Source organism: Urocitellus parryii, chromosome 2 (genome assembly GCF_045843805.1).
Source record: "Urocitellus parryii isolate mUroPar1 chromosome 2, mUroPar1.hap1, whole genome shotgun sequence".
Taxonomy (NCBI): domain Eukaryota; kingdom Metazoa; phylum Chordata; class Mammalia; order Rodentia; family Sciuridae; genus Urocitellus; species Urocitellus parryii.
The window spans coordinates 103,222,540-103,294,628 of record NC_135532.1 but is presented as its reverse complement, the minus strand read 5'-3'; the positions used below and the strand labels follow the sequence as shown (position 1 = coordinate 103,294,628).

General features: G+C 45.7%; 1 protein-coding gene across 1 annotated transcript; it reads left to right on the top strand.

The window, feature by feature from the left end:
* Positions 1–22,147: 22,147 nt before the first annotated feature.
* Positions 22,148–45,256, top strand: Rbp1 (retinol binding protein 1). The gene is given in 6 exon segments (XM_026385066.2): positions 22,148–22,287; positions 22,290–22,391; positions 22,394–22,486; positions 22,926–23,104; positions 43,075–43,176; positions 45,052–45,256. Coding segments are annotated over 6 exon segments (591 nt in total). The 5' UTR covers positions 22,148–22,226; the 3' UTR covers positions 45,106–45,256.
* The last annotated feature ends 26,833 nt before the right edge of the window (positions 45,257–72,089 follow it).

The following is a 72,089-nucleotide window of genomic DNA, read 5'->3' as shown; positions in this document are numbered from 1 at the left end:
ATGCAAGAATGCTCAGAGGTGAAATGATCAGATTATGAGAGGTGTGACCTCATCAGTGCCTTTTAATCCACTGATAGGAATTCACTGGGCTCTAGCTGTGATATATAGTTGTGGCTGGAGGAGGTGGACACTGGACCATACCTTGGGGGTTTATATTTTGTCCCTGGAGAGTGGAGTGCCTGCCACAGTCTGGCTGGGCACAATTCAGGAGCCACTTGTCAAAAGAAACTAACTTTATTTTTAGAACTACAAACGCCAAACAAAACAGCTCCTCAGGAAAAAACCCTCAGAGCCCAACTGCCACCAGCCTCTCACCCACACCAGCCTCTCCACCTCCCACAATCCTCCTGCTCTTGAGGCCGATTGGCTGGGTCGTGTGGGCGGAGCCAAAGAAGTCCCCCAATGAGCAGGGAAACAGCCCAATGAACATCACCTCAGAGGAGCCAATCAGCTAGATGTTGCTGGGGCCGCTGTGAGCCAATCATCAGCTGGCAGTCTGAAGGGCGGGGAAACAGCCCAATGAACATCACCGCAGAGGAGCCAATCAGCTAGCAGCTTTGCAGTCTGAAGGGCGGGGAAACAGCCCAATGAACATCACCGCAGAGGAGCCAATCAGCTAGATGTTGCTGGGGCCGCTGTGAGCCAATCATCAGCCGGCAGCTGGAAGTTTGCTGGCAGCTGGAAGTTTGCTGGGGCCCCTTTGGCTGTGGCTCTCAAGAAGCGCCCCTCCCCCACTTCCTGATTGCCATGACCTGCCATGATGTTCTGCCTAACCTCAGGCCCAGAGCAATGGCATCAGCTGACCATGGACTGAAGCCCTGAAAAAAGGGCCCAAAATAAACTTTTCCTCCTCTTTGTTGTTCTTGTCCTGTATTTTGTTCATAGTAATGGAAAAAGCTGACTTTGACCTTTCTTCTCCGCCCCACCTCTCCCCCTCCTCTCTCTCTCCCCTCCCCTCCATGCTGGCCTCTGTGCACCTCCTCCTGCAGCCTCAACACCTGTGCCCGGGTGACCTTCCACCTTCACCCTCTTCTCTGTCACCATTCCAGGTTCCCAAAGACACTTGCTGGCCCTGACACTTGCATGGACTTGTCCACCCTGGTCCATGTGGCATGGCTGGCAGGGCAGGATCACATGTTCCTGTGGCAGTGAAGTTTCTATAAGGAGGAGGGACAGGCAGCCAGGAAGGGAGGGATGGGCACGACCCCCACTGGGTAAGGGCCACAAAACCAAGAGAACTTAGAGGTCTGTGTACGTGCCCTGCTCTCCTGCTGTTAGAGGGGGTGGACTAGGAGGACATGCTGGAGGCCGAGGTGCATTGGAGGAAGAAAGAGAGGCCTTGGGTAAGGGGTCAAGGATGGCACCTGCTGCCACCTCTCCTCTCTACAGCTGCTCCTGGGCCAGACGGGTTGGCAGGTGGCGGACATTGGCTCCACATGTGTTTGAGGGAATGAGGGCTTAGGAGCCTGGCTTCTACAGGGGTGGGCAGAATGAAGGGCCTCAGTTGACCTGTCGGGCATGACCAGCAGCCTGATTCTGCAGGGAAGCCAGGGTCTTCCTCTGTGTGGAATGTAGGACAAGCAGCGTGGAACTGGCCTGGCGTCCCCATCCTCCCAGGCAGCCCCAGGGCTTGTCTTAGCATTCACAAAATCCCTGGGAACACTAATTTGACCAAAACTCAACAGGCTTCTTGGCAGAAGGATGGCAAATTTGTACAAATGGATGCTGGATGTGTGGAGTTCCCTGTCATCTCAAGATGTCACCTTGTCCTGAGACCTGTCTTTCCTAAGGGCTACCCACCTCCCCCTGACCTGAGCTGTAACAGAGCCTCCGTTCACTGCTCCTGCTGCCCATGTGACCCTCCACCACGTCCCATCACCCTGGCTGCCCCACTTCCATGGCTGTGCACCCTCTAAGGGCAGGAGCTTTATCAGAACAGCTCAGTGCTTCACGGGGTCTGGACCAAGCACCCCAGTGGCTGGGCACTGGCTGGCCTGGCTGAGACCCGGCATCCTCTCCCCACTCCTACAGCAGCCTACGCTCTTTTTAGGGACTTCTTCTCCCCTCCAGAGGTCACTCACTCCTAGAATTTAAATGTGGACCAGGACAGACTGAAAATGGGTCGGTCAGTCCTGATAGCCATCACCCAGCCCCCATGCAAAGCCTCACTTGTCTTCCCTATTTTCCTTCCCTTATGTGAGCTCTTGATCATCCTTCCCACAAACTTTCTCATTTCTTAAGTTCTCTATAATCAGTTTCTGTTGCTTGCAACCTAGAAGGAGGTTGAGGCAGGTGGAGAAAGCAGGAAGGTGTGGAGAAGGAGGGGAACCTAAATCACCCCCTGTGAGGGAGTAAAACAGATCCTCCTAGAAAGGCAGACACCAGCCAGACAGTGGGGACAACGGGGACAGTGATCCAGAAGAGAAATACTGTCTTCCTGGAATAGCCAGCCAAGCCCATTCACACCTGTAGTAACCCTGGGCCAGCCGTGGAAATGATCTCAGAAAATCCTCTCAGCTCCCACAAACGTGGTCAGGCTCATGGTGCCCTCTGCCGTGACAGCAATGACTAACAGACATCCACTGGGCCCCTGCTAATAGAGACAGTAAGGCCACCGCCCCAATCCTCAGACTGCTCAAGAGAGAGCCCTGCATCCGGGAGATCAGGAGTGAATTCAACAAAGGTCACCACGTGCTACCCCACATAGCCAGTGAGGCACCCCGACTGTGATCTACACAGCCTCAAGCATTTTTCTACATGGCTTATGGTTCCTAGTTATACCTTGAAGTGAAAAACTCTATCTGAAAATGAAGATGTCTGGATGGTTGGAAGGATGGACAGAAGGACAACTGGGTGGGTGGGAAGTGCTATAGAGAGGAGTGAGTGGGCAGGTGGGTGGTGGGATGAGATCCTTGGATGTGTAGATACAGGAGGTTGGATGGATGGATGGTGGATTGTGGATGGACGGACGGGCAGAGGGTTTGCACATCCTGCTCCCATCCCTGTGGCACAGGAGCATGGGGGCATGGAACAAGACCCTGTGCTGACATTGAACAGTCCTTTCGACATCTGGAAGGCAGAGTGCTGTCTTTCCCACCACCACACCTTCAGTGTGATGCGTCCCCCTGGGCTGAGGAGCTGGCACCAAAGTCCCCACACATCACTTTGCCACCATGACTACATTTCTCTCCTCATTTCCTTCATGGTGACACTCCTGTCCTTAAAACTTTTCAAATTTTAGAATTTTTATTTTTTTTAATGGGCACAAAGAAATTGCACAGATTAATGGTGCACCGTGTGATATTTCGACACACTTATACATCATGCAATGTTTAGTGTTCAAATTGAGGTAAACTTATCTATGTCCACGCATAATTTCTTTATGGGGAAAACACCCAACCTTCTTTTTATCTTTCTGCAAATATCATTAATCTTATGACACAGTACATATTATCATTCTCCATAGTCACCTACTTTGCAGCACTGTGTAGTACTGATTTATCTAACCATAACTTTGTACCCCTCGATTGCCCTTTTCCCATCCATCCCTGCCACCTACTCTCCCAGCCTCCGGTAACCACCACCCTACTCTCAACTTCTGTGACACCGACCACGTTTCTAGATTCCATATGAGTGAGATCATACAGTACTTGTCTTTCTGTGTCTGGCTTATTCCACTTAACATAATGACCTTGGCTTCCATCCACACTGCCACAAATTAGAGGATTTTATCCATATCATGGCTGAATGGTCTTCCATGTTTCTTTACCCATTAATCTGTTGATGGACATTTAGGTCATTCCCATTTCTTGGCTATTGTTATTGTTACTGTCATAAACGTGGGAGTGCAGATGTGTCTTCAACATACTGACTTCATTTCGTGTGTGTTTGTGTGTCCAGGATTGAGACTGCTGGGTCGTATGGTAGTTCTATTTGTAGCTTTGGGAGGAAATTCCACACTATTTTCCTAATGGCTGCCCTGATTTGCATTCCCACTCACGGTGAGTAAGGGCTCTCCTTCTCCACATCCCCTCCACCACTTGTGATCTTCTCTTTTTGATTCATACTAACTGGAGTGAGGTGCTATCCTGCTGAGGTTTTGATTTGTGTTTCCCTGATTTGTGATGTTAAGCATGTTTTCCTTTACATCTTGGCTATTTGTATGTCTTCTTTGGGGAATGTCTGTTTATTTAATGTCTAGTGCTCATTTTTAATTAGATTATTTGTTATTTTGCCTTTGAGTTGTTCAAGTTCCTTACCTATTCTAGATATTAACTCCCAGTCAGTTGTATAGTTTGCAAATATTTTCTTCTGTTCCGTAAGCTGTAGCTTCTTTACTCTGTAGATAGTTTTCTTTGTTGTACAGAAGCTTTGTAGGTTTTTGTTTCCTGGGCTTTGAGGTCTCATCCCAAAAAAGAAAAATTCTTTGTCCATTCCACATCCTAAAGTGTTTCCCCTATGTTTTATTCTAACAGTTTCATAGTTTAAAAATCTTCAATTCATTTAGAGTTTACTTCTGCAAATGGTGAGAGGAGTGGTCTGGTTCCTTCTTCTGTATGTGTATCTCCAACTTTCCCAGCACCATTTTTTGAAGAGGATGTCCTTTTCCCAGTGTGTGTTCTTAGCATCTTTGTTGAAAATCAGTTGGATGTAGGTTCCTGGGTTTACTTCCAGGCTCGCTGTCCTCTTCCACTGCTCTCTGTGTCTATTTTATACCAACACCATGCTGTCTCGATTACCACAGCTTTGCGGGGATTATTGAGGTCGGGTAATGTAATGCCTCCTGCTTTTTCTTCTTGCTGAAGATGCTTGGCTATTCAGAGTTTTGCGGTTCCACACAAACTCGTCTTTTTCTAGTTCTGTGAAGAATGTCACTGGCATTTTGATAAGGACTGCACTAATCTGTACATCCTTTGGGGTGATATGGACACTTTAACAATATTGATTTTTTGATTCACAAACACAGGATGTCTTTCACCTTTTCTGTGGCCTCTTCAATTTCCTTCATGAAAGTTATATAGTTTTCATTGTAGCAATCTTTATCCTCCTTCATTAAATTTATTCCTAGGCATTTTGGGGGGGCTGTTACAAATTGGGTTACTATCTTAATTCTTTTCCATAAAATTAGCTCTTGCCATATAGAATTGCTGCTGATTTTTCTGTATTGATTTTGTATTCTGAAATTTCACTGAATTCATTGTTAGTTCTAATAGTTTTTTCTGTGGAGTCTTTGGGGGTTTTCTATTCATAAGATCATGTTATCTGCAAACAGTGACAATTCCACTTCCTCCTTTCCAATTGGAATGCCCTTCGTTTCCAAATGACTATATTGAGTAAAGGTGTTGAAAGTCATCAGCCTTACCTTGTTCCAGATGTTCCCCCAGTCACTGTGTGGCTAGCTGTGTACCTGTTATGTGGCCTCCGTTGTGTTGAGGGACATCCCTTCCATCCTGGTTTGTTCAAAGTTCCATCATGGGGGAATATTGAATTTTACCAAATTGTCTTATGCATCTATTGAGATGGTCATTCTGGTTTTACCCTTCGTTCTGCTGCCGTGGTGGATCACAGGTATTGATTTCCACATGTTGAACCTTCCTTCATCCCTGGGATGAACCCCACTTGACCATAGTGAATGAGCTGCTTAATGTACCGTTGGATTTGGTTGGTGAGTAGTATGTTGTTCAGGATCTTTTCATCTATCAGGGTTATTGGCTATAGCTTTTCTGCTGTTATTGTACCCTTGTCTACTTTTGGTGTCAGGATAATGGTGGTCTTGTAGAATGAGTTTGGAAGAATTCCCTCCTCTTCAATTATTGGAATAAATAAAGAAGAATGGATATTAGTTCTTCTTTAAGTGTTCAGTAGAATTAATAGAACAAGTTGTTTTAGTCAACTTTTTCACTGATGTGACTAAAAGACCTGACAAGAACAATGTTACAGGAGGAAAAGTTTAGTTGGGGGCTCGCCGTTTCAGAGGTCTCAGTCCATAGACAGCCGGCTCCATTCCTCCCAGCTGGATGTGAGACTGAACATCATGGCGGAAGAGTGTGGTGGAGGGAAGTGGTTCACATGATGATCAGAAGCAGAGAGCGACTCCACTCACCAGATACAAAATATATACCCCAAAGACACGGTCCCAGTGACCCACCTCCTCCAGCCACACCCCACCTGCCTTCAGTCACCATCAGGGGATCAATTCACTGATGGAGTTAAAGCTCTCATAACCCAATCATTTCTCCTCTAACCTTCTCAAGCTTTGGGGGGGGACACCTCACATCCAAACCATTCCATCTGGTGCTGGGCTTTTCTTTGAAGGGTGATATTACTAATTCCATCTCATTACTTATTATTTTGTCTGTTTGGGTTTTACATTTCTTCATGATTCAGTCTTGGCCAGGTGTTCATATCTAGGAATCTGTCCATTTCTTTTAAGTTGTCAAATTTTCTGGCATATGGTTATTTATGAAAATCTCTCATGAGTCTTTGTAGGCCAGTTGTAATTTGCCTTCTTTTTTTGGTCTCTAATTTTATTTACTTGAGCCTTCTCTCTATTTTTCTTAGTCTAGCTAAGTCAATTTTGTTTATCTTTCCAAAAAAATCAGCCCTTGGTTTTGTTGATTTTTTTTGTATGTTTTAGTGTCTATTTAATTTATTTCTGCTCTAATCTTTATGATTTCTTTCCTCCTACTAATTTTGGCTTGATTTGTGATTGTTTCTAGTTCCTTTAGGGGTCACGCACTGTTGCTGTTTTGATGTCTGCCTTCACAGGTACAAACTCCCCTCTCAGTACCGCTTTTGCCGTATCCCACAGGTTTGGGCATCTTGTGCCTCCACCTTCATTTATTCCAAGAAACTTTTAAATTTCCTCCTTGATTTCTTCCTTGTTACATTGGTTGTTCATGAGTAAGTTGTTTTATTTCCAAGTATTTGTATCATTTCCAAAGTTCTTCTTCCTATTGATTTCTAGTTTTATTACATTGTGGTCAGAAAACATGCTCATTATTATTTCAATTTTTTTAAAAAAAAATCTATTAAAACTTGTTTTGAAGCTCCCCATATGATCTCTCCTAGACAATGTTTCATGTGCTTTTGAGAAGTTACATTCCGAAGCTGTTGGATGGAATGTTCTGTGGACATCTATTTGACCTAAGCTATGGTTTATCTCTATTGTTTCTGAGTTAGTTTTCTGTCTGGAAGATCCATTGCTAAAGGTGGGGTATTAAAGCCCCTAATCTCCCTCCCTTTAGGTCTTTTCATATTTGCTTAATATATTTGGGTGCTCCAATATTGGGTGCACAATGTGTACAATTATAATTTCCTCTTGCTGTATTGATCCCTTTATTATTATATAACAACCTTCCTAATCTGTTTTTATTGTTTTTGATTTAAAGCCTATTTCATTTGATGTAGGTATGGCTACTACTGCTTCTTTTGGATTCCATTTGCATGGAATATCTTATTCCTTCCTTCACTTTCAGTCTACATGTGTTGTTAGAGGTGAAGTGAGTTTCTTAGAGGCAGCCCATAGCTGGGTCTTGTTTTTTTATCCATTTGGTCACTCTTGCAACTTTAAATTGGAGAATTTAATCCATTTACATTTAAGGAAATCATTGGTAAGTAAGGTCTTATGCCAGTTTGTTTTTTCTACTTGTATTTACCTTTTTTTATTTCTCCCTGTCTTCCTTGTGCTTATGTGATTTTTCTCTAGTGTCGTGTTTTGATCCCTTGATTATTATTTTTGATATATCTACTAGAGTTTTTTTCTTTATGGTTACCATGAACCTTACAAAAAACTCTTTGATTATAACAAGTGTCGGAGTCTAGCTCCAACAGGGGGTCTCAGGAGACAAACGGATGTTGAGGAGTCAGCGAAAGGGGGGTAGAGAAACAACACAGACACTAAAGTGAAGGTGTTGATCCCCATCTTTACTTGTGAAGTTGATCATATATACTTTTCATTTTGGCAGGCTCACAGTACTTTGTGGTTACAAAACAGGAATCATTATTCAAAGAAACAAAATATTACGTAGCTACAATTAGAATAGAAGAATGTATCTTGGCTTATGCATAAGCAAGCATTTGTACTTTCAGTTCGAATTTTGCTTTGAGCTGTTTCTGCTTAGTTAACTTTTAATAATAGTTAGAAATGTCTCAAACTATTGGCCTATACCTTGACTATTCTTTCTTGACTTACTGAACTGTTGCCATGGTTACAGCAAGTGGTTGACTTGTTATTAATTTTAATCAAACAAGAGTAAGAGCACAAACCATTGTGCACAGGAACAAGAACAAGTTGCCCAGTACCAAGCACTAATCTGTCTTCTTAACATTAATTTTTCTTCTCTAGATTTTAATTTAATTTCTCAAAAACTTCCTTGTCAGGAATACAGGGAGTTTTTCATTAGACATTAACAATTTACACTCCACAGCTGAATCATTGCATTTAGAGCAAGCAGATCTATTCTTTAGAAGTAGTTGCATTAATTGGGAAAGTCATGTTTTTTCCTTCATACTTAATGGTCATATGAGAAGTCGCAACTATACTTATTAAAGGAATACAAAAACAAACCAGTCCATTCCCAGAAACATACTGCGCTCCTCCAGAGGATGGACGCCTTGTGCCATCCACCTCAGTAGGGCCTTGCCATAGCCTGAGTCAGGGGAGGGGCGCAGCAAACAAGCTACATTTAAGTAACAGCAACTTGACACTCTATTGTAAATATAGGAAAAGAAACAAAAACAAAAAGAGAGCAACAAACACTAATGAAAAACTATACTGTGCACTTCATCCTTCCTCACATTTGGAATTTTTTTGTCCCATTTGACGTCTCCCTATATGGCCTGTCTATCTCTTAATATATTCATGTAGTTATTATTTTTAATTATTTTGTATTTTTTAGTCTTTCATACACAGATACTAATGGTTTCCACACCACTTTTGCCATCTGCATAATTACTTTCACCGGTGGATTTTCTACCTTCCAATTTTTTCTTCTTGCTCATTAGCATATCTTTCAGTTTGAAGTACTGCTTTCAGCATTTCTTGGAAGACAGGTCAGCTGGTGATAAATTCTCTCAACTTTTGTCTGGGAATGTCTTGATATCTCCTTTATTTCTAAAGAATAGCATTGCTAGATATAATATTCTTGGTTAGCAGTTTTATTTCTTCGCACTGTGAAAACTTCATCCCACTTCCTCTTGGCCTGTAAGGTTTCTGCTAGGAAGTCTGCTGTCAGGTGAATTAGGACACCCTTTCATGTGTTATTTATTTATTTAGTTAGTTAGTTTCTTGCTGCTTTGAGAAACTTCTTTGCCTTTAACCTTTGAGAGCTCAATTATAATCTTGGGTACATACACTTGGTTGAGTTGAATCTGACTAATGACTTTTGACCTTTCAACACACAGGTATTTATATCTTTCTCTGGGTTTGGGAAGTTTCCTGTTACAACCTCTTAAAATAAACTTTCTACCCCTTTATCATTCTCACGTCCCTCTTAAACCCTATAACCAAAATATGTGCTTTTAATGTTGTCCCAAAATTCCTGTGACCTTTTTTCACTCATCTTCATTCTTTTTTCTTTGTTCTCGTATGTGTATTTTCACGTAAGCCTGGCTTTCTTTTGTTGGATCACTTCTGCTATTAATAAGTGCTATTATGTTTTAAATTTCAATTAGTATGCTTTTCAGCTGGAAAAAAAAAAGTTACTTCAATCTGTTAAGTTTCCTCGATAGACTATTGAATTGTGTTTTCTTGAAGCTCTTTTGAATTTCATTATAATAGACATTTTGAATTATTTGAGTCCATACATATCAGTTGCCATATTGTCAGTTTCTGGTACCTTGTTTTGTTTATCAAGTGAGGTTCTTGTTCCCTGAAAGTTCTTGATATGTATTGGAGTACCAGGTCACCTGTGCATTGAACTAGTTACATATTTCAACTTTCTTGTGCAGAGATTCTAAGCATACTGCTTATTTTCTCTGAGTCTTTGGTCACTTTAGAAATTTTAGCACTAGGTGGAACCCTAAATCCAGGTTTGCCACAAGTCTATGTCTGATGTTTTGTCACTATTTCAGCACTAGAGGGTAACCCAAGCCCAAGTTTGTCCCAAACTGGTATGTTGTTCAGAATGAACTATGGGACTCCCTTAAAAGGGTTATCCAGCCCTGCAAACCTCCACTTGGGGCCAGAATGGGCCCAAATCCCTCATCCATAATCATCAACCTGTGGTCAGGTGCTGTGGAATGTTGTCTGACTTGAGACCTCACTGTGGAGGGCCTACCCCCAGGCTTCTATATAATGACTTAATGCAACCTCTCTCTTCTGCAACATGGAAAATTACTGTCTGTGTCTTGCTACATGGATGTCTGGGGTGATGGCATAAGCAGTCCCATGGCTACCAAGGCCACATTGCTGGATCATGCCCAGAGCCCACAACCTACAAAGGCCAGAACAGCATATGGACAGGACCAAGTCCCATGCTGCTATGGCTTCCTCCTGCTGTGCTATGCATGGGACACATATTGCTGCAGTTAGCCACAGATGATTCTAGCTGGAGTGGAAATCCATCTGAGTGAGGTCACAGGTTGCCTGGAGCCCAAGTGGGTCCAGAGGTCTGTCCATAGCCACTGGCCAGGAGATAGGAGCCCTTGAGATCTGCCAAGTGTTAGGCTTCACCAGCACAGTCCTGAGATCCAAGACAAAGCCCTGTGCTTACTTCTCTGTCCTACCCCCAGAAGATGGAATCTTGTACTATGTTGTGCGGCTGAGGATTGGAGGAGTGGTGGTGCAGAAAACACCTTGGCTACCTGCTAATGCAGGTTCAGAGTTTCAATCAATGTGCATTGGCCTCAGGCCAGGGCTATGGGGTTCTGCCTGGTGCTGAAATTCCAGCCTAAGACCTGGACTCCATTCCCTCTCCTTACCCCCAGTACAAGGTGTCTCTCTCCACACTACCTTGCTTAGGGGTTGAGGAGGGGCGACATTATCAACTCCTTGCTTCTTGCTTACTTCATTGTGTCTTATTACTATGCTGAATAGTATTTTCTAGCTTGGTTTCCTTAGCCCTCATGAAGATGGTTCAGTATGTGGATAACTACCGTTCAAACTGATGTTTCTATGGGAGATGAAGGTTGGAGGGTCCACCATCTTTCTCTGAGAGAAATTTCTGTGCCTGAAGCTTTTTAGTGTCTCTCCTATTTTCTGCAGAGAGAGTCCAAGTAGCTTGTTACCATTTGTAAGGCTCTCCAGGGCCTGTCCACATTTGTCTCCCCAACTCTTCAGCATCCTCTCCCAGGGTGTCAGGACACTCCATCCCTCCTGCCTCCCACTGTCCCTCCGTTGGCCATTCTGAGCCATGTTTGGATATTTCCCAAAGATGTCAGCTTTCCCACACCCTGTGATTTTGCATGAACTCATCTGTCTTAGAACTTACTCCACACTCAGGCAAAGGCCTAATCATTCTTCAATGCTTTGTTCCTGTGCTCAGACACCATCTTGACCTGAAAGCACATGTACAACCTTCTACTTGTCACATTTCTGTCCCCCACTGGACTTCAACTTCCTTAGGATGGTCTCTCACTCACGGCAGTGTCCTCAGCATCTTACCAAGTTCCAGGGACCTGGAAGGTTCTCAGTAAGTATTTACTGAAAGTACCCATACACCTGCAGCTTTGAATCTTCCCCCACTTCCCTCAATGAATATCCATTGAACTCATGTTGCTATGTGTCCAGCTCTTGACCAGGAGGAACAGAGAAGGAATTTAAGAAAGTCACTGCTATTGACAGCCTTATAAGAGGACTGGAGTAAATATGAACATGCACACTCGAGAAAGATGTATGGCCTCCTAAGAATGCAAGTCCCATGATTGTGAAAGCCCAGGGCTGTCAGAATTCAGAGAAAAAAATAGTGGTGAAATTGGAACAGGGGGACCTTGATTGCGGAGGAGAAGGTGGAGAGAGAGAGAGCGTTTGGGCCAGAGGAGCAAAAGGACCATGGTTCAGAAGACAAAGATGGGAAGTTGAGGTAGGTCTGGAAAACATGTTGAGGGATCTGGCTGAGGGCCCCAGTGACAAGGAAGACCAGGAAATGAGTTTTTTGAGGATATGTGTGCCAGGGGCTTCAAAACTGCCCCACCAGGGGGATGGCTCAGAGACATTAAGTGACTTATGCACAATCATAAGTGCCTAGGAACAGTGGGTCTAGGCTTCAAAACCAGTCTAAAACCCAGCTCTGCTCACTGCACTGCAAGGACAGTGGGCATGTAGAGCGGGAAGGAAGGTCACAGGTGACAGGGTCTTATTAAACATAATTGCAATGCAGTTTGAGATGTGTGCTCTGCACTAGAGTCAACGCACTCCTGGCCTGTTTCTTAGCTCTCTGAGCATCCAGATGGTCTCTGTGACCCACCTAAAGGATGTGTTCGCCCTCTGCTGCTTCTATAGAGACAGGTCAGAGACCGAGGCTTGCAGGCTGAGCCCAGACAGGTGACCCTGGTTCGCCACTCCAAGGCCGGGCCCCAGTCACAGGTCAGCATGAGCCCTGATCTGTGTTCCCTCACAGGAAGGCCTCGGAGGACCCCGCCGTGCTCCCTGGAAATCATTGTATGTCTGACCAGCTGTTTCCCTTTCATCTCTTGGTTGTCTAATTCTGCCCCAAGAATGTAAAAACATTGCCCTGGCAGGATTTGTTCTTGTTAAACCTGGCTGGAGCCTTGCTAGGTACATTAATCTTTAACTGTTTATGGATTTCTCTCCTTAGAATATATGCTCTATGCTTTCACGTCCCATGGGGAGTCAAGTTCTTCTTCCATATTGATGACGACTTGGGAGACTTATTTTCTCCCTGGGATTCCCTTCTCCAGGCTTATTTATCAGATCCGCAGGCCAGGATCCCCATGGACCTTTGCCTCATTCCTGAGACAATAGGTGGTTAAGACCTTGGGCTCTGAGATCAGACAGAGCCAGGCGCAGACTCAGTGCCCAGCTCTAATGCTCCACCCAGGTGACATGGAACAAAGTCGTTAAACCTCTCCAAACTTCATTCTCTTCTGCAAACGAAAACACAATAGGGTCTTATCTTAACCAGGTTCTCTAATCAGCCAAAACCCATCCTTGGTCAGAGGAATTACTTTGCAATGTCCTTAACTCTTTCCAAGATAGGTCTTCAGTCCCCTTTCAGCCCTTCCCATTACTCTCCTTCCAAGGAAAGCTGCCTGCTCTTTGGGTGTCCACCACGTCAGCCTTACAGGGTCACCTTGCACCCTTAATCAGATTAATAAGAAGGTGTAGGACAAAAAAAAAATACAAAACGATGATCTTACTTAAAAGGGACGAGGCAGGGAAAGCTATGAATATAGATGATTCATATCTCTTACAAATTTATGACAGGCCAAAAACACATTCTAAGAGCATCATTAAAGTAATATCCCAAAATGTGTAAATATTCTGGTGTTTCAAACCCTCCAAGGTCAAGTACACCAAGTACTTAAGACTGCTTAAAATAAGTAGTCAAAAACCAAAATGCTACTGGTAGCGTGCATTGGTGCACACCTATGATCTCAGTGACTGGGAAGGTTGAGGCAGGAGGATCAAAAGTTCAAAGCCAGCCTCAGCAACGGTGAGGTGCTAAGCAACTCATTGAGACCCTGTCTCTAAATAAAATACAAAATAGGGCTGGGGTTGTGGCTCAGTGGCCAAGTATCCCTGAGTTCAATCCCCAGTACCATCCTCCCAAAATGTTGGAAAACACTGGTCCCTCCACACACAACCTCTGCACAAAACCAGCAGCCATGTGGACCAACAGTCCGCCTATACCTACCTTTTATCTAAAATGAGCTTGGCAATGGCTGCCCCTGGTTGCCCAGCTTCTCAGATTGCCTGCCCCACCTCCCATTTCAGTTCTTTTACCAGCCTGTCTCAAGGGATAGAGGCTGGCTGGCCACCAGAATGCAAATAAATTATATTGACCCTTTTCTCACCTTTCAGTGACTCTAGAATAACCTAATTTTCCTTGACACCACGCTTAAATATTCCTTCAGTAATTGCTTCTGACCAAAAAAACCATTCCCACATCAATGCCATGACACGGTGAGGCTGGGAATCATGACACTCTGCAGTCTTTCATCTACCTTATCTCTCACTGGATGAAATGGCCATTTACAGGCTGAAATAAGACTGAAACTCAGAGGCGGACTGCTCCTGATTTCCTGCCGGCTCTGCTACCGTGTGAGATGCTGTCAGCTTCACCCATGCTCTGGTGACCATCCTGTTAGGTATCCATAACTGTTCAAAATCCTCCTGGTCCCACTGCTCCATGAGATCTTCACCCCAGGGGAGGCCATCAGGACATGAGCCATGACCTGGCACAGGTGGGTGGCTGCCACCAGCAGACGGGTCACCCCCACCCATCGCACCCACCCTCAATCAACACCTGCTCCACAAAAACTGTCAGATTCTACAGTATCCATTCATTCTTCATTCCCTTTAGACATGGTAGATGTTTATGGGGCCACAGGATTGGAAGGTCCGGACTCAGGTATCTCTGCAGAAGGATGTTAGACCGAGGAGGTGGGCTGGGGTAAAGGGGAAGGTCGTCTGTTCTTCACAAAGCTGCTGTGACCATCAGCAGTTGACTCTTCAAGTGACCAGGGTCTGCCCACTGAGCCATGCTGTCCTCGCTGTGGACAGGATCCTGCTGACTCCCACCTGCTCTATCACCCTTTCCACGGTGCCCCAGCCAACCGCGGCAACCCAGGAGAGTCCAGCACACCAGCCTGTGGCTGAGATTGTAGGATGGCCTGGCAAAAATGACCCTCCTCCCCCAAATAGGGTGTGATTCACAGGGAGCCTACCAACATGGTAGATGGATATGGCTGCCCACAGGGCCACCTCCCCACATGCCAGATCCTGGGAGACCTTGGCCTCCTTGGACCCCTGAACCTGCTACATTACTTCTGGTGGCAAGTTACAGTTAGCAGACATTCACATGACACAGCATCCAGGAATAAAGACTGTGGGTGAATTGACTAAACAAGCTCAGAAGTTAGGCTTGCGCTCTGCAGTTCTACCCCATTATGATGGTCATCTACATACACAGAGGGAAGCAGGAAGTGACTCACTGAGAGAGGGACTGCTCATTCTCCACATTACTTACTCATTCTCAACTTACATATTCTCAAATGCAAATGCAAAACACACCGAGATCACCTTTTTCACCTAGCAGAAGTCCAAGAGTTTGAGCACATAATCTGATGGCATGACTGGTAAAAAACACATATTTTCACATGTTGTTGGTTGTCGGTCCATGAAGTGATTAAAATCCTGTGGTGAAAAATGCAGCAAAAAATTATTCAGCCAAAGTGCATCCGTTTTTACACTTTGACACAGAAATCCCACTTCAAGGAATCTATCCCAAAGATACACTAGCAAAAGTATAAAGATTCTCCCTTCCATCCCATCACTCTTTGTTACAACAAGAGACTGGGAGCAACCTGTTCGTCCATCAGTAGGGTGCTGGTTCAATTACCTGTGGCCTGTGCACCCAGGGTGCACCGCAAAGCTCTAAAAGGGAAGGGACAAGCTCCCTGTGTATTGCTGAGGAACATCTCCAGGATGTTTTATTAAATTTATAAAAAGATATGGTATCTTATCATTTATCTAAAAAAGGAGAGGTGTGGGCAGATAATGATAATTACATCTTATAATGGAAAGAAAAACCATAACACAAAAGAGATATGGCAGCCACTAGTGACGTATGAAAGAAACATCACCAGTGTGTTTGAATTCAAATGAGATAATTGAGCCCCTTGCAGATATTTGTTATTAGGGAATTAATAAATGTTTTCCAATAATGATACTGTGGTTATATTTCCAAAAAATGAGTACCTCTCAGAAGCAGTCAGACAAAGAGAATGTATTATCCACCTGCTATTATGCAATTACCTGTTCTCAACAAGGTCATCTCAGAGGCACCCACAAAAGTGCTGCAGAACTACCTTAGAATACCAACCACACCAGACAGCCAGAAGCAGATCACTAAACGGGGTCAAGTGTGAATTCCCAGTGCATATCACCACCCACTCTGTCCATGATGCAGGAGGAATAAGAACCAGAAAATCGAACATAACAAAAGCCCAGTTTTCTGGATAATGCAAGAAGAGTACAACATAGTAAAATGGGTTTCTTTAGTCTTTCAGCCCAAACAGTGGTAAATTTAGGGAGAGAAAATTTGGGGATCACATCAAAGTCTGGCTTATACATTGAGCTACATATGTTTGTTAATGGAAAGAGATTTTTATTGGTTTTGTGTGTGTTTGATTTTTGGTACCAGGAATTGAACCCAAGGGTATTTAACCACTGAGCTATATTCCGAGCCCTTTTTAAATTTTTAATTTCAGACAGGGTCTTGCTAAGTTGCTGAGCACCTCACTAAATTGCTGAGGCTGGCTTTGAACTTTCGATCCTCCTGCCTCGGGCTCGGAGCCTCTGGGATTACAGTCGTGCACCACTGTGCCCAGCTTTGCCTTGTTCTTTGATGTGGTAGGCAAAATAATGGTCCTCCCAAAGATGTTCATGTGCTGTCTGGAGACCTATAAATTTATTACTGCTATGATTTGAATTAGTGTCCCACCAAGGACCATAGGTTAAAAGCTTGGTCCTCAGGGTAGTGGTCAGGGAAGTGGGGAAACCTTTAGGAGATGGGCTATGGGGGGCCCTTAGGTCACAGGGGTGTGCCCTTGAAGGAGAGAGTGAGACCCCCAGACCTTTCCCTGTTCCCTGTGCTGATGCCTGGGAGAGCAGTTGGCTCCACCTTGTGCTCCCTGCCATTCCCATCTGGCACGCCCACCAGAGGTGAGAGCCATGGCTCTGCCTGTTCATCTGCCTTATCTTGGACTGGCACCTCCAACACTATGAGCCAAAATAATCCTTTCCTCTTTATAAGTTAATTATCTGAGGCATTTTCTTATAGTGACAGAAAGCTAACACAGTTACCTTTCATAGCAAAAAGGACTTTGCGGATGTGATTAAATTAGAGATCTGTAGATGGAGGATTATCCTGGATTATCTGTGTGGCACAATGCAATCACACCATGTAATTATAAAACCAACAAGAGAGTCAGGGAAGGAGGTGTGAAGAAGGAAGCAATGGTCAGACTGATGTGGCTGTGAGCCAGGAACTATGAATGACATCCAGAAACAGGAACTGCAAGAGAGGAGCTCTCTCCTAGGGCCTCCAGGGAGAATGCGGTTCTGCCAGCACCTTCATTTTAGTCCATGGGGCCATCTCACTCAGACTTCAAACCTCCAGAACTGTAGGATAATAATTCACCTTTAAAAAAAAAAAAAACTTAAAACACAAGTCCTTATCTTTTAAAAATACGTCTTGCAAAGGCATGGTGTCTGGTATTTGCTCCAAAGTAGTTTTTAAAGATTAGGGTGTGGTGGGTGGGATGTTAGTGAAACTAGGTTGGCCACGGCTGATGGTCGTTGAAGCTGGAAATGGATCTGTGGTGGTTCAATATAGTGTTTTCTTTGCGTTTATATAGGCTTCATTTTTTTCCAAGAAAGATGGAGGGTTTGGGGGAGACGAGGAGGAAGGGAAAGAGGTAAGGAAGAAGAAGAAAAAAGGAAAAAGAGAGGGAAGGGAGAGACAAAGAGGGAGGGGAAGAAGCCCTTCCCTTGCATTGCAGTATGAGTCGTGATCCACAGGAGCCATTGTGTGGTTGGCTGAAGGATCAGATGGAAGACAGCCGTCACCCTGCAGAACCATTTTCCACACAGAAATCAATCCCCAAGCCACCCCCCAGAGCGGGTAAGATTCTGAGACCTGTAGACCTGGTGTGTATTTGCATGTTTGAACATTCATGAACCTGTGACAGAAGAGCCTCCTCAGTGGGCCTCAGTGTCCCTCAGCTCCAGTGGCCTCTTGGCCAGCCCTCTGGCTCCCCAACACAGTGGACACAGGAAAACAGCTCTGTTGGGCCACACACATCTTTTCAGACACTAACCTTACAGGTGGCATGGTGACAGCTGGGACATGGGAGCGGGGTCATTCCCTGGAATGAGATTGCAGAGACGGGTTTGAATACAGGAGGAGATTCCACAAGCCTCTCAAATAAGCTAAGCCATTGAGAAGCGAGGTCGGGATGAGGGGCCAGAGCCAGCACCCGCAAATGAGGACAGCCTTCTTCCTCAGCATGAGGCAGGAGTACCAGGCACCAAGTGAGGGTCCCCGTGTGGGAGGTCTGGTAGAAAGGGTGGGATGCGGCTGGGACCTTTCAAGCCAGCATCCTGAGAGGAGCCTCAGGGCCTGTCCCAAGGATCTCTGCTCCAATCTCATAGCTCTTGGGAAGCCAAGCAGCCTCCCAAACCGGGTACCTTGCAGCCACTACTTGGCCTGTCAACCATATGGGCAGAGGACCAACCTCACAAGGCAAGGAGCAAGCCATCGTTTTGTGAATCTGTCCCCTGTGCTCTGAGGAGTCCTGCAGAGTTGACAGATCAGTAAAGAATGAAAAGGCACATTTCCTCCCTGTCCTCGGAGTGGGGGCCTGGAGCTCCCCGAGCCCTCTCCAGCCAGGAGCCCACCTGGGACCCTTTAGATTTCTCCTCTCCTCCCTTTTCCCTTCTCCCTCCTCACCCCAACCCAGGATTGCCCTGTGCCAGTCTATCCCACTGAACACACAAGGTCACTGGCCTGGCTGTTCTGTGGCCTTGGCAGCTCTGGGGCCTCCAAGAATCGGCCCTGGATCTCCGCCACCCTTCTTTAAGGCTAGTGAATGAAGCAAGCTCACTTAGAGGTGTCCTGGCACGTTTACCTTCCCCTCCAATCATTAACAAGTCTGCCCTCCGTCTTGTCCACCTGTCCCCTCCTTCCCCTGCACTATCTCCTCCACCTTCCCTCTCTGATCCTGGCTACCCTCAATGTCCAGTTAGAGCCTCACAGATTTGAGCCCTCAGATCGCCAGCCCACACAGAGCCCTTGTCTCATTTCTGTCCACTCAGTTACTCTTCTTCTGGTTTACACAACCCACGTGATGTCAGCTCCAGCAGAAAGAAACTCCAAAATATGCCCTGATTCATGAATTAAATTGAGCATGATGGAGTTGGCAGAGAAAAGATGATCATGATCGTACCAGATGCCTCCGCAGAGCACATTCCACTTCAACCCACTGGACTGATCTTAAGGCCCCAGCAGCGGGGCGTGGACCTGCTGCACCCTGGCCTTTCACTTCCAAAGCTCCTCTGGCTCAAGCAGCAGCAGAGCTGAAGCAGCCTCTGGGCCCCACCTCTCCTTTGCAGTTCATCACGCTGAGAGGTGGGTACTCAGTGTGTCCATCTTACAGAGGTGGAGACTGAGGCACAAAGAGGCCACGTCATCTATTCAAGACTGCTCCACAAGACAGTGACATAGGCAAAGTCAAACCAGGCCATCCAGCTCTGAAGCCTACTCATGACACCTTCCCCCTGCTTCGAGAAACTCACAGCCAGCAGGGGCTGTGCCTGGGAGGAGACCCAGAAGAGGACGAGGATACTGACCTTTAGGGGACTAGACAAAGAGACAGGAGGGACCAAGGAAACCAACCACATTAAGTGTTGTGCTGCCCGGCTCAGAAGAGAGAGGTCAGGTGAGCAGATGTCCAAAGTGGTCAGAAGAAGGAGGAATGGCCAGATCTTGGTTCTTTGGGATGGACAAGGAAGGCCTAGGGAGGTGGGAGGAGCAGCAGGCCTCTGCTCAACCAAAAGGGTCCTCTCCAGACATGGCAGAACTGACTCAGACCCTTGTGTACCAGGCACCGTGCTGGGTTTTGGCATAAACCATCTCAGGAGACACAAGACAAAGGGAGAAGGTTGGGGAGGGTGAGGAACTCAGTTGGTTGGGCTGGATGGTGCCAGAGAACAGGGGAGAGGACTTTAGACTAGTTGTAGGTGGCCAAGGAAGGGCTTGTTCACTGTTTAAACCTTTGGCTGATCCTCCATTCCAGTGAGTCACGATGATAAGGAAGCCCAGGGCTGAGGGTGGCCCTGTTTCAATGCCCTAGAGAATTCAGGAGCAGCCCCACCCATTCCCCTGACTGAACCACAGAGGCATCTTCTCACACCTTGAGGTTGGGCAGGGCTGGGACAGATTTCGTCGGCCACCCAGTCAAGATGAGCTCTGGGCTAGCCGGAGAGCCAATGTCTGTGTGAACCTCTGAGAACCCCAAGAGGTGACCTCAAAGGAGAGGAAGGCAACAGGGGCCCAATGCAGGGACAGCCATGCTATTCGGCTAGGGCAATTTTCCTCCCCTACCCCCAAATTTGCAATCTGAAGGCATCTTTGTGGGGTGCCACTGGGATCTTGTGACTAAAGGCCAAGGATGTTGTTAAACATCCCATAAGACATAGTGATAGGGGACAGACAGATGTGAGTGGTGGGGACACAAGCTTAGGGAATAATTCCATAAAATGGGCCCACTGTGCTGACTCTTTTCCAAGAAGCAAATTACCTGCAGCCTTGCCTGACTTAAGTGGACAGGCTCTGTCACATTCCTCAGCACACTACCTGTTATCTGCAGGAGAAGTGCAGGCCCCAAATAATGTCCATAAGAGGAACCCAAGCTTCCCTGAAGGGGGAGACTTTGGTGACTCTGTCTACAGACCAGATCCTGAAACTCCTAGAGATAAGGGTAATTCCTCCTAAACAAAAAAATCTCTAAGAATGTATGGTTAAGAAACCCAATTAGAACCTGTCAGCATGGGTCAAAGTGACTTTGAATTGTCATGGCAGTGGGGACTTAAAAATCTGATGTCATGAGGCTCTCTGCCCTGGATTTGGGCAGGACTCCGGAAACTTCTCTGGGATTCCCAATAAAAGTGGAGCGCAGGAGAGGCACATTGTTCTTCTCCTCTCTGAGTGACAGGACCCACTCTCCCTTGGGAGTGCCCCCTTTCCCTTTTCCTGTCCCTTCAGTAAACTCATGCCTGTTACTTTGAGGCTGAGGGATGTGTCTGAAATCTGACTCTATCACAAGAATTGGGGGTTACGTGTGGGGTTTCTACATGCTGCCTCAGTTTCCCAAAAGGCCCCAGCCCTGTAATATTAGAACCGTTCCCACTACCCAACAAAGAGCTATCTGTCCCAAAAGGTCAATGGTGCTGAGGTTGAGAAACCCTGGTGTAGAGGAAGTGAGGCCTGAGAGACTGAATCCACACCACTCCCCAGGAGGAAGCTGCCTCTACCCTGAGGAAGGGGTGTCTTTTCCTGATTCTGCCTGGAGCAGCCAGACTAACATGAGCTTGGGGGTAGGGAGGAAGGACGTGCTGGTGCTGCTAGAGAGGAAGAGAGTGTACTTGCTGTCACCCAGGCTGTCATTTGTGCTAAAAGCAATTTAAAAGAGATATTCAGTCTTTAATGGAGGGTCAAAAAGTCAACCAATGTGATTATGTCATCTCCTTGGTGGCAGAGAGAGCCCTTTTAAAAGCACTATGACATACCCACACAGGTGGCAAATAAGACGTGATCCAAGATCACCATTGTAACACTGCTTCTAAGAGTGAAGCCACATCAATGCCCGTCAAGAGGGCCAGGCAGCGTAAACAACAGAATACCCTGCACCACCATGGGGATGCTTTATGCACTGCGATGAATAGGAACCCGAATACATTAAGCGAAAAAAAGCAAAGTGCAGAACTCAAGGGAGTACTTGGCAGCTATTAAGTGAAAGAGAGGACAAAATTAACAGTATATTGATAATTGCTTACATTTGCATGAAGTAGTGGGTCTCTAACTTGATTGTGCATCAGAATCAGCCCCAAGGACTTGAAATAATATAAAACTTGATTTTTATTTTTCCGGCAGGATTGGAGAGCGTCCCCCCCTCTTCTCCCCAGAGTTTTACTGCAGGGCCCACTGGGGCGCGGGTTGGGGGTGGGGGGCAGAGCGGAGCCTTAGACAAAGGCCTGTGAAGTGGCCTCTTTCCCTAATCCCTCCAGCAAACCTGAGGAGTCTGATTCCCAGGCCTCAAGTGGCCGCCGAGGGTGACAAGTTCATGGTGTTCAAAGGAATCCCTCAGGAACCGAAAAGTTGGGACCAATAAAGGGACCTCTCAAGTCCCATCACCTCCTCTTCCTTTACAGGGGAAGCGAATGGAAAGTCTGAGACGAAGGTGGCCCGCGGCGAGGGACAAATCTGACCCTCCAACCTGCCCCGCCCCGCCCCCGCCAAGGGGGAGGAGCGACAGCTACAATGGATCCTCCTGCGGGCTTTGTGCGCGCTAGGAATCCAGCTGTCGCCGCCCCGCGGAGACCCTGTCCCCCGAGAGCGCGCATTTCCGGGCCGCCCACCACCCAGATCGCGTCCGCTGCCGCTGCCCCGGCACAGCCCAGAGCCGCTCCCGCCCGCTCCGTGACCGACGCTCCCGCCACTCCCCGAAATGCCAGTCGACTTCAACGGGTACTGGAAGATGCTGGCCAACGAGAATTTCGAGGAGTACCTGCGTGCGCTCGGTAAGCGCTGCCCCCGCGGTCCCCAGGGTCCCGCGAGCCGTCACCCGCCTGCTCCTCCTGGGCAGCCGCCACCCGGTGCACCCCGGCGCCAGGACGGGCGACCGCGACCAGCGCTTGCGAGGGCGGCGGGCGGGATGCGAATCGGAGGCTCCGGGGTTGCAAGGGTTAATTGGTGGCAAGCGTCTGCTTGTTGGCTCTGGACGCGGATAATTTAATTAGTAGAGCTGGCCTTGGTTTGCTCGTTTTTGTTTTTAAAGGTTAGTGTGAGAGCAGAAAACTTTGTTGCCAAGTGGAAAAGAGAAAAGAGCGCAAAGCCAGCGGGGAATCCTAACTGCATTCCTGGAACCGCTCCTGGGTCGCGCGCGTTCCCTCCCCCGGGAAAGGTTCTCTTTCGAGTTTTCCTGCCAACTCCCTTCCCCTGTCTCCGCACCCCTTGCAGATGTCAATGTGGCCTTGCGCAAAATCGCCAACTTGCTGAAGCCAGACAAAGAGATCGTGCAGGAAGGCGACCACATGATCATCCGCACGCTGAGCACTTTTAGGAACTACATCATGGACTTCGAGGTTGGGAAGGAGTTTGAGGAGGACCTGGCGGGCATAGATGACCGCAAGTGCATGGTGAGGATTCGTGAGTCCCGGGTGTCTCCTGCTCAGGAGATCTGACCAAAGGCCCCCGGCTAGTTGATCTTTGAGAGGTGCAAAGGCCCTTGTGCTGTGAAAGACTGCGGATCTTCCCATTCCCAGCCCGCAGGGCAGGCAGCACCCAGTCAGCAAGCACCCCCCCCCCCCCACATCCAAACCTGCTGGTGTAGTTATGCAGGCTTTGGTTGCTGAATTTGCCCTGTCCAGGCGCTTTGCCAGATATGTTAGGCGCATGACTTCACCAAGGCTCCCCACAGCCCTGAGGGCAGCAGGAGTTTCCCCTCTTACAGGTGAAGAACAGTCTCTGAAGAGATGAAGGGTCCAGGAGACCCTGGCTAGGGACCAGCGACCTGGGGTTCCAAGTCCATCCTGTGCCCCCTAGCAGACTAGGGGCTGCTAGAGGAAAAAAAGGGAAAGAAAAAAGCAATACAGGACACCACCCTGAAGCGCAAACTTGCAGTAAACCCCCATGTGAGGTCCCCTAGGGAACAGGCACCTTGATCTCTCTGGAAGCCTCCAGATCTGCCCATCCTTGGGATGGCTGGGTCATACCAGCTGGGACTTGGCCCTTGGTCATCCCCTGACCCACCCTATTATTTTCTGCCTACTGAGCTTCCTTTGAACCTTTGGGCAGGTCAGTGCCCCTGCAGCCCAGGCCAGAGGAAGCGGCAGTGGGGGATGGGGAAGGCCCTGCTCCTCTCCTTCCCAAGGATGGGAAGCTGTGACCAGGAGACCCCAATTAGTGCTGCCACAGCAGTTCCGGAAGGTCATCCCCAGGCCTCCAACAACATTCTCTGTTTCTGGGGTTTCTGGGAGGTCAGGGTATTCCCAGTCTCGGGCTTGCTTCCGTTGTCTGGGTAGGGAACTGGCTTGTGTTTCCATTGTGTGGGTAGGAACTGACTTGTGCTATCCAGGGGCCCTCACACACCCCTCCCACCATTTGCTGAGGGTCTTGCTGCTAGGTCTGCTTTGTGCTTTGCATATGGCTGCCATTTTACACCACAGCCCTGAGAAGGAGGGTTTAGTAATTCATATTCATGCTATGACTGAGGCTCAGAGAGAAGAGGAGACAAAGAGCAGGGGACCTGAACCCTGCTGATGGGTGGCCCACACGCCTGTGTTCTGCCAGGCCCCTCTGCTGATGGACTTTGCAGGAACAGAATGGCTGAGTTGGTAGGACCACTATTGATGGGGTGCCCACGTCTGGTATTAAAGAGCCCCAGCCTGGACAAGTCACCCCACCGTGCTTACTCCTCAGCAGGCACTCAGGACTGGTGCCCAGTCTGCTGTTTGGAATGGTGGGAAGAGGGAGTAGCGAGCAAGGAGTGTCCTTGAAGGGACCACTGCGGGAAAAAGAGGCTATTGTAAGAAATGTCATGTTATGACTCAGGTCTCAAGGCCTCTTGTCCGCCAGAGAGGCTCCCAACGAGGAAGGAGAGCTCAGAGAGGGTCTCAATTTCTAGTCACTGCCCAGACAGCATCCTATCTACTGCAGGGACCTGTGCTCCATGAGGACAGTGCTTGTCCCCACCTCACTCTTGGGGTACTAGCAGGACACATCTCCATCTCTTTTCTGGGGTCCTTACCATGCCGCATGCACCTTCTGTACTCGGCTGGTTATCTTCACTCTTCAGTCTCTCCATCATCCATGAACACACGAAGCAATTTTGGATCACCTAGTGAATATTGGTCATCCCGTGCTGTGTGCCAGACACTGTTCAGAGTTTGCATTCATTCACATCCTCACAGGACCCTTTGCAACTTTGCTTTATAAAAAATATTTCTCTAAATCCTTTTTTTTTTATCACCTTGAGGAGGGTCCTAAATGGCAGAGGAAGGATCTGAATTAGCCACTGCTTCCCTCCCGTGGTGGTCACCACACCAGGAGCAGGACAGCAGATGTGTCAATCCCGATGCCCAGAAGCACATAGACCCCCAATCCACAGGGACACATATGATGAGCGTCGAGGAGTGTGGCCATCCAGAGGAGAGGGTCCCAGATATCTGTAGGAGGAGGAAGGGAGGGTTTGGGACACACAGGAAGGGAGAGTAGCCAGCTTTTCTCAATCCAGTGTGGTAGGAGGGCCTGGCAGCTGGGCAAACTCCCAAGTAGACAGCCTTCTCTCACCTCGCCATTGACTCCTGGGAGGTGGGGTGGCCCTGGCCCTCTGGTCTGCTTGGCCTCTGCTTGGACCCCAGCAGTGCAGAGAAGCCCCTCTCTCTGGGCAGCCTGCTGGATGCTGTGCACCTTGGCACCACCACGAAGAGCACACTGGGGGTGGTGGAGGATGAGGAGTTAGGGCAGCTGTGGGGCCTTGGACTTGTGTATCTGAGCAGTTGGTTTCCCAGAGGCCAGTTTGGCCGTGGACTCTTAGTGCCCCTAGCTGTCCTGGGTTAGGTGATTGTCAAAATTACTTCCCCCGCATTCTGTGCCCCTGTGCTGCGCTCAGAACCCAGCACCCAGAGCAGCAGCCAGGGGTATGTTCGCAGCACCTTCCAGGAGTCTCGTTCTTCATTCATTCCTTTCTTTGGGTTCTACAAGCATTTCATGGTGCTGCCTCTGTGTTGGAGCCCCTGTGTCAGTGAGATGATTCCTGTCCTCATGGAGCCCTGGGGGGAAGAAGGGAGGGGACAGACTGAGGCAGCCACTCATACCCTCATACCGTAGGGTGATCAGGGGCAGAGAAACACTGCAGTCTGAGAGGTCCGGGATGGTTCCCAGTCTGAGCCAAGTCTTGAAGGATGGACAGGAAGTAGCCAGGCAGACGGGATGAGAGGAAGACCCAGGCCAAGAGAACAGTGCCCTGGTAAACGTTATGTCAGACCTGTCCTGCACCAGGCCCTGCACCAGCTCAGATTCAGGGACACAGAGGCAGCAAGACTTCCTGGATGTCCAGGCCAGTCTAGAAGACAGAGGCGTCACTGGGCAGTAATAGCCCAGTGATGGAACCAACAGGGCCGGGGGTGGGGGAGCAGTGTCAGAGAAGGTTCCAAGAAGGTGACAGCTGAGCAGGACCTTGATGGACAAGGAAGAAATAGGGCAGATTGGAGGACATGAGAAGAGCATTTCAGAGCAAACCCGTGCACACTCAAGCCCAGAGGGCCTGGGTGCCGGGGTTTTGGAGAGGAGAGAGGTGGATTCCGCAAAGACTTGAGATGGCTGAGCATGATGGGGAGGGCAGATCCTTGAGGACCAAGGGACCTTGGATGTGACCCTGACAGGCAGGAGGGCGGTCCTGGTAGAGTGAGACTAGGCCAGGCTGACATTCCTCTGCAGAGCACCAGAGGCCCTCTGGCTGGATCAGGACTTTTCCATGGGAACCTTATCTATATTCCAGGGCAGTAGCCAGCGGTGGAGTCCAGCCTGCTGATGGATAGTTCTGGGCCTGCACAATGTTGGAAAAACCTTAAAGCCAGATGCCAAAGATGGCCAGAGATTGTAAGATTTCATAGAAAAATCCATATTTCTAGCTGTTCTTACAAAAAAAGAAAGAAAGAAAAGAAAAAGAGAAAGTAAAGAAAAGAAAGGAAGAAAACACCAGGCGCCTGTCTGTCTGTCTGTCCCTGCAGGTTGTGGATCCCCAGGACACTGACACAGTTGCTCCTTTTTGATAGACATTCTCCAGGTTACCCACCTTGTTACCTGAAATGAAGGATCAAGGGGGCATTTGTCACTGCTGGCTCAGTGTGTTCCCTTAGAGCTGGGCCAAAGTGGAAGGAGAGGCAGTAGCTGCACAGTCAGCCTCTTGGTAATGGAAAGGCCAGCCCCTGGCCGCTGCCTTAGAAACCCCAGGAGTCAGGTTTTGAGGCTGCTAATGCTTGAAGCCCCTGCTGTGGAGTACGGAAGCATCTTTCTGTGTCTCTCTGCACCTGAGCCCTCTGTGAAAAGTGGAAAAACTGTAACATTTGGTGTAGAGGACCCTGGGCCACTGGTCTGACCCTATGCACATTGCAGTCTGTGCCCAGTCACACCTGAAATGTCCCTGCAGTCTCTCCCCAGCAGGGGGACCAGGGTTTCAGATCTGTGCAGCCTGAGGGCTCAGCTTCCTCCCCAGTCTGGCTATTCAGATCCTGCAGGCCCCATGGGCAGCAGGGCCATGGTTTCTGTGGACATGGGCCCAGCAGGCAGGGGCTCTTCCCTGTCTCTGGTGTCCGTCCCATTAAAATGTCCACAGACCCAGGAGGACACGGGTAGCGTTTGTCACACACAGCCTATAGGGGTTTGGCAAGGTGAGGGGGGGGGGCTGCTGGGGTAGGAAGGTGGTCTTCAGCCCACTCCTGGGTGAGGAGTCCCTCTGAAGCCATTCCACTCTTTGTCCCCAACTCCCTCCTGAGTGAGTCGCTTCTGTGGGAAGAGACTGAGCCTCCGCCAGGAATCACAGCCGTGAGCCTGGCTCCACGTGGTGGTGGCAGAAGGGCCATTTGTCATCTGGTGGTGGACACCAGGTCAGCGTCTCCCTGGAGGAGCGGCTTTGTTCACTGGGGCCTGGAACCTCCCTCTGACTGAGGCCTCGCCTTCCCATCCAGCTTTGAACTCAGGATGACCCCTCCCCAGGGCCTGCCCTCCACTTCCAGCCCTGGCTGACTGGGGCCTCCTTTGTTTTTATTATAAAAGGGGGAAAAAAATTCAAATAGCACCAGGGAGTACAGGCCCTGGGAGTCGTCACTGTTATAGTTCCTAGTGGATCTATCCAGAAACTCCTCAAATGCATAAGCTATCTATTGATTGGTCAACTAGTCAATACTGGTCAATATCTTCCTCTAAAGCCAGAAGGGTGGAAGGAAGAAAGGAAGGAGGGACGGAGGGAGAGGAGGAAGGGAGGAAGGAAGGATCAATCCACTTTTCTGCACATAGTTTTTTTTTTTTTTTTTTTTACCCAAAATATTTCTTAGGCATCTTTCCATATTAGCATTAGGATTTTCAAAATCCCTTTTACCCTCTGTGTTTCCTTCCCTCCCTCCTTGACTACCTTACATCCCTCTGTCCAGCCTCCTGCCATTTAATTATACATGATAATACGTGAAATCCACCGAGCTGCTGTTCCCACTTTGGTTTAAACTCTTGCCAGCCTCTGATCCTGCTCTTGACCCATTAAAGGGATCTTCTGGTTCTTACGTTAACAAACACAATGCCAATGGCAAAATCAACTCCCCTGGCTACAGAGCAGAGAATTCCTTTGGATTTTGAAGCCTCTGAGAGCCAACCCTGCCCTGATCAGGCCTGAGCAACAGGCTGGGGCCCTTCCAGGACGGAAACACAGGACCTCTTTCATGTCTTAGCTTAAAGTTCTCTGACCTTTTGAAACCGGGTGTCAGCAGCATGTTTTTGAGGATTATAAAAAAAAAAAAAAAAAGGAGAAGAAGAATTAAAGCAACCAAGTAAAATTCACAAAGCAGCTTTCAAAAATCACGCTGGTTTGTTAGGTTTGGAGTCTTATTAGACAGGAAGAAAGGAAAATAACACGCACGAGTCTTTCCCAGGCCTGCAACAAGGGCTGTTAGTACGTTTGTTTTCTCCTTTGGTCTCCACAGCAAATGCTGTTCTGCAAGTATTCGTCATACCCACTTCACAGATGAAAATCAAGGCGCAGAGAGGGGCAGGGCCTTCTTGCTCCATGCTCCTCTGCCAGCTGCGGCAGGGGGAGGATTCTGATGCGTGTGTTTGTAAAACTCTCTACCATGGGCCTGGGACGAGGAGGAGCTGTGCTGGTGGAGTCAGCACAGCTGGTTTTGAATCCCCTCTGTTACCTAGGAGCCAGGGTAACCTTGGCCAGTTAGACAGACTGCCTCTGTTTGCCCATCTGCAATATGGGCACCATGATTGCTATTCTGCCTGTCTCAGAAGGCAAATCCTGAGGACCGTGAAGACAGTACAGGAGAAAAGGACTTGCGTAGTCACCACACTGTGGGGCCTCTTCTGCTATCCCAAGGCTTGTTCACATAGGATAGCCAGATCTTCATGAGAGAGCTACAGTGGTTTGATTTTCTGATCTACATTGCTTCCCTGACCCTGCAAAGAGAAGCACGTCCTTTTCTGGGTGGTAGTAACCCCTGCTCACCATGTAGGTCCTGGTGGGCCTGAAAATCACAGTGCATTGCCTCTCTTGGGACGAGCACCTTCTGATAGGTGGCCACGGGATTCCATGGCCTGTCACAGGATTGTGTCTTTGACTCAAGCTGGACCCTTTCCTTAATTTAGGGATCCCGGGAAAGAGGTGAATTCTGTTTCCTTGGACATTGATAAAGTGGTATGAGGTAAGCTTGGGACTCTCTGAAGCCCCTCTCTGCTGCCTTCCATGACTGCATGGAGAAATCCAACAGAAGGAAGAGAATAAGATGAGGTCAGGAGAGACAGACAGACAGACCGAGGGAAGTAACACTGGAGAGGTACAGGAGTTCCTGACCCTAATGCCACTCTAGGCTTCCCATGCACTTAAGTCAGTATCTTCCATTTCATTCCCTGTAAGCTCTTTGGGCTAGTTTCCCATCACTTGCATCTGAGGGAACCTCGTAAGTACTTAGAACAGTAGTTCTCTCTCGCTGGACCATGCCCTACCCCTGAGTTTCTAATCCGGCTGCTCTGGGTTGGGCCTAAGCACTTATCTTTCTGACAGGCTCCCCGCTGTTGCCAATGTTGGTTAGAAGACCATGCTTTTGATATCTATAGGAAAGGAAAAGGAGGAAGCAGCGAAGCAGCAGGCCCATGCCAGATTCCTATGGTGTTCTTATCTTGATCTTGTGCTGGGGTTAAAGGTGCCCGGTTCTGAGGGATGAAGAGGAGTGGAGAGGAGCAGCCCTGCAGCCCTCTCCTTGGAGGTGGCAGGGCTACCTGTGAATATCAGTCTTGCAGCAGCCTATGAAGGCTGCACCCGAGGTTCCAAGTGGAGTTTGTGCAACTGAGTAGATAGGGTGTGACAGAGCAGTCAGGAGCTTTGGCTTTGAGTTGGACCTGGATTTGAATTCTGGTCCCACTGTTTAGCTGTGTTTCCTTGTGTTTCCCTGATCCCTCTGTCCACGTTGGTAAAGCGGAGTCAGTGGTAGTACCCATTTAAAGGATTGTCATGAGGATTAGATGTGGTAATGAATTATTTCAGTTTTTTTATTGATGTGTAACAAATCATCCTGAGATTATTTTAATGCCTTAAAACAAGTTATTTACTTTGTTCACAAGTCTGCAGTTTGAGCAGGGCTCAGAGGGGATGGCTTGTGTCTGCTGCATTCCCAGTCAGCTAGAAGCTGGAGGATTCTCTCTCCAGATGGCTCACTCATGCTCACTAGCTCACTATCCACTGGCTGCTTGGGCTTCCTCACAACATGGTAGCTAGGTTCCTATAATGAAAATCTAAAAAAAAAAAAAAAAAAAACAAGGAAGAATTATATGACATCTTTATGAGCTATCTAGCCTCTGAAATCACTGTGTCAGTCAACTTTCCATTGCTGTAAAAAAATACCTAGGATAATCAACTTCAAAAGAGGAAAGGTTTATTTTGGCTCACAGTGTTGTAGATTTCTGCCCATGGTCTGTTGACCCTGTTGCTTCTGGGTCTGTGATGAGGAGCCCATGGAAGAGAAAGTTTGTTCGCCTCATAGCAGAAATGAAAGAGGAGGAGCTAGGGTCCCAATGTGCCCTTGAAGGGCATGTCCTCATATGATGAGAAGACTTCTAAGTAGGTCCCACCTATTAAAAATTCCACCACCTTCCATTAGCACCTCAGTCTGGGGACCAAGGCATGTGGGCCTTTGGGGAACACTTATCCTAACCTTAGTAGTCACAGAGCAGCTGGTCTGCCGTACTCCATGGTCAAGGTAATGACAGAGCCCCTCCTGTCTTCTAGGGGACTCAGACCCACGTTGTAATGGGTGTGGCATGGTCCTAGTGGAGCATGCAGGTCAGTGTGCCAGACACATGCCACGCTGTCCCATGGTGCCTGGTGTGCAGTGAGAGCTCAGGGGGCTTGGAGCATGGTTCTGTGGCTGGCTGCTGAAGGTCAGACAGGGTTGGGCTGTTCAGTTTCTGACTCATCATGTGTAAGACCCTGCGGGGTGGGAGAGGAGTGCCCCTGGTGCCTGAGTCTGTCCTCTGCCCTTGGGACAGAGCCTCCTGGCCTCCCTGGCCCAGCAAGGGAGGCTGGCATGTGGACTTGAAGGGGAAACAGTCCTGTAGAAGCCCTATAAGTGTTGGAGTGGCCCCAACCTTCAGCCATGCGCCCTCTAGAGTCCCAAACAGGTGGTTCTGACAGTGGCTAAAGCACTTTCCAGCCTGAGCCTCCAGTGCTCTGGCCTGACCAGCCCCCAGCCTCCTGGTTTCTGGGCCCTGGTGGTCAACCCAGGCCCTGGCTCCACAGAAGAACCAGAAGAGGTGGGTGGGGCCAGAAGCCTCTGGGCATCTGGAAGATGTTTGCCGCTGTCCTCTGCCAGGGCTGCTGGAAGAGAAGGGGGCTTGAGGGAGTGTGTGCCCCTGTCTGCACAGACCATGGGCCCCATGGCGGTCACCCTCTGGAATGCAGCCCTGCCTGCAGCCTGGGTCCTGCTGCAGGCTCTGAACTGAGGCTCAGGATTTATTGGTATTTTTACTTGGAATTGATTGAAAACTCCTCTGAGAGAAAGGACTGTGCTCAATTTACGAGAGAGAGAGAGAGAGAGAGAGAGAGAGAGAGAGAGAGAGACCAACCTGCCCTTTGTCCTCCAAACAGGAGCCCCAGGTATCCCTCATGCAATCTGAAATTCCACAACTGGAGCACATTTATATTGGTGAAATACTCCAAAGACTTTCTAGATATTTCCTTTAATATGCAAATGCCTTAGAGCGCCTTAGAGCAACAGCTCCCACCAACATAGGGATAGTACTAATCCCTCCTCTCCTCCTTCCCTCCCTCCTTCCTTTCCTCCCTCCCTTCCTTCCTTCCTACCTTAACCTCGTCCCTTACTCCCCCCCCCCTCCCATCCCCCTTCTTCTTTCTTTCCTGATCTGAGGGTCCAAGGACAACCCGGGGTTACTCCAGGAAACAAACAAGATGGACGTGAAGGTAGGAATCCAGGGAACCCAGGGTATCCAGAAACCATCTTCACCAGCCTTAGAGTGAAACTGGCCCTGCATTCAGAAAGAAAGGAGGGGAAAAAACAAAACCTGTCTGGCAATGTGCAGTGAGTCAGAAAATCATTTTACTGTTTGACTCAGAGATCCCACTTACGGGATTATATTCCAGGAAAATCATTCAGAAGAAAAAACAACAAAAAACCCCATTTATCTCTTTGGACAAAGGTATCTGTGTGTAGCTCTGTGATGGTAATCCTCAACAACTCACATAAGCCCAACCACCCTGCAGGCCTACTGTGTGGCCGTGCTGTCCCAGGACTGTGTGTATGTATGTCTATGTCATCCTCCAGATGCCCTCCCTTTTATTTATTTATTTACTTATTTGGGGTACCAGGAGTGCTTAACCACTGAGCCACATTTCCAGCCCTTTTTATTTATTAATTTATTTTTTTATCTAGAGGGTCTGAGTTGCTTAGGGCCTCACTAAGTTGCTGAGTCTGGCTTTGAACTTGTGATCCTCCTGCCTCAGCCTCCCAAGCCACCGGGTTTACACACGTGCACCACCACACCTGCGCTACCCTTCCATTTTATGGGAACTGAAAGTCCCCCCAGGATCCGATGACTGGGTAGCCGTTGCCTCAGGTTTTGACTTCAGCTAGTTCTGACTCCTGGCTTTTTGTGGTTTGTAGAACAGGCTCTCTCCTGCTGGTGTTCCTAAATGCCAAAACATCATGGGTGGTTAGAGACACTGTGGCTTTTTAATTCCGTAGACCACTCCACAGCCGTGTAAACCATCACTGGGAAGATAAAAGAAAGTGTTTATGGGCAATTAGTCAACAAGTTCCATGGATTGTGCTTCTGAACATCTCTGTCCTCCTTTCCCATCCCACTGCTTGGAAGATCTCTTGCCTGTAATAATAATAACAATAATAATAACAATTAACATCTCTTGTGCATACCATGTGCCAAGCTCAGCGCTTTCCGTGGATTATTTCACTTAATTACTGCAGTATCTTCGCATCCATCTCCTGTCCACCATCAACACTTCAGCCCATCCTTCTCATAATAAAAAGGGAATCGGATCACGCTGCTCCCTGCTCCACACCCCCAGAGGCTCCCCAGTGGGAGGCCAGAGCCCGCTGGCTCTCCAGCCGGCTCCCTACTTTGAAATCCTTGGTCCCAGCCCACCACTGGCAGGCGCCTTCATCTGCCAGCCTCTTTGCATCTCTGTTCACTTCCCTGGGAGGATGATTGCCCATCGGTAGAGACCCAGCCCAGATGGCTCCTCTGTTGACCCCGATTTCCTTCCCACCGCTGCCTTCTGCCACCTTTTGGCTCAAGTTCACTGGGCAGCTGGTTAATGCATCTGAGGTTCCAGACAGGAGGGGCTCACACCTTTGCATCTTCAGGGCTTCCAATGTGTTTGCTAAAATGAGTGTTAAGTGAAAATAGCAGAACAATATAAAGGGTAGTCATTGACTGTCTCCCTGCAAGATCCACTTTAATCCCACTTAATGATAGCTAATGTTTGTGGAGTATTTCTCCTGCACCAGGAATTCTAAGCATTTTCTGTACATTAATTCTTTTAATCCCCACAACAATTCCAATGGTGAAGGTGCCCAAATTCTTCCTATATTATATATGAAGAGAATGAGATGCAGGACAGACAGGTCAGGTAGCTGATGGAGCTAGAATATGGGAATCTAGGCAGTCTGGCCTCAGATGGTCGGTAAGGAGAGATGGCACAGGGTCAGTGCTCTGGATTACTTTCTCTGAGATTTTTGATATCTCAAATGCAGCGTCCCCTGATATACTACCGATGTTTTGGGATGGAATCGTCAAACACAGGGTAGTTAGGTCTGATTTGTAGCCTCTTCTTCCCAGTAATGGAGGCCACATTGCTGACTGAGAACCCAGATTCAAGGAAGGCAACTGTTCCAGGCCCTCCTGTACCCATGTGTTTGTCTGCAGCCTAATTCTGTTAGTCAGTTTTCCATCACTGTGACAAAAATACCTGAGAAAATCAACTTAAAAGAGAAAAGATTTATTTTGGTTCATGATTTCAAAAGTTTCAGTCCTTGGTCACTTGGTCCCATTGCTTTGGGCCTTTGGCAAGACAAAGCATCATGGCGGAGAGTGCATGGCGGAGCAGAGCTGCTACCTGGTGGAGGCCATGAAGGGAGGGAGGAAGAGTCCAGGGACAAAATATACCCCCAGTGACCCACCTCCTCCAATAGGCTCCACTCTAAAGTTTCTACCATCTCTCAATATGCCACCAGCTGGGGACTGATCCCTCAATGCAGGAGACTGTAGGAGAGATTCTGGAGACAAACAAAACCATCGTCACTTCTCTGGGCCTCTCCCTACCAGTCAAAATGGAAATAATCATAAAGCAGGGTTACGTCCTTCATGGTAAGGATTAAATGGAGAATAGCAGGTGGGAAAATGTACAGTGCCACCATCCCTGGGAACTGTCACCTCAGGAGACAGATTCTGGGGGTGGTCACATGTGGGAAGGGTATCCTGGCCACCAAGGGAAGAGCTAGGAGGCTCCTGAGAACAGAGCAGGAAAAGGGCATGTGCCACTCCATGGCCACAGAGAACAGGCTGGGCAAGGCCAAGCAGAGGGGAGCACAGTCCATACTGTGTGTGTCCTGCATGGACATGGGTCCCTGCAGCCTGTGCCATGTCCTCTGATGGCTGTGCTCAGTGGCAGATCTAGCCCCATTTTGCAGGTGAAGGAAAGGGGACCCCAAGAAATGGAGTAATTACCACATCACTCCCTGGCCTACCCATTTCTATAAGCCAGCTTAGGGAAGAGAATTCAGCCACGGTGCCTCGGATATTTTGTCATAAAGCAGGAGAAGTGTGTTGCCTGAGGAGTGAGGCGTGCCCCTAATTCTTTTTGCCAACCATTCACTCAACAAATGGCACTGTGCTCTTTCTCTGCCACGAATTCTGGTGGCTGGTATCCTGCAGTGAGCAGAAGGACCCCAGACCCCAAGGAGCCCTCCATCGAGAGATCCTGACCTGCTCATTCTTCTTGGTTACTGAGATTGCATCTTTTTATCTTCTGAGCAACACTTATTTCTTTTCACTTTGAAAGATCAAATTTTAAAAAATAGACCAGAAACTTGTATGAAAGAAGCTGAGGCCTCCCAAGCTCCTGGGAGCATTCTCTAGCAGAACATGGCGCTCGCTTATTTCTATCCCCCCATCTTCCCAGCCCCACCCCACCCCCACACCACCCCATGCTGGGGGAACTGACAACAGCTGATTCCTGGGCCCCCCGGTGGCCAGGGCCAGAGAAGCAAGCAGCTGCATTTTTCCATGATCCCAGGTTTGGCCAGCTGGAGCCACAGACATGAAATGAGGAAGAAGGGAGGCTCTGAGCCATCTCCCCAGCAAGTTCAGGGTCTGGCTTCATGGAGAATGTGATGCCAAGAGACAGTCCAGCCAGCTCCCTGCTTTTGTTCTTATTGGTACCTTTGTGAGGGGTCCTCTTGTTTCTTTTCTTTCTTATTCTTCTTCCTAAACCTAATTCTGTGGCTTTTTCTGGCATCAGGTCTAACATTACTTCTAGCCACACCTTCTCCAGGAAGCCTTCCCTGATGGGCCTCTGCCCCTCTGGCTACCTGGCACTCCTGCCTACCTGGCACTCCTGCTGGAGCTCCTTCTGGTGTCCCCTGCTCCAATAGTCTGAGCCCTTTGCCTCACACCCTCCTCAGTCCTGAAGCTGCTGTGCAGCAGGTATGGACCCCGTGACTGCTGGGTGCCATTGCCTGATACGGGACCATCCTGCAAAATCCACTGCTCATCCAAGGGGCAGCTTAGGTCAGGGAACGGCAGAGCCCAGTAGCTGAGGACACAGATATGTCCTCAGAGTCAAAGCTCATCCTCCCACTTCATGGCAAGGTCCTCGGTCTGCAGAGCTGTAAACTGGGGAGGGTGTGCCTGCTCCAGGAAGTCCTGAGGAATCAGTTTGATATCATCCATACTTGATTCCCAACCTGGCACATCATCCCCAAACATGTCATTATGGTGACCGGGGTGACAGGGATGCTCTCGCTTCCATTAGGAAGCCTTCCCTGATCCCCCAGGCAGGGCTGGGTGCCACAGGCCTGTGACCTTCTCCAGCCCTACTTCCCACCTCCCCATCCAGAAACTGGGCCTCTGTGGGGCCCTGAGCACTCTGACAGATTAGGTTGATTCTAGACCCTTTCTGGAATGTTTGAGGGAAAAAATAACACGTCAAGATTATTGGTCTGGACTTTTTTTTTTTTCATTTTATTTTTCCTAAGAATCATGTTATCATTTGCTGCTAAGTTCTTCACGGTGGAATCGCATTCTTCCAGGCCCACAAAGGCCTTGGGTGCCTACCCTGGTTCCTGGTAGCTGCCTCTGACAGCTTTTATGTCTCTAATTACTCATTTGCCTTTTAAGGCCTTATTAATTTAGTTTTAATCTGCTTTTATAGTACCCTGGCTCTGGGCTGATTTTAGGTCATTGCTAGCCCCCAGGAATGGACCAGGAGGACAGGAGCCACCCGCTGTCCACTTGCCGGCCTGGTCTCACAGGAAACTTGTGGACTTGGCTGCAAACAACTGGGTTCAGTAACAGCCCAGCTCCCTAGGTGGTGAGCTGGTCGTTTCTCAGCCCTGACACTTTAAGATCGTGGAAAACTCTCAGCACAGTCCCTGGCAATTGGCCCATTCCCTGTCACCCACCCTGCCCTTCCCATCCTACGGCTTATTTAACAAAGCACTGAATGTTGCACTCATCATTCTCCCAGGAACATACGTGTCCTAAAGGGAGAACCACATGTTGAAGTCAGATTCCGGGAGGAAGGGCCAACTGGCATCTCTAGCCATCACAGGATGCACAAGAAGTGTCCACTTGCTGTTTGGTTTTTTAATTTTACTCCCAAATCTAAAGATATGGCCTTTGCTGGGTACAGTGGCTCATGCCTGTAATCCCAGCAGCTCAGGAGGCTGAGGCAGGAGGATGGCAAGTTCAAAGTCAGTCTCAGCAACTTAGCAGGACCCCTGTCTCAAAATAAAAATTAAAAAGGGCTGGGGATGTAACTCAATGGCTAAGCACCCCTGGGTTCAATCCTCAGTACCAATAAATAAATAAATAAATAAATAAGAGAGAGAGAGAGAGAACGAGCACATGGGCTTTGGAGTCAGAGCTAGGTCAATCCTGTCTCTGGCCTTGGCTAACAAAGTCACCATGGGCTCTGGAACCACAGAGACACTAAGACTCCATCCCACCCTCCAGTGACATGTCCATGAGCAGAGGACCTGATAGGGCTGGTGGACAAGTGTGATCCGCCATCATCTGCCCTTTGAGAGTGTTTAAGAGCATGGTGGAGCTTTGATAAATGTCACAAGTGTCCTGACAGCAAAGTTTGAGTCCCACCATTTGTAGGTCATGCCAGGTCACTGCCAAGAGATGGCTCCATTTAGTGAGAATTGTCTGTCACCACCGGTACTAGTCATCTGAACTGGGCCTGTGAGCCTGGAGCCATCCCCGGGATGGGGTCACTCAGGCGTTCTGGGTCACTGGGCCCTGTACAGCCGTGCCAGCCGGGGTTTATAAGTGGCTGGGGAGCTGGATAATGGCTTTTGAAATGACAGCCCCCCATCATAGTGGTGCAAAGCTGTCTTCATTCATCAGTTGGCACACACGTCTCTCTCAGAAAGCTGCTGACACAGTCCAAGAAATGGAGGTCATTATTAGTTCTTGATAGAAAAGTGAGGCCGGCTTGGCTTACAAGCAGCTACCCTGGGCCCCACTCCACCTGCTCTTTCCGGTGGTCTCTGGGTGGGAATTTCTGCTGAGGAGCCAAGTTGACAGTGGCCATCCCCCTCCATGTCTTTGGATGGGTCTGGCTTTATCTCTAAGATGGGATCCCAGAGCCCAGGTTGGGGGTGAGGTGGAGGCAGTAGAGTCCCTGTCCCTCCCACACCTGCAGGCATCTGCCTCACCTATGAAACTCCTGCCTGAAATTCCCCCACTGGACCCCGAGTGATGGGGTCCATGTAGGAACCTGGATGGAGTGACCTCTTAAAGCCCCTTTCAGATCAGGCGTTCAGGTAAGTCTGAATCCTGGTCCCAGGTGGCCGACTGCTCCTGGTCTGGCAAACGTGGCTTGCGGCCGAGCTCAGAGGAAGGTCATGAAGAAGCTCTTGGGTCTTGGAGAAGCTTGTTATAAGAACTTACATTTTGTTTGACAAGAAAGTGAATCACCTGCCTCACCAGGCCCCTTCTAGATGTTTCCCATTCAGTTGTTTTTGAGGGTTTTCTTCCCCCTTGATTTTCTGCTTCTCTTTTCTGTTCTTAGGGTCCCTCTGCTTGCTTGCTCGCTTTTTGTTTGCTGGTTTTTTTCCTTTTTGTTCTGGGGATGGAGCCAGGGCCTGGAATCTGCTAAGCATGCACTCTACCACTGAGTGTCACACACCAGCCCAGTTAGGTTCGATCTGATCCTCGGAGAAATGGTTGGTTTATTCCCACAGGATACAAAGCTTAAAAAGAAAAATCCATTCCCACTCTTAAGTGAGCACAGATAATAAAGTAGGAGAACGAAACCACCTTGCTGGGTCATCCCAGATGTCAGTGGGAGGTTCCAAATAGATTAGCCATGTAAAAAAATAGTTAGAACTTAGGGAAAGCAGGCACCGTGGGCTCCCGGGGCTGGCTCAGCGGGCAGGCTCTGCAGGGTCTCCTCTTGGATCTGGGTCTCCCGGAAGGAAAAGGAGCATCAAAAAACTTTATCCACAATGTCCATCACTGACTGCTTCACCAACATCCAACTCTTAAAAAAAAAAAAAAAAATCAAGACTTTTTTTTCTAGTTACTGTTTATGTTGGACATGTGAACCCTGTCCTTGTCTAAGCACAGGTTCATGATCACCTGCATTCAGTCCTCCTGTATGCCAGCCCTAGGCATCTTATCTATATTTTCTCAAATCCTCAGAATAAACTTATAAAGTACATATTTTGTTTATCTGATACAATGTGAAAAACTACCCCAAAACTTAATAGCTTGAGAAAACTGCCATAGAGTCTCGCAATGCTCCATGGTAATTGGGCAGTTCCTTGGCTCCACATGGCTGTGTTCAGCTGAGCATCTCAGCTGTCCTCCAGGTGGACATTCTTCCATCCTCCAGGACTTTGGCACATGGCCTTTCTCTTAAGAAGAGCCTTGATCACCTCAAAGCATGGCAGCTGGGCTCCAGGAGGGCAGGATGCCAAGAGGACAGGCCCCTGGACCACATAGGCTCATGAAAGCACTGTTGGCATCGTGCCTGCTGATGCCCCAGTGGCCAGAGTGAGTCAGCCACCAAGCCCTGCCCAGGACGTGACTATCATATGATTCGCAGGGGCCACCCATGAACCATCTACCACAGTAGGCCTCTGAACCTTCTTGCATCGAGGACCTGAGGCTCAGAGAGGTTAGTCCAGTTGCCTAGAGTCATCCCACATGGCCACAAACAGAAGACCCAGCTCTGGCGGATGCCAAGGTGCATGTTCTTAGCTGGCTTGACCTTATATAGGTTGAGGGAATATGGAAGGAGGGTGCAGGGACCAGGACCCTGAGTTTCCAGGTCCCTAATGACTGAACCAAAAGTGTCCAAAAGGTGTCCCTCCAGGGGCCTGCTCAGAATCTCAGTACCATGCTCACAGTTTTTTTATTTGTTTTTGTTTTTCCTGCAGTCCTCAAAAGCTTTTGCAAGTATCTGCTAAGCACCTTCTAGACACTTTCTGGAATGTTTAAGGGAAAAGCTCAGGCCTCAGCGGCCCCTCCCCTCAACCCCGTTCTCTGTCAGGTGTCCTGTCCTGGGCTGGGAAACAAGGGTGCATTGAGTCACGCAAGGCCAAATTCTTTCCTTATGCCGAGTGACTGGCATAAAGTCACATAACCTCTTGAGCTCGGTCACCCCTTACATCCAACACAGACAAAAACAGTCAGTGCTGTGTCCAGCTCACCCAGGATCACAGTCAAGAGGGGCTTGTGGTCAGGGAAGGGCTTCCTTGGCAACTGACATGGTGTCAGGTGATAGGGATCCTTCCCTCCAAGAGGTCTGATGAGTAGTGTTCTCAAAAGCGCTTTGAGCACCCAAATAGGCTTCTGCTCCTTGCACGTCTGGATCTCTCATGACACCTGATATTCTGCTGCCGGTTGCTGGCTGGGGCTAAGGTGTTGTTATTGTTTACAGCCAAATGGCCCCCGTTAAAAGATGCCAAGTGATCTGGAAAGGGTGAGACAGTAGCCCAGGAGCAAAAGCTGGCTGTACCCGTAATGAGCCTCTCTTGCATGGGGGTTCGGTGACACTGGTGTTGGAGGGTAAACAGCTGTGAGCCTGCTGGATCAGGTTGGGGATATTTAGTAAAAGCTTTAAAGGTGTGCACACTCTTCCGTGCAACAGTTTCTCCTCCGGATATGTATTCTGAGACAGCAATGTGTTCAAAACTATGTATGCAAGGAAATCTTATTTACAGTAGCACAGAATTATAAATTACCCAAATGTCCAGGAATTTGTAATCGGTTAAATAATGGTATGAATGGACAATAAATTACTGCCAGGGAGGACAGCTTTCTGCGCCCGTCTCCAGGGCAGTCCTTTGGGGACTGCCTCACGTAGTTTAATGCTCTGCTGTTGCTGTTTTAAATATCTTAATCATTTTTGAGCAAGAGTTCCTCCTTTTCACTTCATGTTAGGCCTTGCAAATTAGGTAGTCATCTCCTGAATGTTACATAACAATTAAAATAATGCTTAAGGAGAATATTCATTGAAATGGGAAATTGCCTCTACTGAGCAAAGAAATGAGGCTACAAACCCCTGCATGATGCAAACCTAATTCTGTAAAAACAGAAACGTGTGTGTGTGTGTGTGTGTGTGTGTGTGTGTTTTGATAGAGGAAAAAAAAAAGAGACTTGATGGAAATACACCAAAATGTTAGAGCAATTATCTCTGAAGAAGCAAGATGACAGGTATTTATTTTATTACCATTTTCTTCTTTGGGCATCTTTTCTGTATGGATTTGCTCATAGGCCTTTCTGGAAGAGGAAGAAAATTGTGTATCATCCTGAGGACAAGCGAGTCCTCTTGCTCCTCTGGGGGAGTCAGGGGCCTTCATATGCCAAGTGGATTTCTGAATAAACATGGTTGGGAGATCCGTGCCTGGGGATCCCGTGTTCTTAGGAACTCCTTGAGGTTGAGGACTGATTTGGGGTCTCCGTTTCCCACGGCAGGCCTGGCACAGATGACACCCAGAGAATGGGCTTCTTGTCATGTCTGTGGCCTAAGCCTTTAGCTGTGACAGTCTCATCGGACATTGACCACACTGTTCTGTCCTGGAGATGGGACCTTGCTGCACTGGGGCTAGACCTGGGCTCTGAGTGAGTCTCTGGACCGGGGAGAGAAGCCACCTCTCCCGGCTACTCCCGGCTCTCTCTGTGCCCTGTCTCCCTCTGGGAACAGGTTCCAAGAGCAGAGGTCATTCTTAAGCCTATGTAAAGCTGGAGAACACACCTTGCTCCCCCTGCCTACTTCCTGTGTATCTCAGCCCAGGCCTCACCCCAACAGCAGAGGGCGGTAGTGATCAGCAAGTCCAGAAGGGAGGCTGGTGGGCATGGTTGGGCACTGAGGAGAGGAGGGGCCGTGGTCCACCAGGAGGGAGGTACCCCACCCACTCCACTCAGTTCCCAGATTTCCCTCTCTCTCCCAAATCTGTATCAGGCCATTGCTAACTTCCCTGACCCTTAGCTGAGTAAGGTAGGTGGGCAAGAATCTTAGAACCTCCGCTCTCAACAGCCAAGGCTTGCGAGTTACTGACCTCACATGGCAGATGGGAATGCAGGGCCCAGAGCAGGAGTGGACTTGCTCAGAGCCACAGGGTGAGCAGGGACAGAGTTCTCCTCATGGCAGTGGGAATGCAGGGCTCACAATGAGGAGCTGCCCCATTGGGGAGGCTATTCAAAAGGGGGTGAGAAGCCACAAACATGATGGACGCATGCCCGCTGCACCTTCACGTACCTAGCCTTGGGACATGGGGGCCAGTCGAAGCCAGGTGCTCACGGCCATGCTCAGGACCTAGGACTGCCTCGCCTCTGAATTCCCACACTGTTTTGACCCCATGTTCCTGGGTGGGCTTGCTAAGACTTGACTTCCCTGCAGCCTGCTCTGCCCCCACCCCCCCCCCCCCCGGCAGGGCACACAGCACTCAGGGGAGGAGAGAGGGCTTAAAGGAGGATGTGGACTCTGAGAGGTGTTGTCAGCCCTGTGTCTGTCAAAACGAGATGCCAATCCACACTCCAGGTGGACAATCAGGAGGAGTTAGACCCAGCACAGAGAGGGCCTGGTGGAGCAGACAGGTGGCTACTGGCTGCCACCTGTACCTATAGCTGGCTATTTAGACCTAAGATCATTCTCCTGGGAGATGAAGACTCTTTGAGGGCAGAAGTGGGGTGTTTTTGGATGTCCCAGAACCTAGCAATGGTTGAAACCATGGGTGGATGGATTAAATGATAAAGGGACAGGAAGGTACTCTTTGAGACTTCCACCCCCTGCCAGCAAGATGCAGGAAAACAATCCTCACCAGTCTGTGCTCAGGCCCCTCTCCTCAACCCTGTTCTCAATCCTTGCAATCACAGCCCAACCCAACGACATTTTCCCTCCTAATTATTCTTTTTAAATGAAATGTGTGAAGGTTTTCATAAATTTTAAAACTGATTTGCACACTTTAATAAAAGCATGTGGTAGACAGGGACTATTGGGCTGCAAATTTTCTGTAGGAAAATGGACCTGAGCAGATCCTGCATTATCAAGGTTGGGGGCTGTCCCCTCCCCTACTCCCCAGGGGCTGCACGCTCACAGCTGACAACTCTGCTTCTTGCTTGGCAGACCACGGTGAGCTGGGACGGTGACAAGCTCGAGTGCGTGCAGAAGGGCGAGAAGGAGGGACGCGGCTGGACCCAGTGGATCGAGGGTGATGAGCTGCACCTGGTAGGTTCCTTGGTGGAGAAAGGTGTGCCCCAGAGGTCCTTTGTCACTCTGGAGGTCTGGATGGATCTTGGAAAGAGGCACCCACCGTGGCTGGGCCTTGGTTCTGCTCTGAAGCTCCTATTCCAAGGCCCTGGAAAGAAGGTTCAAGTGATTTTAAAGACCAGGCTGTGAGTTCTCAAGGTGTAGTGACCCAGTCACCCATCAGAGGAAGCAGAAGAGGAGATGCATCTTTTAATCATCAGCAATGAGCCCATTTTCCGTCTCTTTCTAGTATCTCAGAGTAGGAATATGATCCGGGCAGGATAGCACACACCTGTAATCCCAGTGATTTGGAAGGCTGAGGAAGGAGGATCACAAGATCAAGGCTACTCTCAGCAAATTAGTGAGGCCCTTTCTAAGCAACTTAGAAAGAGCCTGTCTCCAAGTAAAAAATAAAAAGCGCAGGAGCTGTGGCTCAGTGGTTAAGACCCCTAGATTTAGTCCTTAGTACCAAAAATAATTAAATTAAAATAGGAATATGGTTCCTATTCTGGTGATGAGAATATTTGTGACTGGTAGCCAAGGAAAATTCTCCAGGCTTCTCTAAGATATGACCTAAGTCTATGACAGGGGAAGGAAAAGCTTTTCCCAGCTCAGGGGAAACTGTAGCCACCCTGTCCTCTACCCTGGGACATCAGGTCAAAGCCACTTGCTCTCTGTCTACCCTCTGGGAAAAGCATATACAGAACCACAGCGGAGAACTTAGCTCCTGGAGAGTTTATAAGGCACATGTCCTTAAGCCAAGACCTCCTGTAACTTCTCTACCCCAGAGAGTGGTCCAGGTGACCTGGGTTCTGATCCCAGGCCACTCGCCAGGTGTCCTTGAGTAGCTTCTTTCCCCCAGCCTCATTTGCCTAAGAACACACAGGAGTTCTGCAAAGATCTCTGGTCTTCAAGAGCTTTGAGAAGTGTGAGCACTGGGGAAAGGCACAGAGGGTTACATTTGGAGGTGGCCAGCCTAATGCAGAGAGTCCAGACCCAACCTTGAGCCAGTCTCCTCCTGGGCCTTTGTTACTTGACTGCAGAGAAAAGAGTAGATGAAGTGACCTTTGTTGTCCTCTGAGCTCAACAGTTCTGTGGCTCTATGCCAGAGGTTGCAAACTAGGGGCCACAGGCCTGCTTCATCTAGCCCTCAAAGAGCTCCAGACTTCAGCCAGCCATTTAAAAGTTAGGAGATGCCCTACAAATATTCAGATTTCCAGTCTCCTTCATAAAAACTTGGAAGACGTGGCGATAGGACTGTGGTTGCACCTGGCCTCACTCAACACAGGCTGAGCAGGGCCTGGGGCCGGGCCTGTGGGAAGGGTATGCTGCATTTTAGAACCGCCTAGAAGGCTTTTAGTAAGAGTGATTCCAATATTCCACCCACTAAGACACCCGTGTACCGGGCTAGTGTGAGATCCAGGCATTTCCAAGCTCCACAGGTAACTCCAGCTTAGGGCTCAAGTTTGGCATCCTGGTACCACACTGCAGCCCCGTTCTGCAGAAACCTACTGAGCCATATATCTGTGCCCAGTTCCTTCCAATCCAAGGCCCAGACTCTGTCCTGGGCTCAGGCCTACAGCTTCCAAAGCTTTTTGGCCTCTCCAAGATAGCAGGGTGGGGAAGCATCAAGGGGGGCTATTGGCCACTCTGATCCACATCTATTCCCCCAGCCATCTCTGTCTACAGGATGCGGAGAGACTGATCTCTGCTGACCTCATTCAGTTGACTTTCTAAGGATTTCATGAAATCAAGTTATGGGGAACAGTAGCAGCCCCTAGATGCTTTCAAAGTTCCTGCCCCTAGATGCTCTGACATGACTCTGGTGAACCACAGCATCTGCTTCTGCTGCAGGAGATGAGAGTGCAGGGAGTGGTCTGCAAGCAAGTATTCAAGAAAGTGCACTGAGGCCAGTGGACGACTTTGGTCTCAAGGAATGAGCAGCATGGACCCGAGGCAGATCCGCCTCTGTGCGGCGTGGGACAGAAGTGTCCAGCCACTCCCAGGCACCTGTTAGCGGAGTCTGTCTCTTCACTTTGTCTTTTCTCCTTTTCTTCAAACAAAGCCATTTCAATAAAGTGATCTCTGTCTGAGATATCGTTTTGTAGAAGTTTCATATTCCACTGCTCACTTTCCTCCAGGGTTTCTGAGGTCAGCTGTTCCTGATGCCTCCCCCAGGCAGAAGGGAGACATTCAGACATGCATCTGCAGATTCAGTCGGATTGCATGCTGTATGTTATCCCCAGGACACAGGCTAGGCTCTGGGCATGCGTGGCCTGACATCCCAGCATCTGTGAGCTAAGTACTCACCACATTCCATGTCCAGCCAGAGCTGGTATTGTGAGGATCACAGAAGCAGAGGATGCCCTCCACCTTGGGAACAGGGGACCTAGTCAAGGAGGTCTTACTGACCGAATGATGTCACAACTGCACTGCCCACAACATTGTGAATGAAATGGAACTAGACAGAACTGTCAGCCCCAAATCTAGAATGAGATTAAACCTTAATCAAAAGCAACTACCTATTGGAATTGATTTCAGAAGAGTCGTGAACACATATTTCACCCTCCCCAGCCCACTGATAGGCTGATATAAAGCTTTTCTTTCCACTGTTTTAAAGGAGGCCCATCTTGCAAATCCCCCTAGAAGACAGAGAGCAGCCTTGTGTTCTCACTGAAGTGTAAATGATCACTAGCTGGAGCTTTGCATAAGACAATTCAGGGAACTGAAGGAGGGAGGAGGAGGGAGACCACGGATAGGGAAAGCAAAGTGAAAAGAGAATCCACCTGAGAATCTGGTCAGCTGTGCCCTATTCCTTGGAAATAGTACGGAGTTAGGATCCACGTGAGCTGAGTTCAAATCCCAAGTTTGCCACTCATGGGACACCACCATGCCCCTCTGCATCTCGCTTCTCCAGCCAGAAAACCACAATAATAACCTGCCTCACCTGCTGCACAGGTAGTTGTGAAACCTGTGATGCATATAAAACCTGCAGACAGCCAAGCACCAGACCAGGCTCTCAGACCTGGCTACAGGTTAGAACCACCTGAGGAGCTTTCAAAATGCCCTGTTCAGGTCACTTCCAGAATCCAATTATAGATGCATATCTCAAAATTCCAGCATCTTTATTTTTTTAAGAGTTCCTAAGTGGTTCTAATATGTAGCTGGCATTGAGGACAGCTACCTGGTTCTCACCCGGGGGGTAATTCAGCCCTGCTCCCCGACTCTGGGGAATAGTGGTGTCTGGAGACCTTTGATTTCATGACATGGGATGGGGAGGTGCCATGGCATCTATTTTTAGAGGCCAGGGATGTTGCTGACCATCCTGCCGTGCCCAGGAGAGACACTCCCCCACAATATGGAAGTATCCAGCCCACAATGTCCATAGGGACAAGGCCGAGAAACCCTGCCTCAGGGACATCATTTATCATAGAAGTTATTTCCCCAGCCTAGACCAAGGAAATAAAAAAACGTAGAATTGCCTGAGACCCTGGAGACCCCTACACCTCCGTAGCCTTGGTCTCTGCCCCTGATGTTGCAGAGATTCTTGTACCAACCATTCATTCATCACACCAACATTTAATGAAGGCATATAATGTGCCAGGCACTGACGGAGTGCCATATCTGTTGGGCAATCAAATTTCCATCCCGTCCTGTCCCAGGTATTGAGACCCCCATCAGATCTCCACTCCAAACATAAATGCCTTGCCCAACAGTTAAGTCTGTTTTTTTTTTAATTATTAGAGAGAGAGAGAGAGAGAGAGAGAGAGAGAGAGAGAGAGGGAATTTTAATATTTTATTTTTTAGTTTTTGGTGGACAAAACATCTTTGTATGTGGTGCTGAGGATCGAACCCCGGCCGCACGGATGCCAGGCGAGCGAACTACCGCTTGAGCCACATCCCCAGCCCAACAGTTAAGTCTTGATGGCAGATTCCAAGGTTTGGCCCTGGTAGCCTGAGTGCGTGCATGTCAGGGAGGAGCTGGGGTCCCACCTTCAGGAGCCTCTGGTCCTCTCCCCCATGGGAGACTCAGCCTCATTCTAATTAAATAGCTTGGAAAGAAGGACACATTTTTGTGGGCAATGGGGAGCCCACTGGAGGTTTTTGAGCAGGAGAGTGACCTGATGGGCCTTTGAGCTGAATTCATCTGGCAGCCATTCACTCAGTAGGAATGAGAGAGAGAAGGAGGAATACCAGGTGGGAGCTTAGCACAGGACAATCACATTTAACTCAAAGTTCATCTCATATGAGAATAATCTTCCCAAAGAAATAGACGTAAAGTGGGAGGATCGTCTCTCGTGGTGTGTGATCCTGTAACCTCAGCGACAGGCTTTTGGCTTGAACTCTGCTTTTCATTTTTGCAGCGCTGTCTCCAATACCCTGGGGAAGGCCTGCTCCAAAATCAGCCTTCTCTACAGCCCTCCAGCCCCTCTCGCCTCCAGGCCAAAGTCTCTGATGTCAGCTCCATTTTTAGAGCTCAGCTGCAAGCCCCCCCACTTGACCCACACTTGGATGGCATGGTCACTGGGTTGGGTGTATTAAGTATTTTGGATTCTAACAGTGCCTGATAACTGGGCACTGCAAACAGAACCGTCCACTGGATGTCTGAAGTGTTGTGACACTCACTAGGACTGACAAGGGATGTAGTTCACCTGGTGCCCCTGTCACCGCATCTCAAAATTCCCTGGGTCTACCACAGAATTGGTGTTTGTTGTTGTTGTTGTTTTACTTTGTTTTGTACTCAGGATTGAACCCAGGGTCCCTTAACCATTCAGTCACATTCTTAGCCCTTTTTATTTTTTATTTTGAGACAAGGTCTTGCTAAGTTGCTTAGGGTCTCTCTAAGAGGCTGAGGCTGAGCAGGGCTTGGTGGCACACACCTGTAATCCCAGTGGTACAGGAAGCTGAGGCAGGAGGATCTCCAGTACAAAGCCAGCCTTAACAACGGTGAGGCTCTAAGCAACACATTGAGACCCTATCTCTAAATAAAATACAAAATAGGGCTGGGAATTTGGCTCAGTGGTTGAGTGCTGCTGATTTCAATCTCTGGTATCAAAAAAAAAAAAAAGATGCAGAGGCTGGCTTTGGAAATCCTCCTGCCTCAGCATCCCTGGGATGACAGGTGTGTGCCACCACGCCCTGTGATTTGGGGCATTTTTTTGGACTGAGGTTTCCAATATTTCAATAGATGCTCCAAGTGAGACCATGATCTATTTACATCACATAACTTCAAAACTTCCTAAAACCAGCACTGTCATGTGCAGTAACTCACGTGGGGAGGTGCTGAGGCCAAGCCCAGGGCAGTGGCAGACCCACTGAACACAGGCAGGGAGAAGCAGTTGAATGAGTGGCACCAGCTCCTAGCACTGAGAGGTTGAAGAAGTTGAGCCACCTCGCTGCACCTCAGTTTATTCATCTGTCAGTCAAGGCTAACAATTCCTCATTTGGGTGAGCATTAAATGAATCTGATTACCTATGGCCAACTTGGAGCAGATGTAGGGAGGTAGGTAATGGAGAGATAGATATTCCTTGCTAGGAGATTTGAATAGCACCTACCATTTAACAAGCCCATTTATATGTGAGTTAAACAACCAAAAAGGATCCAGAAGGCACTCTTTGGAATCAACATGACTTTTTGTCCAAAAGGTAAAGAAAAAAAAAAAAAAAAGAAGGAACCAAAGCTCAGAACTAGCCAGGAAGGAACAGAAATCTGGGGATACAAACCCAAGTACAGATTCTTTGCCCGCCCTCCCCCAACATACACATTGTTAGCATTTCTGCTGCACAGACAGGGTGACCTGTAACTGCAGGGACAGTGAGAGGGCAGATTTCAGGCTCTAAGCCCCCAAGACCGCTAAACCATCATCCTCTGGACAGCCTTCAAACCTTCCTACAAGAGAAGTCCGACCAGGTGAACCCCCAGGACCTTTCTGGAAGGCCTAATTTATAATCTCTGTCTCAATTAACTAGGACACCATTACCGCTCCTCACAGGTGCAAATTAAACAACTCAACACTGCAACTAAACTCTGCTTAACTCTCCTAAATGTCCCTTATCTGTGACAATATTGGCAGAACCAATCCCCCACCCCATGCAACCCCACCTGCAGATCCCGGGCTTTCATAACCCTGCATTCCCAGGGACTTCTCCATCACCTCTGAGCTGGTGATCTTCGGGCCTGGGTCAACAGAAGGTGGAGAGAGCCTGCCACTCATCCATATCACAGGAATAACTTTCTTCTCATAGAGACTTAAGACGGGATAGGATGGCTGTCCCTTTGTAAAAATTGAATCGATTTTCTCTAAGACAGACACATACCAATGATGTCATTCTCCATCCCCACACCAATAATCACAATGAAACCTACCAGTCCTGCAGGGACAAGTTGGGGGTCCTCTTTGTCTACTTCCCCCAACATACCCCAAGATTCCTTCTCTTTTCTTGGCACTCTGATCCTCTTGAGGGTGATCCTGACCATTTCTCCTTTTAGAAATACTTGACCAAAATTCAAAAAAAAAAAAAAAAACTAAATTAAGATCATTTACATGGTCACATGAACCAAATTCAATGGCACACAGAAATACAATATTATATGGTGAAGTCGTGCTAGTTCCAAGATAATTATAGTGTTTGTAAAGTGTATGAAATCATGGTGTACCTGAGGCAGGCTGAGCCAATCACGGCACACAAGTTTAAAGATGGAGAATGAACTTCACCCAGTACCATCGCTGTCCTTTTGCAACCTCTACATGTAATTTCCTTTGGAGAAATATCAAAAGTTGAAAAGCTCTTTGAGAACATGATTCCTGGATCAGAGAGTTTTCCACCCCCAACACTGCAAGCCCCTTTGGAGGCCCTGGTTGGACTCCTAATACTTGATTTCCAATGTTTTAAAATCTGTACATGCTAATTATACATATTTATGGGGAACAGTGTAATATTTCAATATAGGAATATAATGTACCATGATCAGTTGGGATAATTAGCATATCCAACACCTGGAAATTTTATCATTTCTTTATGCTGGATATTCAAAATCCTCTCCTCTATATATTTTGACCTATACAGTAAGTTCTTATTAATTAAATTTGCTCTACTGTGCTATATAGAACACTGGCACTTATTCCTCCTAACTATAATTCTGTACTCATTAACAAATCCCTCTTCAGTCACCCCTCCCCTGTCACTTATCACCATCTCCCCTTAACAATCACCCTGGCTTCACTCTATCTTATGTCTTAGATGCCTCTAGTGAAGGCTGGTCACAGTTGTGGCTGCCGACAGTCTTGGGAACAATTGCCTCGTGTTTGGGGAATTTCCTTCATTAGGAATTCCACCTCTCTGAGGTATTCATAGAAGGAACAACACACTTCCCAGCCTACCTTGCAACCATGTTCCAGGTGTGAGAACACGGTGCTCTCATTTTGACGAGCTCCATAGAGAGATTTGGGGAGATAACCGGGTCCAGAAGGTGCACTGTATGGATCTGATGATCCTCTGGAAATGGTGGCAGCAGGAGAACTGGCTTTGGAATGGCATCATGGCAGAACTTCTAGGTCCTGGTGTCGAGTGTCACGGGCTCTGTCTACACTGGCAGTGGACTCTGAGTAGTACTGCTGTATAGACTGATTGTAGCTCAACTCTGTAGAGATTTGAAGAAGCCCTAGGATTCTGTAACAAATTCCTTTTCTACCTAAATGGCAGGGGATTCTGTTTGCAAATAAGAACTCTGAAAGCCACATCTTGGCTGGGACATCTTACCATCTCACCTCCCTCATTCTTTGCTAAGCTGAGCCCCTCACCGACTTTTCATACCCTAAGTGAATTGGGGTGAAGAGAGGGGGCTGCCACCCAAGCTGTGCTTTGCAGCCTGGCCCATCAGCCACAGATGATTGGACAGGGGTAGATGGACACGTGACCCATGAGGGCCAATCAGAAGATCTCTCCTGGGAACCTAGACCTGAAATCCGGAGAAGTTGGTCAGTCTCTGCAGTTGCTTGAATTGGTGACCCAGAGTCTGGGGATGGGGCAGGAGAGAGCAGGAGGATTGTTTTGTGCCCCATGTGTGGAAAGGCAGAGAAAGCTGGTCTGCAGTGGGGGTGGAGGGAAGGACACAAACGTGCAGAGAGAAGCCTGGGAAGGCTGCTGCCATGCTCTGGTGGCTTTTCAGATTTGGGACATGACCATCCTCTGTCAGGTCCAGTGACAGTCGCCACCGCAAGACTCCAAGCGTTATTCCCAGAGCTTCCTATCACATTTCTCTTTCAGGTTTAAACCTGGGAGGTTGTGTTACTTTAAACTAAATGAATCTTTTTTAAAAATAGCCACTCACTTGGTAATTAATCATGTACCTCTTGATAGCTCCTTTATGGTCGTGTTGCCATTGTTTTATGTAATGTTTATATAAGTAAAATACTATATTTAATATATTTATAGGGGTTTTATCCAAACAATAGATTTGTTTTGTACAAAACCACAGTGATTTTTTGGGGGGACCGCACTTACCGTTTACGTCCCCACTCACCTTCCTGAAGTAATTATGTCAATTTTTAAAATCATTGCAAACACATAAAACCTTTAAATGCAGTTACTTATAAAGAGAAGAACTTAGTGGACTGGGGGGAAAGCACTTTTCCTTTTTCGTTTGTAGCATGTTGTATGACTTAAAAAGTTATTTTAAGATGAGGATATGTTTTGATAGTAAAGCTGAGTAAACTCCTAATGAATTAATGGATGGGATGAATGGATTGGATCAATGGTAATGGATTGAGGGAATGATCATCGATGGCTGTTAACATCCCCAAACATAGGCCACCAGGGCATGTTTGTATTTTCCTCACAGCAGCCCCAGTGAGTGGTCTTGCCAAGGAATCAATGCCAAACTCAATCAAGACTTTGGATCTAGCAACAAATTTACTGAAAATGCAGGGACAGAAGGACAAGTTAAAGGACATTACAGAGATGCCATCAGTAAAACTCAGGAGAAGCCCTATAGCACAGGCAAGCTGCTTCCTTCAACAAATAAATTGCAAGAAACAAAAAGATACTGAGGGGGAGACTCAGGAGACATACCCACTGATTGTACTAGGTGACCCTTATTGAATTCTAATTCAAACAAATGGACTGCAAAATAATAAACTAAAGCAAACAAAAAAGTATAGGAGAGAATTAGGGAAATTTGTGAACTGAATATTTGCAATACTGGAATATTGATACATTTTCAGTTGGGATGATTACATTTTGATCAAGTATTTTGAAAGTTCTTACCTTTTAAACATGCACCCCAAAATTCTTTTGGATAGAAGAAGAAGAACATGTTGAGATTTGTATCAAGATAATCGAGGAGAGAAGGAGTGGCAGGAATGGAGACAAAGCAAGACAGGCGATGAATTGGTACATGTTGAGGCAGGGCGTGGGTCTGTGGAATTCATTCAACTACCCTGTATGTATGTATGTGTACATGTTTGAAATACTCTACCATAGAACTTTTCAAAATGCTAGTTAAAAATAAATACAATGTAAATCATTTCTTCCACTTGTATTATCTTGTCTTACCCCTCCTTTCCTCTTATATGTAATTTTAAGAGAGAAAAGGGGAGGGGAGGGGAGGGGAGGGGAGGGGAGGGGGGATAGTAGAGAATAGGACAGACAGCAGAATACATCAGTCACTAGAACGGCAATATGTCAGTCAATGGAAGGGTAACTGATGTGATACAGCAATCTGTATACGACGTAAAATTGGGAGTTCATAACCCACTTGAATCAAACTGTGAAATATGATGTATTAAGAACTGTGTAATGTTTTGAACGACCAACAATAAAATAAATAAATAAATAAATACAATGTAAGACAAATGACTGAACCTGCACAAAATCAAACTCCATCTGGCGTCACCATGAATACCATTGCAGAGCTAGGCAGCAATTCCCATTGTAGCTCAAAGCTCAGAAAACCAAGGCTGCTCCTTGTCCTGTGGGTGCTGCAGCAGGAAGCTGCTAGGATGCAGAGGTTGAGAAGCTATAGCAACTCTGGCCATCTGGTCTACCTCAGCTACCAGATGATCCAGTCTCCAGGGATACACTAGGAACCATGCAGCCCAGCAGTGTGGCTACCAGGCATCTCATCCACGTGAGCCTTTGTAGAGTCACAGGGATACTGGGAAATGTGTGGAAGTGATGGGGCTGTGAGGCAGTGGGAGGAGAGGAAGGCAGGTGGATGCAACAATCGTAAGGGAGAATCAAAGTTCTTACCAAATGATCCAAAAGAGAGGAAAGGAGAAGATTCCAAAAAAAGATTTTCCATCAAGTGCCAGGCAGTTTACATTCTTCACTTCCTTTCATCTTCATCATTGGTGGAGAGAACCACTGCCAATTTGCTGGTTCCACACCTGTTCCCTTTCTTCTGTTAATAACACTCTGTCTGTGCTGTTCAGACAGGATCAACTTCCCTTGCTCCCAACCAGTTCTAGGGCCCTGATTCAGGGACAGGTGCATAACAACTTTGGTTTATTAGTCTCAACTACCAGAAGAATGATGTTCTCTATCATTTAGGTATGTTAAAGGAATAGAGTGTCCTCCTGGAGTTGAGAGACATCACATCCCCTATATGGAAAAAGTAGAGTCAAGACATGAAGAAGTTCTTCATCATTTGAGCAGCTGGATTCAGCCTTGCCTGAAGCTGATAAACCCTGGGTTTTGTACTTCCAAGCCAATTAGATACTTTATTTTCCCTTAATTAGCATGATTTGAGGTCTCGTTACTTACAACTAAAAATGTCCTATTATAAGAACCTTATGAGATAAATATTATTATCCCCAACCTGATGATGGCAGAAGTGATGTATGTGACTTCTGAGGCCAGGTCATAAAAGGAGAGAGTTTCCTCTTGGTTCTCTCCCTTGGACAACTGATCTGCAGGAAGCCAGCCACCAGGACACGAGGACACTTGAGCAGCCTTCTGGAGAGTCCCCAAGGAGAGTAACGGAGGCCTCTCTTCTTCCCAGTAGCCTCTGAGCCACATTTAAAGCACAGCCTTCAGTCCAGCTAAGCCAATCTCACATTCCTTCCCCCATTGAGCTGTAAGATAAGTGTTTATATTGTTTTAAACTCTTAGGTTTTAGGATAATTTGTTACAAAGCAATAACTAATATAGGAACTTCCAGGTACTCAATCAGGGTAACCTCTGTGTGGATTGACAGCATGTCCATGGGAACCATGAAGGACTTCCATGCTAGGTCCCCTGGATCCCACTTATATGACATCTCAGCTGGTGGCAAGACCTCCTCTCCGTTCTCTAGGGCTTTACAGGCAGAACCAAGAGGAAGCACTGGGATTGGCACCTGGGTCTTTGTGGCTGAAGTCTTTACCTTTCCTTGAGGCTGTGTTTCAGTTTGGATGTCAAGGAGTTCCTGAATATGCCCTTCTGTTGGAACCAGTTTTCTCTCTTACAGGAAATTTATGATTCTACCTGGCATTAATTTTATTCTTATTTTTCCCTTAAATTCCTGGTCCTTCCCTTTCTAGCAAATTCTAATGAACTTGCTCAAACAGTTCCTCTTCCTTGATGAACTCTTACCTAATTCAACTCAATTTGGTCTGATCTTGGCAATGAGGAGTCCAGCCAGGTTGCACACCTGAGGATCTCCTTGTCTCCTCTGTCTCCTCACGTTGTCCTTATCCTCTAAGTTACTGGGTACTGGACTGAGCAAGTTAGTTCCTTAATAGCCTGAACTTCACATATTGTGGTTATCAGCTCAACCTTGACCACGCCACCATTTATGGCCCTTCTGAGAAAACTCCAGACCGTATTAAGGAAATCTTCCTGCCACGCAGCAGTAGATGGTGACCTTTGGCCCACAGGAGAGGCCACCTCTGACAGGGTGCTGTCTCCAGATGAGGGGACATTGCATCACCTCATGAGGTATTAAGATAATGCCTAAAGATGTCTTTAAAATTTTTCTTCTATTTTGGACTTTGGGACACTCACTATTTTATAGCCCCTAATTGATAACTTTCAAGGTCCCTGTAATCACCCACAGATTTCTTCCCCCCAAGCCCTACCTATTTTTTAATAATCCTACCTAAGCAAGACACATTTCAATCAGCACTGGGTAATCTCTCCTGACTGCCACAGTGTCATTGATAGATTCCCTTCTTTTTGTGATCCATCAATTCTGTTTAAAAGAAAATGAATGAAACTGTAAATCAAATCTTAAATGGCAAAATGATTAGAAATTGATGAGAAAAATAGACTTCATAGGAGAAAATATTTGCAAATCACATAACTACCCAAGTACTCATATCCAAAATAAATGAAGAACTTTCTAAAGTCAACAAGAGGAAAATAATCCAATCAGAAAATGAACATAAAACTCGAGCAGACATTTCACCAATGAAGCTATCTGGACAGCTAATAATCACATTTAAAAATGTTTAGCATCACTTTGCCACTGGTAAACTTTGATTTTATAAAACACTAGGAAGATCTAGGGATATAGCTCAGTAGTAGGCTTCTTGTCTAGTATGTGAGAGGCCCTGGGTTTGATCCCAGTACCACACAAATAAACAAAAAACACAATAACGTACAACTACCTGCTTGTGAGAATGGCTAAAATTTAAAATATTGATAACATTAAATGCTTCTAAGGATGCAGAGATTTTAGATCATTCATTCACTGCTTTTAGGAATAAAAAATGATAGAGCCCTTCTGGAAATGAGTCTGACAGTTTTATTAAAAAAACTAAACATACTTACTATGCAATCCAGCAAGCCTGCATCTAGGCATTTTCTCAGAGAAATGAAACGATGTTCAGACAAAAACCTGTACATGAAAGTTGATAGCCACTTTATTTGTAATAGCCAAAGACCAAAAGCAATCCAGATGTCCTTCAGTAAGTGAAAGACTAAACAAACAGGCATATCCAAACAAAAAAGAACAAACTATTGATACAACCATTTAGATGGGCATCGTGCAAAGTGAAAGCCAATCTCAAAAGTTATGTACTATAGAATCCATTTATAGACAGTATATAAATGTGAAAATTGAGAACACATGAGTGGTTGCAGAGGTTAGAAAAGGGATGGGAGGATATGACCCAAAAGGAGCAATACAGGTGCAGCATAGCAGAGGTCCTCTGTAGGGACCGAACAAATAACTGGGAGGGGGATATATGACCATAATATGATTAAATATCACAAAGATATACAAGGAGTAAGGGCTGCAAAAAACTGGTGAAATCTAAAAGCTGTGATATATGTAACTGTATTAATTTTTTGTGACCACCAATGTCCCAGTTTTGATCATGCTCTATAGACCATAAGATGTCACCTTTCAGGGAAGCTGGGTGGTAGGCACATGGACCCTCTCTGCATTGCTTTTGCAGTACAATTAAAATGACTCTATAATTATATCAAAATAAAGTTTAAAATCAACACTGACAAATCCTAAAGGGTATGGTTAAAACAGGGCTCACGGGAAATATTCATACCCTTAAATAACATTAACAAAGAAAGTATGGAAATAAATTTAAAAAATTTAAAGTTGGAAAAGGAATGTCAAAACAAGCACATGAATAAGAGGAGAAAGAAATTGTTAAGGCAAAAATGTATTAATTTATATACTCAATTTAATGGCATCAAAAATAGAAAAATGGAAAAAATTCAATGGTTAGATCTTTAAAAATACAATAGAGAAACTGCTAGCTACCAAATCAAGACAAAGTAAGAAATTGTAAGTACACAAAGTTAAAATCAGAAGCAAGAAATAGCCAGTTATACAGAGAAAATGTAAGTAAATACAACTATTTAAAAAAAAAAAAAGAAAGATTGTGGACTGGGGATTTAGTTCACTGGTAAAGAATGCTCCAGACCCTGGGTTTGATCCTCAGCACCAAAATTTTAAAAATAAATAAATAAATAAATAAATAAATATGAAAGACCAAAACTGACTTCAGAATAGACAGCAAATCTAAAGAGACCACTTTTCTTGATGAAATTGGCAGCATTGTGAAGAACTACCCTTTCTCACAAAAGCACCAGGCCCAGAGGGTTCCATAGGCAAATTTTTATTAAATCTTCAAGGAACAAATATTACAATTGTATTTTTTTCCCTCTCCCCACCCCACCCCCATGTGAATATCTTCTTTCCCTTTTATCTTCTACCTCCAAAGGACCCATTCTGATAGGTTTCAAGCTAATATATTTTTATGAGCTATGCGTGGTTTTGTGGTGTTGTATTTTAACGTGAGATGCATGGCAACAAGTCATATATTGTGTTATGTTTCCTGCTTTTTTCTTTATCTATGTAGTCTTTTCCCCTTCATTTCTATTTTCTGTGAACATTTAATTATTTCTAGTGGTTCCATAATATTTCATGCTGTTTGTCCACTGCATCTCACCTCTCCATCTTCTCACTAATGGATATGCAGATTTCCTACAGTGTCCCCACAATCCCCTCGTGGATCTCAGCGAGAATTGCTTCAGGATATGCACTCAGGGGTGCATAGAATTTATAGATGAATTGGTGAGGAATAGAAACCTTCATAATGCTACCTTATCCAATCCTAAGGCATGGAATGTCTCCCCTCTATCTGGTCATCCTCTGCACTTCAATCGAGATTTTAAGGTTTCTCCATCTTGTGTGTTTTTGTTTCTGTTAATTCCTAAACTTGTTGTAGACTTCTTGCCCTTGTAAATGCTTTTTCTTTTTTAAATTGTTTTCCAGTGAGTTGTGGCTGGCACAAACAGGGAAATGCTATTGATTTTTGTAAGTTGCTGTTATATCGGGCAAATTTTCTGAATTCTCTTATCAGTTCTAAAAGATTAAGGGGTTGATTTTGATTAGCTGGGTAAATCATTATGTAACCTCCATGACAATTTTAAGTCCTTTCTTTCAACCCTTATAACACTTCTGCAAAATAATCTGAAAACAAGATAAAAGGGGGAAAAAATCTTCCAAATTCACTTTACAAACCAGTGCAGCTTTAATTTTTAAAAAAGCACATATTAACCTCATTCATAAATGTACATGTAAACATTCTGAATAAATGTAATCAAATATAATCAGGAAGCACAATTAAAAATACACCACAAACAAGGTATTACAAGCATGTAAGGAAATCACAATGTGTTTCCTCAATCAATATGTCAAAGAAGAAAATCATCTGATATTGAACATCTATCACTGATGCTAACTTAAGAGCTTAGTAAAATAGAAATGGATGGCTAGCTTCTTAGCATGATATATTAGACTAGAAACTCAGTCTTATTGTCAAAACATTTTCACTAAAATCAAGGAAGAAACAAGGATGTCCACTATCATTATTTTTATTTAATACTTTTCTGGAAGGATTAGCCCTTGTAGTTGGACAATCAAAGTAATAAAAGCACAAAAACTGGAAACATGGAAGCAAAATTATCATTTTTATAGATGACATGGTTGTACACATGAGAATAGTCTCATGAAACCATCTATTTCTCAACTAAAAAGAATTCTGGGAATCCTGATTCAGTCCTCTGATAGAATCTGAAAGTTGCCTACAGGACTCCAGACCAGATGCCTCTACCCAAGAGTTGATTCCTGGGAAGGCCAGTGTTTGAAGTGCTTTATTCCATGAAAGGAAGACCGGCAGAGAAGAGGAAGGGGCCCACAGGGAGGGAGGAGGAGGAGAGGAAGAGGGGCAGTACTGGGAAATGATATTGACCAAATTCAATCATTACATCGTGTGCATGTACGAATATGTAACACCAAATAACACTACTATGTATAATTATAATGCACTAATTAAAAGACGGAAAACAAAAAAAAAAAAGAAAAATAAATAAAGTGCCTTTTCCCACAAAAGTCTGAGGCTGTCCTTTGCTGAAGCCATGAACTCCGGTCTGCAGCTTATGGGTCAGACTTCAGCGAGTTTAGAGTAAAACAAAGACTCTTTACAAATAACAGCTGTGGTTATGTTATTACTGAAATTTTTCAACTGTGAAAAGACTGAGGAGAATGCATAATAAGAATAAGGTCACTGACCAGAAAAAGTTGATTGCTTCATTTGTTGGTAGGTTGCTGAATGCAAAATAGAGATTATAAGTCCATTCACCAGAAAAATTTTAAACAAATGCTTCTAAGGCTAATAATTAAGTCTACTAAAAAGTCGGTGAATTTCAAGTCCATCTTTCAAAATTAAGTGAGTAATTTTTTGGGGGGCGGGGGCGGTACTGGGGATTGAACTCAGGGGCACTCAACCACTGAGCCACATCCCCAGCCCTATTATGTATTTTATTTAGAGACAGGGTCTCACTGAGTTGCTTAGCACCTCGCTTTTGCTGAGGCTGGCTTTGAACTTGTGATCCTCCTGCCTCAGTCTCCCAAGCCACTGGGATTACAGATGTACCCCACCACACCCAGCTGAATGAGTATGTTTTTATTGAGAAAATTTCTTGAGTTAAACACATAACAATCCTTGGATATAGCATGTATATAATATCAATTAAAGGAATTCAGTAAGCCTGGAGTAGTGCTTAGGGATCTCTATTTTTATGAAACTTGATGAGTCAGTCTGAGATCTGAGATGCATTGAGGGCTCTTCAACAATTACTTGACTCAAGCTTTTTTTTTTTTTTTTAAGAAAAGAGTCTGTAGCCAATTAACATTTTAAACCATATTTGAACTAATTTTTTTTCCAAATATCATCAGGCAAAACACCACTAAGAGTCATATAAAGAGAGGAAATTCAACAAAACAATTTTATTAGACTTTTAATCAGTGTCTTCCTTAACACTAAAACATATACAGAAATCAAGTCACTGACCAATCTCCAGAGATTTCCTGTAAGATAAAATTTCTGAAATATTTATATTAATAACATCTTGTGTACACAAATTTAACCTAGGCATGACTGAGCATCTTTTCTGATTTGACCATTTATTCTGTGCAACCCATGAAACCTATTTATTTCCAGCATATTACTTTTTATAAGGTAAAAAGAACAAATCTTTGTGATTTCCCAGGAACCCACGGGGAAATCTCAATGACTGGTCTAGGTGTGAAAAATACCCTACAAGCTTTAATTTATGTTCTTTTATACTTTGGACCTAATTTTTGAAAGGCAAAAATCAAAAACGTTGTTTAGGGAAGATCTGGGCATTTGAGATTTGGGCAATCGATTGAGATAGGTAAGGCGATAGGTATGTGAGATACACTACTTGGTTGCCTATTGAATCAAAGTGACAACTAAACATTTAAAAATAAATACAATGGATAACATGATTGGAAAGAACCTTCTCACTTTCATAAATAAGGAACTGTTTCCTCTTCCTCCTCCATCTTCTCCTCTTCCTTGTTCTACATCTCTACTACCTTCTTTTCTTCTTGTCCATCATTAAAGGCAGAAGTCAACATGCAGAATGTGAACTTATTCAGGTCAAACACAGAATCTTGTGTTTTTAGTTGTTTTTTTTTTTTCTTTATTTGTTCTTTTCAGATATGCATGACAGTAGAATGTATTTTGACATATTTCACATACATGGAGTATAACTCCCCATTCTGGTGGTCGTACATGATGTAGAGTTACACTAGTTGTGTATACATATATGAACAGAGGAAAGTTATGTCCAATTCATTCTACTGTTTTTCTTATTTCTGTTCCCCTCCCTTCCCTTCATTCCCCTTTGTCTAATCCAAAATCCTACTTCTGTTCTTCTCTCTCTCCCCTTATTGTGTGTTAGCATCTGCATATCAGAGAGAACATTCAGCTTTTGTTTTTTGGGGATTGGCTTATTTCACTTAGCATGATAGTCTTCAGTTCCATCTATTTGCTGGCAAATGCCATATTTCATTTTTTTATTTATGGCTGAGTAATATTCCGTTGTGTGTGTGTGTGTGTGTGTGTGTGTGTGTGACATTTTCTTTATCCATTCATTTATTGGAGGGTACCTAAGCTAGGCTTTTATGAATTGATCTGCTATAAACATTGATGTGGCTGCATCAGTGTAGTATGCTGATTTTAAGTCCTTTGGGTATAAACTGAAGGGTGGGATAACTGGGTCAAATGGCGGTTCCATTCCAAGTTTTCTGAAGAATCTCCATACTGCTTTCCAGAGTAGTTGCACCAATTTGCAAAGTATGAGTGAAGCTTTTTCCCCATCCCCACTAACACTTATTTTTACTTGCATTCTTGATAACTGCCATTCAAACACAGAATCTTTTCTTTTGAGGCAGATTACACAAAAAGAAGTTGGGTGACCATTTGTCCCAATTTCCTCAGAACTGTACTGGTTTTTACACTTAAAAGTTCCAAATCCAGACAATCTCCATCACAGGCCAATCAGGAAGGTTGGCTACCCTAGAAAGAAGAGTCAATCAATTATAGGTGAAAATGTTAATTAGTAAATCAAGGAAGCAAACCCATCAAAATCGAGGAAAGTTTGTTAAAATGTGAACAGCTTAGTAACATACGACTGAGTTTTTCAAACAGTATTATAGAAAAGTGTAAACGGAATTTACTCTCCAAGTTCTGTCCTTGACGATGCTCTTTTGTATGCCAAGGATACTTTAATTCAATATAGATCTTCATGGGAGGGCAAGTTGAATTCTAATTTTATGATAATATTAAAATGTTATGTAAGATACCATACTGTACATTCATCATTACCATCTTCAAAAACATAAATATTTTAAATATTTCTCAGTTTTGATTTTTATAGTAAACATAAATAGTTATGACCACATAAATAAAAGCTCTTTAAGTCCTTAATAAGTTAACTATGAAGTGGTCTGAAGAATTAAAAGAAAACCCCAAGAACTGCTGCTTTCAGAAAAGCAAAAGCATATTCCACTTGTATTTCCCCTGTCACTACTGTTTGAGGGGGAAGTTACAACCGTTCATATTATGAATGTTGTATAAAAAAGTTTAATTTTGGGGGGGGGTATTGGGTATTGGGTATTGAACTCAGGGGCACTCAACCACTGAGCCACATCCCCAGCCCTATTTTGTATTTTATTTAGAGACAGGGTCTCACTGAAGTGCTTAGTGCCTCACTTTTGCTAAGGCTGGCTTTGAACTTGATCTCCTCCTGCATCAGCCTCCCTAGTTGCTGGGATTACAGGCTTGTGCTACAGTTCCCAGCTAAGTATAACTTTTAACTGAAGTAACAAACTCCTATTTAACAGAGAAAAATATGAAGTGGATAATTCAGAACTTTCTGTTACATTGAAGCATTTTAGTAACTTAACAAAGTTCACAATACAATCTTTTACATATGTATCCCTGTGCAGCAAAAATAAGGACTTTTAATTAACATGAACTATTGCTGTAGCTTCTTTAATAGCATATGAAAATAAGTAAAATTGTGCTTAATAATCTGTGTGTCAATGTTATATTCTATTCAGAAAGCACCTAGATACCCATTGATTGCAAATTAATTACTCTGTTATCCATTCAAGGTTTTAAGTTACCTAGAAATTGTGGAAATTATCTTAAAGCTGCCATTCTATGAAACACAATTATTGTTGAAATAAAAAGTTTGTCAGAATAATGATTTAATTTAACTGAATATAAATTTACATTTTTTATACTCTTAAACATTTTATAGAACTAATGTTAGTTTATATTTGATCAGTAAAAAATTATTTAGGAAAAAACACACCAAATAGAAAAAACTGATTGCTTTAATAGTGATAAATTAGAGAAGACAATTTGCTTTTATTAAGCTCACATTAGCAAATTACTCTTGTCTGCCAAACATTTACTTCAGTTATATAATTTTGGATTCTTAAAAGATTTCTGAGTTACCAGAAGAACAATTTTGGGTACATTTCTACAGCATATTAAAAATATTAGAAGTTTGGGGCTGGGGTTGTAGCTCAGTGGTAGAGCTCTTGCCTCAAATGCATGAGGCACTGGGTTTGATCCTCAGCACCACATAAAAATAAATAAATAAAATAAAGACATTGTGTCCATCTGCAAATAAAAATTTTTAAAAAAGAGAAGTTTAATTATCTTATGTAATGGGGATTTTATATAGGGCATTTATTTTATAAACCAATCAGGAAAAATTCCTTTAATTTAAAAGATTTTGAAACTATTTTATTTATACCTTCCAGAAGTAGGGACATAGGTACACACATTGAGGGGTGTTATGGCTTAGATCTGAAGGGTCCTCAAAAGCTCACTTTTTGAAGCCTTTGTCCCCAGTTCAGCAGTGCTCAGAGGTGGAGCTTATGGAGGTGATTGGATATGAGGGCTCTGACCTGTCTATAGATTGGTTCATTGTTGGTGTCATGGCTTAAGGGGCTGTTGGAAGGTGGTGGAAATGTTAGGAGTTGGGGCCTAGTTGTAAGAAGAAGGTCTCTGGGCATGTGCCCTTGAAAGGTGTGTTTTGTCCCTCTCTCTCTCTCTCTATCTCATCTCTATCTCTCTCTCTCTCCCACCACCATAGGTGAGCAGCTTTGTTCCACCCACACTCCCTGCCATGAAGTTCTCCTCACCACAACAGAGGAATTTTAGAGTTAAGTGACCATGGGCTGAAACCATGAACCAAAACCAATTTTTTTTCCTCCTTTTAAATCATTTATCTCAGGTATTTTGTTACAGCAAAGAAAACCGACTATCAAAAGGGGCCATAGCCTTTCCAAGTTGCAGGTAGTTAGAGAACTTTAGCCTCAATTCTACAATTATCCTCAGATTCAGAGACACAAAAATTAAAAATTATTAAAAATCATCATTCCAGATATCAAAGACATGTCCTTTCTAATGGGCATGAATTCTTAAAATTGATTTGTGTTTAGAAAAGATAAACACAAACCAAATTTTAAAAATCTAACAGACCAGATTTTCTGCCATCTCTCATTGATAGAGAATAGGTATCTATCATCTCTCTAAGTGAACAGACCATAATGCCAAGTTTCCAATCATTCCAATCTCCAAGGAGGTATTATGATCTATAAAGCAAACTCAAAACACAATATTAATCAAGAGGGGAAAAAATAAACCAAGAAAACATTAGTTGGCAAAGATAAAGTTCTGTTTCCACTTGGGACTCACCTCAAGAGCCAAGAAAAATATATTATCTGCTTAAGCTGATCATGAGGTGCACAGAGTTTACCTGAATTCATAGCTTACCTGGCTCTCTGAGGTGAATCTACTGTGTAACTCACAGGGAACTCCAGAAGTGTTTACAGATAATTTTTTTTAAAAAAGGATAAAATTAGAACTCTTATATAAATTAACTCACTAATTAATGAGGAAACCAGTAAGATGTTACAATGGATTCAAATAAAGGTCTGATTTATAGAGATTTATATTTCTTACGGAACAGAGCCTATTTGCATTGCCATGGTCAGGAATCACTTGCATAGCTATAAACCAGAAGCACCTGCCTGATGATCAGTTCTACAAATTAACTTCTCCTACAGAGATGAAAAAGAGGAAAAGCCAAGGCAGAAAAAAACTTGAGTGGGTGGGATAGATACACCCCTCCCACTAATACTTGCTATCCATTTCAAAAATTGTCTTAAGTCTTTATAAAAGAATAAAGATGGTATACTTTCACAAAGCAAAAAAAGTAAAAGAGAAGATCACAGCAGAGGAATGACAGGGGAAATAAGAAAAGTGATTGGATGGGAGGAAATGGGCAGAGTCAGAGTAGGAAGTCTCACTATGAAGGAGAATGGTACTGAGATCAATCACCCTCACCCACAGAGGCCCTGGGAGACTCAGCATCTGAAGCACCCAAAGCCCCAGAAGGCAGGAGGAGGCACGGAGCAGAGGGGTCTGTAAAAAAAGAACAACTAGGACCTCAGATTTTCACCTCTATCTCACTGGGCTCCTGGGCTCAAGGACACCATGCAGAGCACAGTACCCCCCGGGAATTGAGGTATAACCTAAACAGGACCCCTACAATGAGAGGATGAAGAGCCTCAGGATCCTGTCTTCAAGAAAAATGTCCTATTTCTATGTGCTTAATTCTACTTGAGTCTAGTGACAGTGGTTTTATAATACATTTGAGAGTTTGGAAAATAATATTGAAAGGTGTGTATGAAGCTCATAGAATTAAAAAAACATTCAATAAACTTGTACCTATAAAGGCTCCAGGGAAAACAGAGTTGACAGAAATGGAAATCTAATGACAGTTAATTATTCAGTTCAACTACAAATGACATTTAAGTAGTTGAAATGATATAAACACTGAATATTGACCTCACCAAAAAATTGGATTTATGTATATATATAGAGAGAGAGTAGGGGGGAGAGGGCAGATAATGATGTACATGTAGATGAGGGAGGGGGAGAAGAGATGGTATGAATGCTAAATCTTCACTATCTATTTGTAGAATCAATAGAAAGTGTCTAAAACTGATGTTATGAAGAAAAGTGATACAAGCTCAGTATTTAGAAATGTGGAGGTTAAGTGTCAGAGAAACAGCTGAGAGACAAAAACAGGAGATTCTGGGAAGCAGGAATGTGGTAAGTCGTGGTGGGAAAAAGACTTGGACTTTGTTATAAACCTTGAAATGCTTCAATGCTGTATAAATACATGCATTGTTTTGAGAAAAATAGAAAATATGAAGACATAAGATAAATAGGCTCCAAAGCCACCAAGAAACCTGGGGAAGTATTTCTAACACATACACAATGGGGTTCATTTCATTAATATATAAAATGCTCTTTAAGTTAATAAAAAGACTAACAACTCAATTTAAAAATGAACAACAGACATCAAAAGATAGTTGACAGAAAAATGAAAAAAAGATTTGCAACTATTTGAAAATATGCCCAATATTTATAATTAAAAAAATGCACCCTCAACCAACAAAACATACAAATCTACCTAGTTGTCAGATAGACTTAAGTCATTTTTTAGACCTTTATTTTATTTATTTATATGTAGTGTGAGGCTCAAACCGAGCGCCTCGCACGTACTGGGTGAGCACTCTGCTGCTGAGCCACAACCCCAACCCATAGGCTTAAGTCATTTTGATAATCCACAGGTTTGCCAGGAAGAAGATGAAGCAGTAGTAACTCTCACACTAGGACAACCTACATGAGAAGCACTTGAACGCTTTTTGGTATGTGTACAAAATGTATGTATGAAACAAATTGGAGCAGCACTGTTTGTAATTACATATATTAGAAAACAACCCAAATGACCTCTATCTCAGAGCTGGCTAAATTTATTATGGTACTTGTTCAGTGGGACATTTTATAGCCATCAGAGAAAGAGGAAACCCCTCCTATATTGATATGCATTAAATAAAAAGAAAAATGCAGATCCAAGTTTGTCATTGCTGAGATCTGAATGTGTCCCCTCAAATTCATGCATTTGGAACTTAATCTCCAAAGCAACAATGTTGGGGGGCACCTTTTGAGAGGCATTTAGGTCATGAGGGCTCTGTCCTTTTGAATGGAGTAATGAGTTTATGAAGAACTTGCAGGAATGGGTTCCCACTCTTCTGCCCTTCCGCCTTCCACCATGTGTGAATTAAGCAAGGTCTGACCAGATGCCAGCATCTTGATCTTGGATTTCTCATCCTGCAGGATTATGCTAGTATCAATTTATTTTCTTTATAGATTGCCCAGTCTCAGCTAGTCTGTTTTAGCAGCACAAAGCAAACTAAGACAGTTGTTTTATTTTGGGGGTAAAAAGGCAAGAAGGAGCCTGGCATGAAGGCACATATCTGTAATCCCAGCTACATGAGAGGCTGAGGCAGAAGGATCACAAGTCACAACTGATCATAGGTGAACCAGACTTTTCATTATATCTTTGAATATCACTTCAATTTGAACAATGTAAATATGTTCCCTAGTTAAAAGTGCAATAAAATAAGGTTGAAATAGATCATACAAGCTGAGTTGAAAATATTCACATGATGTTAGGTGACAATGTCAGCTATCCCTTAGGTCTCATGCAAGGAAAGATCAGCAGGCAGCAGTTCCTAGTGGATGAGATCCAGAGCCTTCCAGGAATCCTTGAAAGAGAATCAGGGACAGCCTCCTTGGGACAAGGTGGTTTGGGTTGACCCCTGCCAGCTCACTACCTCCTCCTGACTTTAGGTAAGAGGGTGAGGGAGGATGGGAGGACAAGGGGATTGCAAAGGGCAAAGGAAAAGGTGTCTGATCTGCCTTCTCTCCTGTCCCGCCTTCTGGAAGCCCAAGTGGAGATGGGTCACCATTCACCTGGAAAACTGCCACAAGGCCCAGCAAAAGGGCCTTGATTCACATGCACAGGAGGACCATGATTCACATGCACTGGAGGACCATGATTCACATGCACTGGAGGCATGATTCACATGCACTGGAGGACCAGGCTCCCTTCCCCTGGGACTTCTGGTGCAGACAATCTGGTAGCCCATGGCTGAGCCTTGTGAGCACTGAAGATCTGCATGGAGACCACAGGAGCTTGGCATCTGGGTCCCACCCTGATCAGGCTCCAATGGCCTCCTAAGGGTGTCCATGGCTGGGTAGGCAACCTGCCCAGCCCAGGGCAGCCCAACCAGGTACTGCTCACCAGCAGCCCATCACTGGCCCAAACACAGGGACACACTCCCCAGTGGCTGCCCTGAGGCTGCAGGGCATGAGGGTGGCCATGGCCAGGGCCATTACTTATACCTGTTCCTGACGCCTGGCTCTCTGCAAGGGGCGTCACCTGCAGGATGTGGAGCACTGAGGGGACCATTTCCTTCTCCTTTTAACACTGTCACCGACTCTGCGGTGCTCTCTCCTCAGCCCTGAGGCTTGTCTGCTTTCTGGCTCCCCAATACCTTAGCATTCATAATGTGCTACATCGATGGTTCTCACACTTTGGTGGGTATTAGAATGACCTGGGAAGTGACAGGGTCCACAGAAGGCCCAGAATTGCTGACATAGCACAGAGCCTGTGGACCTTTGTGATTTACCAAAGTTAACAGGTGTTTCTGACTGGACCACATTGGAGAACCATGGCAGTAAACTCTTTTCAAACACTATCCAAATTAATCCTCAATATTTCCTGAAAAGACACATTAATCTTTATGCCAAAAAAAAAAAAAGGCCAAATAGGCCAGATAGAAGGGTTTCTGGGGTCTGATCCACCATTTTCTTACTGGCTTTGTAACCTTTGGGAAGACACCTAACCTCTCTGAGTCACGATCGTCATTCTAACCAGGGGTCAGACCACTTATGGGAACCAAGACACTATATCATAAAAGTTTTTGAATGGACGCATTTCATGGATTTTAGCACATGAAATGGCATTTGATAAATGGTAGGAGAATACATAGACCAATACCTTATTGATCAATTCACCAATGTTTTCATTTAATTTGAAGTCAGGGAAAGAAGAATGGCTGCTAGTTCACAGCATCACTGGGAATCAAAGTCCCTCTGCCCTTTCTTCTCCAGAATACGCAGAAAATTGGGGCTTTCCGCTGCAGAAAGTCCCTCCCTCACACTCAAGACAAGCAGTCCTCATCACGGGGGCATCTGAATATTCTTCGGCGACCACTGCCAGGCATCGGGGATAAGGTCGGAGCAAAACAGAAAGCAGGTGTGATCTCAAAGAGAGGGAGGACAGGTAAACAGATTTTGCCTAACCTGGGAAATGTCAAGCATGCCTTGGGTCTGGTGGAGGGAAGGGTCTGTTCCCGCTGGGTGGGATGCCAAGAGCATCCCAATCATCCTTGGAGAGGAGGGGGCAGCACATATGGAAAGTGCTTGGATTGACCCCTGCCCGCTCACCACCTCCTTCTGCTGCAGGACTGAGGAAGCTGTGTAACCTTTGGAGGTTACAAGGAAAGAAAGGAAGGGGATTGCCAAGGGTTCGTTCCTTCCTAGACCAAAGCATTTGATCCCTGGATCCCTGGGGGAATGAGGAAGTGTGGCTTCCCTGATCTCTTGCTCTGCCTTCTGGGAGCAAAAGTGGAGAAGGAGCACAATTTACGTGAAAAACTAAATCAAAGCCCTTCCCAGGCCCCTTCGTCCAGGTAAAGACAATCTGATGGAGTACCTGGTTCCTGCAGTGGACACGTGCAATTGGGCTGGCTGTACAAGGCACTGGGGCACTGCCCAAAGGAGGGGAAGGATGGTGCCCTGCTGTGAAGGTAAGCAGCAGCCTGCAGAGGGCCTTTGGCCTACAAGGAGACTCCTCACCTTAAGAGGAAGGAGAACGGAGGATGGAGCTGGGTAGACCTGTGTAGAACTGGGCCTTGGAGAGGCTGTGTGCAGGTGGAGGAGTCCAGGAGTCCAGGAGCCCAGCTACACGCAGTCAGATGCTCCCAAAGACCACAGGCATGGCTGGGACCTCGTTTTAGTTAGCTTTTTCATTGCTGTGACTAAAAGACCTGACCAGCACAACTGGAGGAAAGGTTTATTTGAGGGCTCATGGTTTCAGAGGTCTCAGGCCATAGACGGCTGGCTCCATTCCTTGGGGCTTGAGGTGAGACAGAACATCATGGCGGAAGAGTGTGGCAGAGGGCACCAGCCCACATGATGATCAGAAAGCAGAAAAAGAGACACGCCACTTGCCAGAGACAAATATAGACCCCAAAGCCATGCCCCAATTCCCACCTCCTCCAGCCACACCCCACCACTTCAGTTACCACTCAGTTAATCCCTGTCGGGGGATTAATTCACTGGTTGGGTTAAGACTCTCACAACCCAATCATCTCTCCTCTGAACCTTCCTGCATTGTTTCACACATGAGCTTTGGGGCGGGGAGACCTCATCTAAACCATAACAGACCTGGGCAGACTCACTCTTTGCTATCTGATGGATCTCAGAACCAAGCTTCTAGAGAGACCTATCTGCCCTTTTTCCTGTGGTCTCCAGAAAGAACCTTGCGAGCTAGAAAGGTAGGTTGTGCTTGGTAACTTTTTCCAGGGTTAAAAGTCACCTGAGGCATTCTGCAAAGACTGAGGTAAGTAATTCAGACTTGAGTAAGTAAATTAGAAGCGGAATCACTCAGGTATGTGGTTTGTTAGTATGGCTGGATGCGCTTGGAGGTCCTGGGACAAAACTTTAAAGATGGGAATTCTGCTGCCAATTTTAATTAATGTTATTCTTTCCATGGAAGGTGTAGGGGACATTTGTGGCTGAGTTATTGAGTGGCTGATACTTTTTCTCATCCACTGTCCATTCATCCCCACCCCCAGTACCACCCCCATCTCATAAACACAGATCTGGGATTGGACAGCTGGCTGAAGCTGTTTTTGAAAGCTTGTTTTTGAAGGCTTTTGAAGCGTAGTTCATATCCCCATATCCCAGCTACTATCTTCAAACAAATACATGTTGTGCCAGAAACTCTGCTGAGAGTTTTATAATGTTTTTTTTATAAATTCTTTTGTCTATTTTAAATCTTACAATGACCCCAAGACTCAGTGTCCAGGGGGTCCCCTCTGCCAGGAAATGGTAAAACCTAGACTCAAAACTTGGCATGGCTGACTCCAAAACTTTAAGATTTTATATTTTTCTTTTCGTTTGTACTGGTTTCCTCTTCTATTTCTGTCACTCTAAAGCAGTAGTTCTCAAGTTGTGGCAGCAGCAACATCTGGAAACTTAGGAATGTCACTTCTTGGACCCTACCCCGGATCCATTAAGTCAGGAACTCTAGGGTTGGAGCCCAGGAGCCCGTGTTCTGATTCACCCTGCAGACAACTCGGATCCTTGCCGGAGTTTGACAATCACTGCTCCAGAGAAGACTCTTAAATTTTTAGGATAATACTTAAAATTATATGTCTCACAAACATCTAGTCAGTCAGAAGTGAGAGCCTGCTTATCACGTCTGCTTCATCACGCAGCTAACTGCTTGTGTGGGTGACACAGGACAGTACTTTGAGTTGTTACTAAATCTTTTTCCTATTAAAAATCAGCACTTATTTGTTCATTTTTATGGAGGTATGTATGATTTGCATACAATAGAAAGGCACAGGTCTCAAGTGCAGAGTTTGAATTGTGACAATTGTCATATAACCACCATTCAATCAACCTATAGAAAATGTGCCCCTCCTCCAAGAAATGTCCTTTGTGCCTTTTCGTGGGCGACCTTTATCTTCTCACTTCAAACTCTGATCTAGTTTATACCATTGTAGATTAGACTAATTCTTTCCTAGAGTTTCATATAAATGAAACCATATAGTATATAATCCTTTGTGTCAAACTTCTTTCCCCAAGAAAATGTCTGTGAGATCCATCTATGTCTTTATATTTCGTGGGAGAGTATTCATTTTTACTGCCAAGTAGTATTCCCTTGTGTAAATGTGCTATCAATTTATTGATTGAAGTCTGGGTTGTTTCCCAGATTGGAGCTATAATATCTAATATGAAATAGTAGTTTCGTATATATATACCCTCACACTTGAATGATAGCCATCTGGGTTTAATCCTTATTTGAAAGTATTTTCCCTCTTCATTTTAATGTAGTGAACCAGTGTTGCACTCCACCATAATTGGAAAGTCTGATATCAATCTGATTATTGCATTGTTCTTATATAGACAGTTGGTGTTTTTCTTAAATTTGGAAGATTTTTTAATTTCATTATTATTTTTCTTAAATTTTCACCTCTGAGAAAAATATTCTTGGCTCTTCCATTTCACAAATTCTCTCTTCAGCAGTGTCCTATCAGCTGTTTAGACCATCTGTTACCTTTGTAATTTTAGAAACTATAGTTTTTAACATCTAAAACTACTCCTTGATTAATTCCATCTATTTCAAACCATCATTTTACTTCTCTGTTAAGAGTTTCAGTGCTTCTAAAATCCCTTTAATCATTTAAACACTCTTGGTTTATAGTCTGTATTTGTGCATTTTATTACCCAAAGCTCTCAGAAATCTTACTTAACTGCTAATTCTTGCTCTTGGTGAATTAGTTTATACGTGTTTTATCATTTTGGATTATAAGCTCATATTCAACATGATATATTTATCCC